Source organism: Aotus nancymaae, unplaced genomic scaffold (genome assembly GCF_030222135.1).
Source record: "Aotus nancymaae isolate 86718 unplaced genomic scaffold, 86718_ANA_hifiasm-v0.15.2.pri h1tg000003l, whole genome shotgun sequence".
Classification (NCBI taxonomy): Eukaryota; Metazoa; Chordata; class Mammalia; order Primates; family Aotidae; genus Aotus; species Aotus nancymaae.
In genome coordinates this window covers 19,843,829-19,915,917 of record NW_026988414.1, presented here as the reverse complement: position 1 = coordinate 19,915,917, position 72,089 = coordinate 19,843,829, and the positions used below count along the sequence as shown (strand labels likewise).

At 40.4% G+C, this 72,089-nt stretch overlaps 1 protein-coding gene across 1 annotated transcript; it reads left to right on the top strand.

Annotated features, from left to right (window-relative positions):
* The first annotated feature begins 31,275 nt into the window (after positions 1-31,275).
* UGCG (UDP-glucose ceramide glucosyltransferase) lies at positions 31,276-71,470 on the top strand. The gene is made up of 9 exons (XM_012461827.3): positions 31,276-31,797; positions 51,888-52,029; positions 58,139-58,241; positions 59,904-60,005; positions 62,128-62,240; positions 65,575-65,753; positions 67,032-67,118; positions 68,119-68,308; positions 68,939-71,470. Exons 1-9 carry the CDS (start codon positions 31,700-31,702, stop codon positions 69,107-69,109), a joined length of 1,185 nt encoding a protein of 394 aa, XP_012317250.1. The 5' UTR covers positions 31,276-31,699; the 3' UTR covers positions 69,110-71,470.
* The last annotated feature ends 619 nt before the right edge of the window (positions 71,471-72,089 follow it).

Sequence of the window (72,089 nt, the reverse complement as noted above, 5' to 3'; positions counted from 1 at the left end):
TGTCCAGCTAATTTTTTTGTATTTTTAGTAGAGACAGAGTTTCACCATATTGGCCAGGATGGTCTCAATCTCTTGATCTTGTGATCCGCCTGCCTCGGCCTTTCAAAGTGCTGGGATTACAGGCATGAGCCTAAGCTATTCTATGTCTATTCACCACCTAAGCACATGGTTTCCAACCTCGTGGTTCAAGATGGCAGCTGCAGCTTTACCCGTCTCATCTTCATTGCAGCCAGAAGGAGGAGAAAAGACAGAAGAGCAATAAGGGTACTTCTAGATAAGGCAGTTTTCTTTGCATGGTCTTTATGAAAGTTCTACAAAACATTTCATTGACCACGTTACATTTCATTGACCGAAACTGGCTGCAAGGAAAGCTGAAAAACATAATTCTAGATAGTAGATGCCTAGACAAAAATCCAGATTCTGTTACTAAGCAGGGAGTGAAGAATCCATGTTGAGGTAGGCAACTAGTACTCGTTTCTCCAGGGTTTTATTCATCCAACAAGTATGTATTATGTAACTTTTATTTAGCACCAGGCCCTATTCCAGATACTGAGATTTCATCAAGAAAAAAAAAAGACAAATTCTTATCTTTAAAGAGCTTACATTCTACTGGAATAGTAATAGGTAACATTTATTAAGTGATTATCCTATGCTAGATGCTAGGCAAGGTTTTAAGCATTTTACTTCTGGCATGACACAGTGGCTCATGTTTGTATTCGCAGCACTTTGGGAGGCTGAGGCAGGAGGATCACTTGAGGCCAGGAGTTTGAGACCACCCTGGGTAACATACTAAGACTTCATCTCTACAAAAATTTAAAAAATTAGCTGGGGATGGTAGCATGCACCTGAGGTCCTAGCTGTTTGGGAGGCTGAAGTGGGAGGATTGCTTGAGCCTGGGAGTTCAAGGCTGCAGTAAGCAATGATTGTGTCACTGCACTTTAGTCTGGGTGACAGAGGTAGACCCTGTCTCAAAAAAAAAGAAAAGGGCTGAGCATAGTTGCTCACGCCTGTAATCCCAGCACTTTGGGAGGCCAAGGTGGGTGGATCACTTGAGGTCAGGAGTTTGAGAGCAGCCTGGCCAACATGGTGAAACCCCGTTTCTACTGAAATATAAAAATTAGCTGGGTGTGGTGGCAGGTGCCTTTACTCCCAGCTGTTCAAGAGGCTGAGGCAGGAGAATCATATGAACCCAGGAGATGGAGGTTACAATGATCCAAGATTGCACCACTATACTCCAGTCTGGGTGACAAAGTGAGATCCCATCTAAAAAAAAAAAAAAAGAAAGAAAGAAGAATTTTACTTGTATTAATTTATCTGATATTTGCAATAATCCTTTGGGATAGGTACCATCAGTACCCATATTTTGCAGATAAGGAAAACTGAGGCACAGAGAAATTAATTTGCCCAAATTGATATATGTCATAACTAGTAGAACTAGAATTGAATTCAGATAGTCGAACTTCAGAGTGCATGCTTTTAACCTCTACACCATATTGCTTCTCCACGAGTTCCGCATATGTTTCATTTGCTTTCTGGGCATAAATAATTGTATGTATGCTTTGGAGGCTTAAATAGTTGGGCCCAGTTCTCCCACTTTTCTCTGGTGGTAGAACTGGGGCAGTAGACAGCTGATGCTTGGCTACACATCTTATCGGGAGTGAGTGGGAGAAAGTTGTCATATACAGAACCCAGGAAACTATTAGGATCCTTACCAACTTACCGTACTGCTTAGATGCTATAGCAAATAGGAAGGGTCCTCCTTTATTTTTTGAAGAGCTGTGACTTGAACTGAAACCAATTATGGCATCACTAGTTGCTCAATCCAGAAACCTGGACATCATCTCTGGTCCTACCTACTCCTTCACTCCCACATCTAATCAATTAGTTCTTTTGATTGAACCTCCTAAATATTTCTAGAATGTTTCAGCTATCTCCATCTCCATTGTCACATCTCCAAATTCATGACATTACTGCCTTCTATTGTGTAAGTCAGTTGTTACACATGTGGCGTTCCTGCCTCCAGTCTAGTCTTTTTGGATCCATTCTTTACACTGTAACCGGGGGATCTAATACCCAAAGCTAATCTCATCCCATCCTACTTAAAACCCTCCAATGACTCCATATTGTCCTCAGAATAAAGTCCAAATTCTTACATATACAAAGTCTGATTTACAAAGTCTTGTATTCCCAAAGCAGGCTGAAAGACTGTTGCAGGTTGGGTTACCCAGGAAGCAGAGTCAGATGGTGATTAGCATGGAGGAGGTTTCTTAGGGAGTCTTCTTGGTGTCACACTGTCAATGGAGACCTCAGCCACCATCATATCCCCATCTGAAACTGGGATGACCCATTAGAGTCATCTCAAGTTGGGGTGAGAGGACTGGGTCTTTATAGCCCCATATTGATCAGCCATTGGATATGGGTTGCCCTTGGAAGGGAGCAAGACCCTGGATGAAACCATTCACTTATTCTGCAGTCTCTTATGCTAACTCCAAGCCCTTTTTAGAACACTGACCCAAATTTAACACTTCCAGGTGCCAAACCCTTGAATACTCAGGATTTCTCACTTAATTTTCCCAGCACACTGGGGAGGGTAGGATTCTGAGGCTGACGCCCTCAGGTCCATCCTCCCATTCAACTGCCTCTTACATCCCACACTGGATGCTTGGCTTTTTTATGAGGCTTGCATCTTCCAGGTTCCTGGGTCTGGTTGTCAGAGGTTTCTTTCCCTGGGCTTCCTCTTACCCCATCACAAGCAGGTATCATTTTAGGAAACTTCCCAGGGACTCAGGTAGTAGCTGAGTCCCCTTCTTCCTTCTATGCTAGTCAATCAAATTCCTATTCTCTTTAGGTAGCAAAATAGCTCTTACATTCACCTTCACTGATCTCAGATTGATCCAAAAGTTTGTGGAATTTTTAAATTTTATTTTGTTTTGGGACAGGGATCTTGCTCTGTCACCCAGACTGTAGTGCGGTGGTGCAGTCATGGCTCACTGCAACCTCAACCTCCTGGACCCAAGAGATCTCCCAACCTCAACCTCCCAAATAGTTGATATTATAGGCACACGCCACCACTCCCAGCTAATTTTTGTATTTTTTGTAGAGACAAGGTTTTGGTTTTGCCATGTTGCCCAAACTGGTCTTGAACTCCTGGGCTCAAGCAATCTTCCTGCCTTGGCCTCCCAAAGTGCCAGGATTACAGGCGTGAGCTACTGTAGCGCCTGGCTGATCCAAAAGTTTTATGATAAAAATCTATGCTCCAAGTCCCTGAACTTTGCCCTTTTTTTTTTTAAAGCCCAGTATTTATTCTTTTCTCTCTCTCTCTCTTTTTTTAATTAAAATTTTAACCTTTTAAAATAAAGATGGGGTTTCACCATGATGGCCAGGCTGGTCTTGAACTCCTGACCTCAGGTGATCCACCCACCTCGGCCTCCCAAAATGCTAGGATTACAGGCATGAGCCACCGCGCCAGGCCTCTTTTTTCTCTTAAGCATCATGCTTGAGAAGACGAAATCCATGACTTTCAAGATTATTGTCTCTTACAAAAGTCTACTTGAAAGCTCAAAATGCAAAAATTCAATTCGTGTGTGTGTGTGTGTGTGTGTGTGTGTGTGCATAAAAATCTTTTCCTGCTCTTGGATACTGGGGAGAATGATCTGAGCAAAAGAAAGAAAAAAATCAGCCAGGCACAGTGGCTGATCGATTGAGGTCAGTAGTTCAAGATCAGCCTAGCCAACATGGTGAAACCCCATCTCTACTAAAAATACAAAAATTATCCAAGCATGGTGACATGTGCCTGTAGTCTTAGCTACTCAGGAGGCTGAGGCAGGAAAATTGCTTGAACCCAGGGGGTGGAGGTTGCAGTGAGCCGAGATCGTGCCATTACAATCCAGCCTAGGTGACATAATGAGACTCTGTCTCAAAAAGAAAAGAAAAGAAAAGACATTGTTTCAAATCAAATTTTACTCTGCTATACATAGGAATCTACTCTGTGTCACTCTGCCTTCCCCCTACCTCTTGCTCCCTGGGATCATCTCCCAAATAAATTACCTGTATCCATTTCTCTGTCTTAAATTCTGCTTTCAGGGACACTCAGTGAAGGGAAGTGCACTCCTCATTAATTCCTGAGCATTATCCAGGGTATTGCTTCATGTGTGTTCAGGAACAGGATCTTCATGATCTTCTATGCAGTCACCCCGTGAACTTCCCACCCTGCAGACTCAGCCAGCTACAACTCCCATTAGATTCTGGCTGAGCCACTGACTGCAGGGTTCTCGGAGATTACACACCTGCTACCATCAGTAGACCTTCAAGGTAAGGGACAGTCTTCTAAAGTGGAAACACATTTTAGAAATTGTGTAATTTACCATGGCTCAGAGGCGATCCATCTATAAATTTTAATGGGATATGACTAATGGTTTGAGAATCATGGCAGTGTCACACAATAATGATTATAACCATCACACAAGTCCAAATCTGTCCTGGGGTTTCTTCCTGACAAGGCCAATTCTTGGCTCCTCATGTACTGCCTCCACGGTAGGAGAGTCAGTTCAAACCCTCTCTCTGGAATCACTGCTGGTACCTCCACAACCCAGAGCTCAGGCCAAACTGGCCCTCTGCTTTCAAAAAGGGGGGTTGTTTTTTTCCTCCTACTTTATTCTGAAATCGTCATAAATCCTCCATGTTCTCTATTTTTTTTTCTTTGGTTCAAAAATGTATCTTTTCCCTAAGATAATTGTTGGTGGGGTGTATATTACCAGAAGAGAAATTAACCCATAGGCATGTGATCTGGTTCTACGGAACCAGCAAGACGCAAGCACACAATATCTATAATCAGTACATTCTGTAAATCTTTTTTCAAATGTCATATTTAGGCAATCAATATCCAGTTTAGGTTAAGTCTGATAGTCCAATAGCTTCAACATCTGGGTCATCTCTGGGTCTATGTAAAACTTAGCTTGGTTCCTTTTCAGTTTCTTTTTATTGAATACTCAAAATGTTAGAATCCAGTCTCAGTCTTAGTAACAACTATATATGAAAGAAGGTGGAAAGTTAAACAATCTTTGGTTAAAAGTGACAGATATCTGATTTATGCTAGCCTAAGAAGAAAAGGAGAACTTGTAAGCTCATGTCATAAAATCATGGTAAAGAGAGGGATGATGTTTGTCTTAAGGGTTCCTGGAACAAAGCAGTTGAGTGCTGTTAGTTCTAGCCCATCTCTCATCTCACTCCTTTACTCTTTATTGACTATTTTTCAAGCTTCTCTAGCAAAGCTGAACAGCAGTTGTGGTTTTATGACTTTTTAGCTTCTTTCATTAAAAATAGTTTTAGGCTGGGCACAGTGGCTCATGCCTGTAATCCCAGTACTTTGGGAGGCTGAGGTGGGAGGATTGCTGGAGCTCAGGAGCTCAAGATCAGCCTGGGCAATATAGTGAGACCCCATCTCAAAAAAAAGAAAACAGTAAGTTAAAAAAATTATATATATGTGTATGTCTTTTTTATTTACAATCATTTTTCTTATTTTGGTTATTCATTTCTTTATATAGCTCCAGATTTCCATCTGATACCATACTCTTTCTGCCTGAAGAAGTTCCTTTAGCAATTTTTAATGTGTAGGACTTCTGGCAATAAATTATTTTAACTTTTGCTTATCTGAAAAAAACTTTAGTTTGCTTTGTTTTTGAAAAATATTTTGGATGGGTATAAAATTCTGGGTGTACAAATTTTTTTTTTTTTTTTTTTTTTTTTTTTTGAGCTGGAGTCTTGCTCTGTCGCCCAGGCTGGAGTCCAATGGCATGATCACGGCTCACTGCAACGTCTGCCTCCTGGGTTCCAGCAATTCTCCTGCCTCAGCCTCCTGAATAGCTGGGATTACAGGCACCCTCCCCCCACCACCACGCCTGGCTAATTTTTTGTATTTTTATTAGAGACGGGGTTTCACTATGTTGGCTAGGCTGGTGTTGAACTCCTGATCTCGTGATCCTCCCACCTTGGCCTCCCAAAGTGGATTACAGGCGTGAGCCACCACGTCTGGCCCCAGCTTTTTAAATTATTCTTTCTTTCTTTTTTTTTTTGAGATGGAGTTTCACTCTTGTCACCCAGGCTGGAGTGCAATGGTGCGATCTCAGCTCACTGCAACCTCCACTTCTGGGGTTCAAGCAATTCTGCCTCAGCCTCTGGAGTAGCTGGGATTATAGGCATGCACCACCATGCCTGGCTAATTTTTGTATTATTAGTAGAGACGGGGTTTCACCATGTTGGCCAGGCTGGTCTCATATTCCTGACCTCAGGGGATCAATCCGCGTCGGCCTCCCAAAGTGCTGGGATTACAGGTGTGAGCCACTGAGCCCAGTCTTTTTATTTTTATTTCACTTCCTTAAAGATGCCACTCTATTGTCTTCTGGCTTGTTTCTAACGAAAAATATATTGTGATTATTTTTCATTTTTATTCTATTTTTAAAATTGATTTTGTTGTATATATTTAAGGTAGACAATATGATGTAATGTAATACAAACAGACAATAAAATGGTTACTATAATGAAACAAATTAACATATCCATCATCTCACATTGTTAGTTTCTTTTTGTTTTGTTTCTGTGGCAAGAACAGCTAAAATTTACTCATTTAACAGAAATCCCAAATACAGTACAATTTTATGTTGTACATTAATTAGGTCTCTAGACTTGTTCATCCTACATATTTGCAACTTTGAATCTTTTGAACTACATATTTTCATTTCCTCTCCTCACTCCCCCTTCCCTGACCCTAGTACCCACTGTTAATTCTCCATCTCTGTATATTTGACTTTCTTTTTTTAGATTGCACATATAAGTGAGACCATGCAATATATTTCTTTCCATATCTGGTTTATTTCACTTAGCATAATGTCCTGCGGATTCATCCATGATGTGGCAGATGGCAGGATCTCCTTCTTTTTTAAGGCTGAGTAGTATTTCTCTATGTGTATAACATCTTTAGCCATTCATCCATCAATGAACACTTAGGTTGTTTCCATATCTTGGCTTTTAATGGGATATACTTCCAAACATATCCCATTAAAAATTGCAAATAACACAATAACATTGCAATAAATATGAGAGTGCAGATATCTTTTTTTTTTTTTCTTTGAGACAGAGTCTTGCTCCATTGCCAGGCACCAGGCTGGAATGCAGTGGCACGATCTCGGCTCACTGCAACCTCCGCCTCCCAGGTTCAAACAATTCTCCTGCCTCAGCCTCCTGAGTAGCTGGGACTACAGGCGCATGCCACCATGCCCAGCTAATTTTTGTATTTTTAGTAGAGATGGGGTTTCACCATGTTGGCCAGGATGGTCTCGATCTCTTGACCTCGTGATCTGCCCGCCTCAGCCTCCCAAAGTGCTGGGATTACAGGCGTGAGCCACCGCGCCCGGCCGAGTGCAGATATCTTTATGAGGTGATGATTTCATTTCTTTTGAGTATGTGCCCAGAAAAGGGATTGTTGCAGTTCTATTTTTAATCTCCTTAGAAAACGCCACACTGGTTTTCATAATGGCTGCACCAATCAACATTCCTATCAACAGGGTCCAAGAGTTCCCTTTTCTCCACACCATTTTTTCCAGCATTAGTTGTCTTCTCACTTTTTGGTAATAGCCATCCTAATGGGTGTGGAGGTGGTATCTCACAGTGGTTTGATTTACATTTCCCCAATGATTATGAATGTTGATCATCTTTTCATATAACCGTTGGCCATTTTTATGTCATCTTTGGAGAAATGTCTACTCAAGTCCTTTGCCGATTTTTAAATCCAATTATTTGTTTCTCTGCTATTAAGTTGTATGAGTTCTTTGGACCATAAATCCTTATCAGATACATGATTCACATTTTTTTTCCTTAATCTATAGGCTACTATTTTATATTGTTGATTATTTTCTTTGTAATCCAGGAGCTTTTTAATTTGATGTAGTCCTGGTCATTGATTTTTGCTTTTGTAGCCTGAACTTTTGATGTGATATAGAAAAACATCATGCCAAGGCCAAGTCTAGGACATTTTTTCCTATGTTCTATTCTCAGAGTTTCAGAGTTTCAGAGTTTCAGAGTTTCAGGTTTTACAGGTAGGTATTGTATCTATTTTGAGTTGGTTTTTTTTTTTTTGGTATGGTGTAAAATAATATTATTTTTGATTTTCCAAGTAGAATGAAGACTTAAACAACTGTAAAGTAATCTCAGCATAAACTTCTTGATTTTTCCGTTTTTCCCCAAGTAATTTGTAGTTGTTTCTCCCACAGCTAATTCCATATATTTTTTGAAAGAACTTACTTTTAGGCTGGGCGCGGTGGCTCAAGCCTGTAATCCCAGCACTTTGGGAGGCTGAGGCGGGCGGATCACAAGGTCAAGAGATCGAGACCATCCTGGCCAACATGGTGAAACCCCGTCTCTACTAAAAATACAAAAATTAGCTGGGCATGGTGGCATGCGCCTGTAGTCCCAGCTACTCAGGAGGCTGAGGCAGGAGAATTGCTTGAACCTGGGAGGCAGAGCAGTGAGCCGAGATTGTGCCACTGCACTCCAGCTTGGCACCTGGCTACAGAGTGAGACTCTGTCTCAAAAAAAAAAAGAACTTACTTTTAGCAAGTCTTTCCAACACCTTTTGTACAACAATGGTTTATTTTGCATGGGTTTTCATCAGTTTGTGTAACATTTCCTTGAATTACTTAAATATTATAATAACCACAATTGGCATAAATAGGCTTAGAATAAACACACTGGTGGGAAGGAGAGGGTGGTCCTGTGGGACTGAGCCCTGAACCTGTGGTTTCTGAGGCTCTCTTCATCTAGATAAGATCAGAATTGAATTGACTTGGAGGACACCAAGCTGATGTTTGCTGCAGAAATGATTGCTTGTGTGGTGCTGGGGTCACGGAAGTCTGTGTTGATTGTTGTTGTAGAGTGAGAGAATAGAACTCTTTGATTCTTTTTTTCCCCTTTCACAGTGTCTTTATAAAACAGGTTCAAGGGAGTTTATTCATTCCTTCCACTATGTGAGGACACAGCAAGATGCCCTCTATGAAGCAGGGAATGGGGTCTCACCAGACACCAAATCTATAGTTGTCTTGATTTTAGACTTCCCAGCCCCTAGAACTGTGAGAAATACATTTCTGTTGTTTATAAGCCACCCAGTCCATGGTATTTTGTTACAGCAGCCTGGATGGACTGAGACAGGCTACAGCAGTGATAAGAAAGACAAGGTGCCGAAAGACAAGGTGCCTATATCCATGGATTACAGCTTTCTTTCTGTGAAGTCCTAACTAGGGAACAGGAATCAGGCTGGTGGGACCAGGTTGGAAAGCAAAAAGAAAAAGCAGATAAGCTATAAGACTGCCTTTCTTCATGGTCCAGGAGACACAGCCCTCCTGCACAAATGAGTCACAATCTTCCTGTGCCCAGCTATGACCAGACCCTTGGCTGATAGGGAGATGCAGGTTAACTCACTGCAACATTGGCGCTATCAGTACTGCATGTAGCCCTCTCCAGCACAAGCACCATTCTATGAAATCCCCAGCAAGCCTTTGTCTCCTTGCAGTTAGCTGACTTGTCCATTGCTCTCTTGAGACGTGCTTTCTCTAACAAATCTGCCTTTCTTTATTTACAGCTGTCTTGGTAAATTCTTTTTACTGCCTGCGCCACCAGCCCCAGATAGTGATTATCTGCAACAATTCTGAATTGGGAGAGTTAGTAAATAAGGAGATAAAGTAATATGTTTTAAAAAAAATCAGGTGCCTGGCATGGTGGCTCACACCTATAATCCCAGCACTTTGGGAGGCCGAGGCGGGCAGATTACAAGGTCAGGAGTTTGAGACCAGCCTGGCCAACATAGTGATACCTCATCTCTACTAAAAATACAAAAATTAGCTGAGCATGGTGTCATGCGCCTGTGGTCCCAGCTACTCAGGAGGCTGAGGCAAGAGAATCACTTGAACTCGGGAGGTGGAGGTTGTGGTGAGCCGTAATCATGCCACTGCACTCCAGCCTGGTCAACAGAGCGAGACTGTCTCTGTCTCAAAAAAAAAAAAAAAAAAAAAAAACGAGCGTAATAAATACTTGCCAGAAAATGAAAACTGTGTGATAACTGATGGTCTGAGGAGGTGATATTTAGGCTGAGACCAAAACAATAAAAAAGGAGGTAAAAAAGAGAAAGTTGTAATTGTATATGTTGTACCACTACTATAATCAGAAAAATAATTTCACTGAATTAAAGATCATGTATTCTGTATATGAACACATAATGGAATTCTTTTCTTACATAGAAAGTGACACCCCTGGCTGGGCTTGGTGGCTCACGCTTATAATCTCAGCACTTTGGGAGGCCGAGGCAGGTGGATCACGAGGTCAAGAGATCGAGACCATCCTGGTCAACATGGTGAAACCCCGTCTCTACTCAAAATACAAAAATTAGCTGGGCATGGTGGCGCACGCCTGTAGTCCTGGCTACTCGGGAGTCTGAGGCAGGAGAATTGCTTGAACCCAGGAGGCGGAGGTTGCGGTGAGCAGAGATTGCGCCATTGCACTCCAGCCTGGGTAACAAGAGCGAAACTCTGTCTCAAAAAGAAAAAAAAAATGACACCCTTATATACACACAGTCTCTCTTTGGATGGGAGTATGAATTCTGTTGTTCATAAACCTAGTCAGTGTCTAGCAAGCAATAGACCCTATATTTCTTTCTTTTAAAATTTTACTGAAAATCAAATGACAAAAGTAAAAAAAATCTATGGAGATAAAGTGTCTACATCATGAGAGTTTACCATGTGTGACCTAGAGGGTCACTGTGTCATTCTGCTCTGCTCTTAGAGTGACACAGTGACTCCTCTTACTTTTAGGAAGCTTCTCTTCTATTTTCCCTATGCAGAACATCCCCTGTCACTACAAGTATACTAGATAGACTTGCTCTAGTGAGAAGTAACTTAATTTCAAATCACTTACAGTTTTGGAACATCCACCTTTGTTGCTTAAACAACATCACAATGAAACAAAGTTTACTGAAAACTTTGAAAGTGAAGTTCAGGCAATGAGTGATATCCTAGAAATAAACACTGAATTACCTTTATTGCACTCCTTAGTCCCAGATTTGGGAAGCACCCAGGGTTTTATTAAGATATTTGGAAGCCCTAAACATTAGAAGCATGGTTCCTCTGTCCTTACAAAATGTTAACTCAAAACAAACAAACAAACAAAATACCAACCATGAATTATATCTAAAGGAGTCTAATAAATGTCAGATGTTCCCCCATGATGACTACATTGAGATTTTAAAGAAATATTAAAAATAAAATAGTTTATAATTTTCTTTTTTAGGGGGGTGTTCCCATTTTGCTTGAGCTCTAAGCATTGATTCAGGTTAATTCTGCCATTTGTCAACTGGCTCTCATTCATTCACTTCTACTTTAATACTTTCCTTCTATAATCACCTGCACGCCTCTCTACTGAATCATTTGCGTTAGTCAGAAAACTTGCTTAGTGTTTGATATGCTATGGCTCTGTGTCCCAACCCAAATTTCATCTCAACCTGTTATCCCCATGTGTCAAGGGAGAAAGGTAACTGGATCAGCTGTTCTCGTAATAGTGAGTTCTCACAAGATCTGATGGTTTTATAAGGGGCTCTTCTCCTTTCACACTCTGTCTTCTGCCGCCTTGTGAAGAAGGTGCCGGTTTCCCCTTCCATCATGATTGTAAGTTACCTGAGGCCTCCCCAGCCATGTGAAACTGTGAGTCAAATAAACTTGCTTTGTTTATAAATTACCCAGTCTTGGGTTGTATCTTTGCAACAGTGTGAAGACGGACTAATATAATATCTCATTTCTTAAAACAAAACAAAAATCTTCCTGGACTCTATGTCCTTTTTATATAGCTCCTTATTTATCTGTTCTCCATCAGAGCACTCAAAAATGTCATCTATATTGACTCCACAAAAGGTGAAACCACTTGATCAAAGTCGCTAATGGCCTCTTTGTTGCCAAATCTAATGGTCAATTCTCAGGACTTATTTTATTGCACCTCTCACCAAAATTTGATATAATTAGTCATGTCCTTCCCTTTTCCTCCTTTTTTCACTTGGCTTCCATGATTCTGAAGTCTGCTGGTTTTCCTCCCATGTCACTGGTTATTCTATCTCAATTTCCTATGTTAATGTATTTTGTTACCTTCTAAACAGCTGCATTTAAGTGCCTCAGAGGTCAGTCTCAGACCCCTTCTTTATCAACATTGATAGCTTTAACAATCTGTTTTTTATCCACACTTTATTGACGCTGATGGCTTTTTAATCTTTTGGGTCTATGGATAGAATGGTATTTCAATATAATTGACTTCCTTTTTGTACTAGTCTGTTCTTATGCTGCTATAAAGAAATACCTAATCTGGGTAATTTATTAAGAAAAGTTTAATTGGCTCAAGGTTCTGCAGGTTATACAGGAGGTGTGACTGGGAAGACTTCAGGAAATCCCCTCCCCTCCTCTCCCCTCCCCTCTACTCCCCTCCCCTCCCCTCCACTCCCCTCCCCTCCTCTTCCCTCCTCGTTCTGCAGGCTATACAGGAAGTGTGACTGGGAAGACTTCAGGAAATCTTTTCTCCCACCCTCCCCTCCCCTCCCCTATTTTTTCTCCTCCCCTGCCTTCTCCTATCTTTTTTCCTCTCCTCTCTCTTCCTCCCTTCCTTCCTTTTTTTTTTTTAAACAGGGTCTCATTCTGTCACTCAGGTTGGAGTGCAGTAGTGTAATCTCAGCTCACTGCAGCCTCAACCTCCCTGTCTCAAGCAATCCTCTCACCTCAGCCTCCAAAGTAGCTGGGATTACAGGTGCATGCCACCATGCCTGGTTAAATTTTGTATTTTTTGTAGAGATGGGGTTTTGCCATGTTGTCCAGGCTGGTCTCAAACTCCTGAGCTCAAGTGATCCACCTGCCTCAGCCTCCCAAAGTGCTAGGATTACAGGTATGAGCCACTGTGCCTGGCCAGGAAACTTTCAACCACGGAAGAGGGTAAAAGGGAAGCTGGCACACCTTACATGGCCAGAGCAGGAGGAAGACAGAGTAGGGGGAGGTGCTACACACTTTTAAACAACAGATCTCAGACAACTCACTCATTATCGTGAGAACAGCAAGGGGGAAGTTCACCCCCATGATCCAATCACCTCCTACCAGGCCCCTCCTCCAACATTGGAGATTACAATTTGACATGAGATTTGGGTGGGGACGCAAATCCAAACCATGTCACTTTGTAATCCTATATATTTTATATTTTGCACCTAAAAACTTTTTTTTTTTTGAGTCAGAGTCTCATTCTATCACCCAGACTAGAGTGCAGTGGCACAGTCATTGTTTATTACATTCTTGACCTCTCAGGCTCAAGCAATCCTCCCACCTCAGCTTCCCAATTAGCTGGAGCCACAGGTGTGCACCACCACATCTGGGTAATTTTTAAATTTTTGTAGAGATGGGGTCTCACTATGTTGCCCAGGCTGGTCTTAAACTCCTGGACTCAAGTGATTCTCCCACCTCAGCCTCCCAAAGTGCTGTGATTACAGGCATGAGCCACTGCATGTGACCTTAAAAATGTTCGTTTTTGTTTTTGTTTTTTTTGGAAACAGTCCATAAGAATCTCTAGATTACCAAAGGGTTCTGTGGCATAAGAGATGTTAAGAACACCTGCATAATTTCATTCATGGCTTGAAATACAATTTATGTGCAATGATCCACAGATTTCTATTTCCCACATTTAGATTTTTAACCCAGTTATTTACTGCTATGTTACAGTTGCCATAAAAATTAGTGACATAAAATTACAACTGTTTTATGATATCTCCCCAGTTTGTAGATGTGGAATTTGATATTGACAGAAGTCACTCATTGACATTCAACTGGCAGATGGTGGGGCCTGGAGAATCTAAGACAGTCTCCCTCACACATCTGGCACCTTGGCAGTGATGGCTGGAAAGCTGGGTTTATCTGGGACAATTGACTGAAATACCTATGGATTTTCTCCAGCATGGTGATCTCAAAGAGGCAGATTTCTTATGTGGGAGCTCAGGGCACCCAGAGGGTTCCAAGAAGCCTGGGTAGAAACTGCAAGGCTTCTCATGGCCTAACCTTAGGTGCCCCCAATTGTCATTTTTACCACTGTTTGTAGGTCAAGCAAGTCATTAAATCAACCCAGATTCAAGAGGAGGGGAATCGGACATCACCTCTCAAAGGGAAGGGAAACAAAGCTGTATGGCCATGTATAATCTACTACAGATGCCTAACAGGCATCTCGTTTGTAACATGTCCAAACAAAACTCTCCTTTTTTTAAAAAAAAAAAGATGGGGTTAGCCGGGCGCGGTGGCCCACGCCTGTAATCCCAGCACTTTGGGAGGCCAAGGCGGGTGGATCACGAGGTCAAGAGATCGAGACCATCCTGGTCAACATGGTTAAACCCCGTCTCTACTAAAAGTACAAAAAAATTAGCTGGGCATGGTGGCGCGTGCCTGTAATCTCAGCTACTCAGGAGGCTGAGACAGGAGAATTGCCTGAACCCAGGAGGCGGAGGTTGCAGTGAGCCGAGATTGCGCCATTGCACTCCAGCCTAGGTAACAAGAGCGAAACTCCATCTCAAAAAAAAAAAAAAAAAAAAAAAAAAAGATGGGGTTTCACCATGATGGCCAGGCTGGTCTTGAACTCCTGACCTCAGGGATCCACCCACCTCGGCCTCCCAAAGTGCTAGGATTACAGGCGTGAGCCACCGTGCCCGGCCCAAAACTCTTAATTTCCTCTCTACACCTGCTTTTTTCTGGTGATCACCCTCCCAGTAAATTGGACCAATTGCTCAGGCCCCAATTCTTGGAGTCATCCACGACTGTCCTCTTTGTTCCATACTCTACATTCTATTCATTATCAAATCCTGTTGACACCACCCTGAAAATACATTCTCAATCTGACTGCTCACTTTCTCCACCTCTATTGCTATCACCCTAGTACAATCCACTATCCTTTTCTTCCTGTACTACTTTCATAGTTTCCCTACTGGACTATCAGCTACCACTCTCGTCCTCATGACTCCTCCACACAATAGCCTCAGAGATCCATTTATTTATTTATTTATTTATTTTTGAGAAAGAGTCTTGCTCTGTCACCCAGGCTGGAGTGCAGTGGTGTGCTCACAGCTCATTGCAGCCTCAGTCTCCCCAGGCTCAGGCAATCCTCCCACATCAGCCTCCTGAGTAGCTGGGACCACAGGCACATGCCACCAAACTCGGTTTATTTTTGTATTTTTTGTAGAGACAAGGTTTGTAGGTCTCTGGCCTAGAGCAGTAGTATTGAGGATTTAAGAGCCAAAGTGAATTCCAAAGCTATCCCAGTGGTAGGGCAAATTATTGAAATAAGACCCTCCTTTCTACTCTCACTTTCCAAATTCCCAAATGCAAGAGTTTAGGTACATTTACTAGCTGCCCTGTCGTCACATTGCCCATGCTGGTCTCAAAAGTCTTGGGCTCAAGCGAGCCACTCACCTTGGTCTTCCAAGAGATCCTTTTAAATGTAAGTCAAGTCATGCCATCAATGTGCTTATAATGTTCCAATGGCTTCATATCTCAAAGTAGAATCCAAAATTCTTAGGATGTCTTTCATAACTTCATAATATCTAAATCCTGGCCACTACTCTGACTCCATTTCCTACCTTCCTTTCCTTCACTCACTGTAGTCCAGACCCACTGGCTTATCTGTTCTTCTTCAAAGAAGCCAAATGTGCTCTTCCACAAGGCATTGCATTTGTACTTCTCACTACATGGAATGCCCCTTCCTTACATATTTGCATGGCTTACTCCCTCATTTCCTTGAGGTCTTTGCTCTAATGTCGTTTATTTAAAGAAGCCCTGTTTATCACTGCAGCACCTATATTTACCCTTTTTTTTTTTTTTTTTTTTTTTTGAGACAAGATCTCCCTCTGTCTCCCAGGCTGCAGTGCAGTGGCACAATTATGGCTCACTGCAGCCTTGATCTGCTGGGCTTAAGCAAGCCTCCCACCTCAGCTTTCCAAGTAGCTGGGACTTCAGGCACATGCCACCACATCCAGCTAATTTAAAAAACTTATATACAGACAGAGTCTCACCATGTTGCCCAGGCTGGTCTTGAAATCCTGAGCTCAAGCGATCCTCCCAACTTGGCCTCCTGAAGTGTTAGGATTACAGGTGTGAGCCACCACACCCAGGCCACATTTACTCTATCTCTCTATCACACTATCCTATGTGTTTATTATTTTATTACCTGGCTGCTCCATTAGAATATAAGTTCTATGAAAGCAGACACTTAGTATTGTTCACTGCTATTTCCCTATCACTCAAAACAGTGGTTATCCCCTAATAGGTGTTCAATAAATGTTTGTTGAATAAATGAGTAAGTGTGCTTAGTCTACCTATTGGGTGCTCCAACACGAGAAGCCAAGAGAAGATGTTTACTAAAACCTTGGGGGTACTTTGGTTCAGCATAGAACAGCACCTTCACCAATATTAATCATGATGTGGTTCAACTGCAAACCAAAGAAATACATAAGGTTTTTGAATTTGCCTCTCATTCACTCTCTCTGAGGAATCTAATAATAGTCCCTCTTGGAATAGCTGTGACTTGCTGAACAATGCAAGTGCTTTATTTTTGTTCCTTCTTTAGAATATTAGGTTATTTCCTATCTCTTGCATATACATTTTATAGCCTTCTGACAGAAATCAATTCTACTGATAAATGTGTGTACCTAGCAAAGGCTAGTTAATGATATAAATCATAGAGTAAATCAAGACCCATGGACCAGATAAGTTGGTCAAGGTGATGGGATGGCATAAAAATGAGAAGAGATTAGGAAAGGCACTGTAAGATAGGAGCTTATAAATGCTAGTGAAAGTTTCCCTTTTTAAGTTAGTCTTAAGTTAGGACATAGCCTGCTTCCAATTGCACCATGTATGCTAAGTGGTCAATAAAACATATTGAGTTAACATAAAAATACTAAATACGAAATTCTACCTTTTTTTTTTTTTTTTGAGACAGTCTTACTCTGTCACCCAAGCTGGAGAGCAGTGGCAAGATCTAGGCTCACTGTAACTGCTACCTCCTTGGGTTCAAGTGATTCTCCTGCCTCAGCCTCCCGAGTAGCTGGGATTACAGGCATGCACCATCATGCCCGGCTGATGTTTATATTCTTGGTAGAGAAGGGGGTTTCACTATGTTGGCCATGCTGGTCTCAAACTCCTGACCTCAAGTGATCTGCCCGCCTCAGCCTCCCAAAGTGCTGGGATTATAGGGGTGAGCCACCACACCCAGCCTAAGTTCTATCTTTTAGAAATGCTAAGTTCCCATAGCTACAGGAGGAATGAAGGATAGAGGGATAAGGGATATGTACTAATGTAGTAAGTGGAGTGCTGGTAACAACTTTGAGAAAGTAAAAAAAAACAAACAGAAAACATTCTTGCAAAATTCTCCTACCCACCTGGAGGACAGCAGGAACATTTAGAAAGATATTGCTGATAATCCAGATATGAATGCTGTCATGGCCAGAGCCTTGGCACTCAAAGTGAGATCTGTACACCAGCATGGGCATTGCCTGGGTGCTTATTAAAAATGTGGAATGCCAGGCTCCACCCCAGACCCACTGAATTGGAATCTATATTTCGACAAGATTCCCAACTGATTCACATACACAATAAAGTTTGAAAGTCTCTGGCCTAGAGCAGTAGTAATGAGGATTGAGGAGCCAAAGTGAATTCCAGAGCTATCTCAGCGGTAGGGCAAACTGTTGAAATAAGACTCTCCTTTCTACTCTCACTTTCTAAATTCCAAAAACGAAGAGTTTAGGTCTGCTTACTAGTTGTTTGACCTTGGAGAAATTATCTAACTCCCCATGCCTCATTAATATTTCTCTGCTGTCACTAAGGTATCCAAAAAACTCTAACTGCTGACTCTATGATTTGTAATCCTCCTCCTCTTGCACTGCCCCATCAAGTGGTCATACAGTCCTTTTTAATTTTTATGTATTTGATCTACCCTATTGTAAAGTTAACAAATTATTGGGGAGTAAATACTAAGACTAATGATGGTTCCAACAGGGACCTACTTCTAGTTGTGAGGAATGAGAAGATCACCTCCCTTGGAACAAAACTCTATAAATGGGTAATCTAACTGGAAAGTGGCCCAACAACTTCATTAATTAATGGTTAATGCTTGCACATAGAATGAATTTGGTGGAAGTAACTAATCTATATATCAAAGGAGTAGCATCCTAGGTTACATAAGAACTAGTTCCTCTTCCCTTAGCATAGTGGCTTTGAACAAGTAGAAAATCATTATCACCATTATTTTTCTTTTTTTTTTTTTAGAGACAGGGTTTCTCCATGTTGGTCAGCCTGGTCTCGAACTCCTGACCTCAGGTGATCCACCCGCCTCTGCCTCCCAGAGTGCTGGGATTACAGGTGTGAGCCACCACGCCCAGCCTTATCACCATTATTTTTAACCCTTAGGATAACTTTCCAAAGGCCTATTCACTGCAGGGTAGAAATGGTGAGACTAAAGGGCTGAGAAAAGTAAAATAAACAGAGCAGATTTTAAACTTAATTGGTGATGGCTTCCAAGGACTTTAAAAACTCAGGTGTCTCAAGGAAAAAGTGTGTCCTCATTTCTTATCAATGGATGACTAATTATTTTTAACCATTTTTATTTTAACTATTTTCAACTCTATTTATCTACAATTAGTCCCCACCTTATGCCTAGTTTAACAGAACTGCCAGTGAATTCTAGGGAGGATAAAAATGCTTTATGGCAAACAAAAGATGGAAGGCAGCACTTGAGAATGGCAGACAAAGAAATTCTGAAAATACTTTCCTTCATATGAGCAATGTGAACACTTTGCAAAAATTGTCAAAATTAAGTTTTCTCAGAACTCTGGAAATTAACAAAAGACCTACAACTATCTGAGAAGATTTTTTTCAAGAAAAGTGGTTGAGGCTGGGCGCAGTGTCTCACACCTGTAATATCCCAGCACTTTGGGAGGCCAAGGCTGGTGGATCATCTCAGGTCAGGAGTTTGAGACCAGCTTGACCAATATGGTGAAACCCCATCTCTACTAAAAATACAAAAATTAGCTGGGCATGGTGGTGGGCACCTGTAATCCCAGTCACCTGGGAGGGTGAGGCAGGAGAATCTATTGAACCTGGGAGGCGGAAGTTGCTGTGAGCGAGGTCATGCCATTGCACTCCAGCCTGGGCAACAGAGTGAGACTCCATCTCAAAAAAAAAAAAAAAAAAGAAAAAAGAAAGAAAGAAAGAAAGAAAAAGAATAAGAAAAAAAAGGAGAAGAAAAATGGTTGAATGTAGTTAAAAAAGTGAGCTTTGTGGAATTTCAACTTGCCCTATTTCCATGCTTTGAAGTAGATGGAAACAAAATTACAATTTTTTTTTTTTTTTTTTGTATTTTTAGTAGAGACGGGGTTTCACCATGTTGACCAGGATGGTCTCGATCTCTTGACCTCGTGATCCACCCGCCTCAGCCTCCCAAAGTGCTGGGATTACAGGTGTGAGCCACCGCGCCCGGCACAAAACTACAATTTACCAAAACTTACGGTATATAGTTAAAACAGTGTAAAAAAAATTTATAGCTATAAATGCCTGTATTTTAAAAAGAAAAAGAAAACTAAATTAATAAATTAAACTTCTACCTTAAAAAACTGGAACAAAAGAGCAAGCTGAGCTCAACAGCAGTAGGAAATAATAAGCAGCAGTAGGAAAATAATACAAATTAAAGTAGAAACAAATGAAATAGCAAAGAGAAAAACAATACAGAAAATCAATGTAACCAAAAGTTTGTTCTTTGAAAACATCAAGATTGACAAATATTTAGACTGACCAAAAGAAAAAAAGAGAAGAATAAAATTACTAAAATCAGCCATGAAAGAGGAAACATTATGACCAAGTGGAAATAAAAGGGATTACAAGGGGATACTATAACTGTTTGTTCACAAATTAGATAACCTCCATGAAATGTATCACTTTCTAGAAAGACACAAACTACTGAAACTGATTCAAGCAGAAACAGAATATCTGAATAGACCTATAACAAGTCAAGACATTGAAATAGTATTTTTAAAAAAACTTATCCAAAAGAAAAGCCCAAGCCCAGATGCCTTCCCTATTGAATTCTACCAAGCATTTAAAGAATAGAAGAAAGAAAAATTCTTCTATTCTTTAAATTCTTCAAAAACTTTCCAAAAATTAGAAGAAAAGGGAACATTTCTCGACTATTCTGTGAAGCTAGTATTACCCTGATACCAAAAAAAAAAAAGATACTGCAAGAAAATAAAACTATAGACCCACATCTCTTATAAATATAGGTGAAAAAATCTTCAATGAATACTAGCAAACTGAATCCAGCAATATATAAAAAGAATTATAAAATATGACCAAGTGAGATTTATTCTAAAAGTTAAACATAAAGTTACCATACAGGTCAGCACTCTTAGGTATATACCCAAGAGAAATAAAAAATATGTGCCTATACAAAAACCTGTACATGAATGGTCATGACAGCTTTATTCATAATAGCCAAAGAATGGAAACAACCCAAATCCAACCCAAATGATGAATGGAAGATAAATGTGGAATATCCATAAAATGGAATATTATTTGGCTATACAAAAGAATGGAATACTGTATGTACTATGACATGGATAAAACTTGAAAATATCATGCTGTGAAAAGAGGTAGTCATAAAAGGCTGCATAATATGTTAATTCCATTTTTATTAAATAGTCAAGATAGGAAAATCTATATTGAAAAATTAAATTAGTGGTGTCCAGGAGCTGGTGGGGAGGGGAAATGGGGAATGACTGCTCATGGGTATGGGGTTTTTTTTTTTGCAGTGAGAAAATGTTCTAAAGTTGGGTAGTGATGGTTACACAACTCTGTGAAGATACTAAAAGTCACTGAATTGTATGCTTTAAAGGAGTGAATGTTTTGGTGTGTGCCTATATCTCAATAAAGGTATTATTCAGAAAAATAACAAGCTGGAAGAGCTAACCTGTAATCTTTCATATTTAAGACTTCCTAGAAATTTTCTATTGTTTTGGAAAAACTCAGTATGGTGGCTAATGTGGTTATCTTTCCAATTCTATTCCTCCCCCATTCATTACGTAGTTGCCATGTAGTTTGGATGGGATTATCCTTACTACCAGCTTCAATAGATTCTAATTTGACCATTCTAGTCTGCCTTGCCATATCCTAAGCCAATTAACAAATGGTATTGAAGGGTAACCATTAGAAAAATTAGAAGGCTTAAGATTTTTGTTAGGTCATAACTAACACATGCTCTCTCTTCCTGGATGTGAAGTACTGATAATTGTCGGCAGCCATCTTAGAACCATGAGAGAGGTCAGCTTAAAGACAAAACTGGCAGGTGCGGTGGCTTACGCCTGTAATTCCAGCACTTTGGGAGGCCGAAGCAGGCAGATCACTTGAGGTTAGGAGTTCGAGACTACCCTGGCCAACACAGTGAAACCCTATCTCTATTAAAAATACAAAAATTAGCCACATGTGGTGGTGCAAGCCTATAATCTCAGCTACTCAAGGGGGTTGGGGCATGAGAATCACTGAACCCAGGAGGCGGAGGTGGCAGTGAGCCAAGATCTCACCACTGCACTCCAGCCTGGATGACAGAGTGAGTCTTTATCTCAATAAATAAAATAAAGACAAAACTGACACATAGAAGAGGGGCAAGCCAACTATCACAGAAAAATGGAGGAAGAACTCCATTTTTGAACTGTGCCTGACTTTTGTTTCCTTTCCATAAGGTGTGACCCTGTGACAGCCTCAGCTTCTCCTAGCCTGATTGTTAATAGTGTCTCCTTTCTCAGAAGAGTCCTGCTTTTGATGGTCATTCATATGGTCATACTCCCTATAACTGGATTTTCAGTTGCAGATCAATGAATTTATTAGTTAACCCAGGTCAATTGTTTCTCAAGGCCATCCAGGTTTTGTTTGTTTGTTTGTTTGTTTGTTTGAGATGGAGTCTAGCTCTGTCACTCACGCTGGAGCTCAATGGCGCAATCTCGGCTTACTGCAACCTCCGCCTCCTGGGTTTAAGTGATTCTCCTGACTCAGCTTCCTGAATAGCTGGGATTATAGGCACCTCCACTATGCCCAGTTAATTTTTGAATTTTTAGTAGAGATGGGTTTTTGCCATGTTGGTCAGGCTAGTCTTGAACTCCAGGCCTCAAATTCCTGGCCTCAAGTGATCTGCCCACCTCAGCCTTCCAAAATGCTGGGGTTATAGGCACCTAGCTGCACTTTCCTCACTCCTGGCAATGTTTTAGTCTTTCTTCAGGACCCAGGTGACCTTCTCCATGAAGTCTTTCTAGACTTTCTGAAATAAAAGTAATCACTCCCAACTCCCCCCAGGTTTTTCTCATACCTCTATATCAACACTCATTGCATTACAATGATACATATTTGCATTTCTCTTCCACAGCTGACCATGAACTTCTCCAGGGGAAAAAAAAGATTATTTTTAACTTTGTATCCAAAGCATAGAACACTGTGTACTTGGAACATCACATATTTTACTATTTTTTTAAGATGGGGTTTCACCATGTTGGCCAGGATGGTCTCGATGTCCTGACCTCGTGATCCGCCCTCCTTGGCCTCCCAAAGTGCTGGGATTATAGGCATGAGCCACCGTGCCCAGCCCACTATTATTTTATTATTTTGAGACAGAGTCTCACTCTGTTGCCCAGGCTGAAGTGCAGTGGTGTGATCTTGGTTTACTGCAATCTCTACCTCAGCCTCCTGAGTATCTGGGACTACAGGTGCAGGCTAATTTTTGCATTTTTTGTAGAGGTGGAGTTTCACTATGTTGCCCAGTCTGTCTCTAATTCTTTGGCTCATGCAATCTGCCAGACTCAGCCTCCCAAAGTGCTGGGATTATGGGCATGAACCACTGTGCCCAGCCTTATATTTATACATATGTATACATGTATGTGGTGTATATATATATGTATAGATATATATGTGTATGTGTAGATATATATGTATGTGTGTGTATATATACTAAACAAAAAAAAAAAAAAAAGAGAGAGAGAGAGACAGGATCTCACTGTGTTATCCAGGGTGGTCTTAAACTCCTGCATTCAAGTGATCCTCTCACCTTGGCTCCCAAAGTGCTAAAATTACCACATGAGCCACCATGCCTGGCCACCTGGTATATTTCAATATTTGTTGAGAAATAAAGGAAAGTAAATAACTAAATAGAAAATCCATTAATTTGTTTACTTTATCATCTTAATAGTCTTAATAATTTTGCTCAGTGTTCTCCATTATAGAGAAAATGACTGTTAATGATGGCTCCCAAGTCCGAGGGACCCCAAAATAGTTAAGGTCGGTGGGCAACTGAATTTAGCCATGGGCTTATGTTATAGGGAAGGTCCTAATTATTGTTTCTGTTTCCTTGTATTGCAAAATGTGTTGTTTCGTGCTTTTTCATGTTTTCAACTTTATACCCACAATGATATAAAAGACTAAAAACAATCAGACATGATTTCCAAACTATAAAATTACTAGACTAGGGGAGGATGCATCTTTTTCACAAAATCATTCTTAGTTTGGTGCCAATTTGTGCAAATGTTATAACATTTTTTGCCAATTCTGAGCTTTAAAAAATAATATTTTTTCATGTCACAGGCTTTAGGGCCAGATTAAAAATAATAATAATAATATTTTTATGTAAACTGCACTCTGAAAACTTTGCCTCATGTTAATCCTGATGCATTTTATTCTATTTTATGAGGTATTTATTGCCAAAAATAGTTTAAAGACTATTGGATATCATTGTTTCTTACATCAGAAAGCCAGTTTGTGTACCTTTCTAATATTATGCTGGCTTGTAGGGAATATTTTCTTTCAAGGCCAGCAAATTTATTTTTCTCATGGAATAAAAGTATCTTTGTTTGCTCTTTACTATTTAATTATATTTCTCCTATTTCCTACAATTGTCATCTAATTCCATTTGTTTCTGATTGACTACAGCAGATGTATTAGCAAGAAGATGAGATCTATAATGTATTCTGGTTTGTGTAATAATTAAGAATTATAAAGTATTGTATGCTTCTGTCACAGGGACTAATTTGCCAAAGATAAATCCTTCTAATAGCTAATTTTATTTTTTTATGGGTTGAAACAGTAAACAGAGAAATAGAGAAAGCAAAAATTAGTAATCTAGATGAAATGAGACAGGAGGAATGTACTTTCTCTATTAAGGAATAATAAAAAAAAAAAACTTGATATCCATGTTCCTGGAATTGTTATAAATATTTGACATATGTTAACTTGTTTAGTCCTCACAATGACCATTTATAGACAAAGAAACTGAGGCAAGAAGCTGGGCACAGTGGCTTACACTTGTAATCCTAGCTCTTTGGGAAGCCAGGACAGGAGGATTGCTTCAGGTCGGGAGTTCAAGACCAGCCTGGGCAACAGAGCAAGACCCTTTCTCTACAAAAAATAAAAAAACTAAGGCAAGAGAGGCTAAGTGACTTGCTTAGGTTACACAACTATTAAATGGTGGAACTAGCATTCAAACTCAGTCAGTCTGACTTTCACAGTATTCAGGCTTAGCTGATGGTCTACACTGCATCCTAAAGCAAAGCATTCTTAAGATAGAAAAGGTATTTTTTGTAGAGATTCTAAAGTCAGGAGGTCTAGTTTATCTTAACAGCCTTTGTTTGTTAGTAAATGTTAAATTCACGTTTTAATTATATTGTTGGTAATTCTGTAAAATGATACAATAAGAAACAGATTTTGTTGGAATTTTCCTGAATTATTTTGTGAGAAGAAAGCACTTACGAAAAAGTTCGGTCTTTTAAATCCTTGTTGTTGTTTTAAATTCCACTTGTTGTTTGTGCTGTTAATGAATTGCTCTGCAATGACATTCTGTTTCATAAAATTCCTCTTAACTGAAGCAAATGATACAGTGGAAGGAAAGAGCAAGATGTTTAAATTCCCAGCACACCTTAACAGAAAAACATGATATACCTTCCTAAGTCTCAGATGGTGAAATTGACTTTCCTAAATTTCAGATGTCGAAGTATACATTACAGTGGTTATCAAACTAAATAATGCTAGACCAAAATCTACTTTGCAAACTGAATTTTGAGAGTTGAACACCTACTATATGTTGTTTAAATTAACTCAGTACTGTACTTGCTTACTTAAATAGCATTGACTTTGGAATCTGACAGAGCCAGGTCCAAACTCCATCACTCTCGTTTAATTGAATGTCATCTGGATATTTAACTTAATCTTTTTGGCATCTAACTGTACATTTTATGACTGTTATGAAAATCAAGTTAATAATTAAATAATTTCCCAAGCATTCCCAAATATATGTTTCCATGTTCAGTAAATACTAGTCAATCTCTCTCCACAGTAAACTTACCAAGTTTGTTTACAGACACACACAAGCTGCATACATAGTCTAGGTGAAGATTTTAGCATTATGAACTTAAATAAACTAGAACAAGTCATAAGTATCTAAAAAGAAAGAAATTTCAAAAAATAGTTTTAAAAAGATAATAGTTGAGGCCGGGTACAGTGGCTCAAGCTTGGAATCCCATCACTTTGGGAGGCCAAGATGGGTGAATCTCTTGAGTCCAGGAGTTTGAGACCAGCCTGGGCAACATGGAAAAATCCCAACTCTACAAATAATGAAAAAATTATGCAGTGAGCTTAGATCATGCCACTACACTCCAGCCTGGGTGACAGAGTGAAACTCCATCTCAAGAAAAAGAAAGAAAGAGAGAGAGAGAGAGAAAGAAAGAGAGAAGAAAGAGAGAGAAAGAAAGAAAGAAGGAAAGAAGGAAAGAAAGAAAAAGAAAGAAAGAAAGAAAGAAAGAAAAAAAGAAAGGAGAAAAAAAAATTAGCCTGGTGTGGTGGCAAGTGCCTGAAGTCCCAGCTACTTGGGAGGCTGAGGTGGGAGGGTCACCTGAGCCGGGAGGTCAAGGCTGCGGTGAGCCATTATTGTGCCACTGCACTCCAGCCTGGGTGACAGAAGGTGTGTAAGTGCTCACGAGCTGCTAAACCCTGGGATCTGATGGCAAACTAGTAATTTTTTTTTCTTTTTAAGACAGAGTCTTGCTCTGTCACCCAAGCTGGAGTGCAGTGGCATGATCTCGGCTCACTGCAACCTATCTCAAAAACAAAACAAAAGAAAAAAACAGTTGATATTTACACAGGGCATATTTGAACATCTTTTGAATTTAGCTTCCTTTAAGAATGAACATTAGGTCAGACACAGTGGCTCATGCCTGTAATCCCAGCACTTTGAGAGGCCAAGGTGGGTGGATCATGAGGTCAGGAGACGGAGACCATCCTGTCTAACACGGTAAAACCCCGTCTCTACTAAAACTGCAAAAAATTAGCTGGGCATGGTGGCGCATGCCTTTAGTCCTAGCTACTTGGGAAGCTGAGGCAGGAGAATCTCTTGAACCCAGGAGGCAGAGGTTGCAGTGAGCCAAGATCATGCCGTTGCATTCCAGTCTGGGCAACAAGAGCGAAACCTCAAAAAAAAAAACAAAAAACAAAAAGAATGAACATTAATCGGTCAGGCACAGTGGCTCATGCCTGTAATCCCAGCACTTTGTGGGGCCGAGACAGGTGGATCATCTGAGGTCAGGTGTTTGAGACCAGCCTGGCCAACGTGGCGAAACCTGGTCTCTACTAAAAATACAAAAAAATTAGCCAGACATGGTGGCGCACACCTGTAATCCCAGCTACTCGGGAGGCTGAGGCTGAAAAATTTCTTGAACCTTAGAGGAGGAGGTTGCAGTGAGCAGAGAACATGCCACTGCACACCATCCTGGGTGGCTTAGCAAGACTCAATCTCAAAAAAAAAAAAAAAATTAATGAACAGTAGTGGTTTATCCTAGGAAACTATGGACTAAAACAAGATTAAATGTGAAATTTTAAAAGAAATATGAGTATGTGATTTTATTTATTTGAGACAGAGTCTCACTCTGTTGCCCAGGTTGGCATGCAGTGGCACATGAGCTCGGCTCACTGCAACCTTCGCCTCCCAGGTTCAACCAATTGTTCTGTCCCAGCCTCCCCAGTAGCTAGGATTATAGGTGGGCACCACCATGCCTGGCTAATTTTTGTATTTTTAGCAGAAACGGGGTTTCACCATGTTGGCCAGGCTGGTCTTGAACTCCTGACATCGTGATCTGCCCACCTCGGCCTCCCAAAGTGCTGAGATTACAGGCATGCCCAGCTGAGTATGTGATTTAAAAAAATATATATATTTTAATTAGGCATTTGGATATGAGTTAGCATATCACGGGATAATAACATGAACTCTAGTAAACTCTAGTCACTCCCTTGGACCACACCCATATATATAAAGACAGGATACCAGTGGTTTATCCAGATCAGGTTCTGAACTGAGACTTTGCCTAGAACCTTTGTATCATTTAAAAGCAACTTACAGTAACAGGGTATCTTAGGATCTGAAGGCTTTTACAAAGTTACCATTTCATGCATAACAAACCAATGTAAGTTAATCACCTGAGCTGATAAACAGTTAAGGTATTTTTCTACTTAATTCCAAACATGCTTGGCATTAGCACCACAAATTTTATGTCAATTGATTCTAACTTTGTTTATGAAACTTCAAATTTACTCCATTTCTGGAGGATCACCTTCTTTTCACCTTACTTTTTACGTTTTTATAGGGCTGAAAATTTATGGTATACCTTTCTTTTAAAAATAACACATTAACTACAGAAAATTGAATTGTGATTTTTCTAATGTTTATATGAAAAATCCTTTAATAATGATAAAGATGGAAAATACGTCTGATATTGAGATGAAAATTATGCTGTTGACTGTCAAGTAGAGTATGGGCTTTGGAGTAGGTCTTTGGGGTGTGATTAGTTGAACTAATATGTAATTACTCAAAGTCTTTGGCTTAATTTTATAAGATAAAGGAGGAGGTATGGGAGTTAATGTGTATTCTTTCTTACAAAGAAGAAAACATTTAAAAAGATTTACAGACAAAGGAGAAAGCTGGGGAATTTTCTCCAGAAAATTTCAGAAGTCACTGAAATTTTTCCAGTGACTTTTGTCAATAGACAAACGTTTTATTTATTCATTCAGTCAACAAATATTTACGTGCCTACAAGGTGCTAAACCCTGGGATCTGATGGCAAACTGGTAATTTTTTTTTAAGACAGAGTCTCACTCTGTCACCCAAACTGGATGGAGTGCAGTGGCATGGTCTTGGCTCACTGCAACTTCTGCCTCCCAGGTTCGAGAGATTCTCCTGTCTCAGCTTCCTGAGTAGCTGGGATTACAGGTGCCCGCCACCATGCCCAGCTAATTTGTATTTTTTGTAGAAATGGAGTTTTGCCATATTGCCCAGGCTGCTCTCAAACTCCTGGGCTCAAGCAATCCTCCCAGCTTGGCTTCCCAAAGTGCTGGGATTACAGGCCTGAGCCACCTCGCCTAGCCACAAATTGGCATATCTTATTCAGGCATTTATAGCATTTCCAATTTTATATACATATTTGTATAAATATGTATGTAGAACACCTTTAGTAGTACACTCATTAATTTTTTTAAGACTTTACTTTTCAGAGTAGTTTTAGGTTTATAGCAAAACTGGGCAGAAAGTACAGAGGGTTCCCATATACCTCCTGCATTCCCTTCACCAGCCTCCTCCACTATCAACATCCTGCACCAGAGTGCCATATTTATTACAATTGATGGACATATATTAACACATCATTATCACCTAAAGTCCATAGCTGACATTAGGATTCACTCTTGGTGGTGTATTTTCTATGGGGTTTGACAAATATATGACATGTATACACTATTACAGGATCATACAGAGTAGTTTCACTCGTGGCCCTAAAAATCCTGTCATCTATTTGTCCCTCTTTCCTCTGCTCCATAGCAACCATGGATCTGTATACTGTCTTCATACTCTTCCCTTTTCTCAAACTGTTGTTTTAAAACGAGGTTTGGGTAAACATAGTTTAACCAGGGTCAAGTGTAATATAACTGATCTTTAATCTACTGATTATATTCAATTTAGCAAACTTGTTAACTCTTAAGAATATCTACTTTCACATTTTTTTGGCCTCATTTTCTGTGTTAGTATTGATCATACTGTATAAAATCCTTTGTTGTAAGGTTCCAGAAAACATTTTTGAAAAAAATGCAGAATATAACAAAATGCTTAAATTAAGCGATTGGTGTAGTTCCTCAAATCTAACAGGGCATTTAATTACAAGATGTAGGATTATTTTATATATCACTAAGATGCACTATTATTTTATATTTGAGTAAGAAAAAACACACGCCATTGGCTGGGCGCAGTGGCTCTCGCCTGTAATCCCAGTACTTCGGGAGGCAGAGGTAGACAGATCACCTGAGGTCGGGAGTTCGAGACCAGCCTGACAAACATGGAGAAAACTCGTCTCTACCAAAAATACAAAATTAGCCTGGCGTGGTGGCACATGTCTGTAATCCCAGCTACTAGGGAGGGTGAGGCAGGAGAATTGCTTGAACCTGGGAGGTGGAGTTGCGGTGAGCCAAGATTTTGACATTGCACTCCAGCCTGGGCAACGAGAGCGATTCTCCGCCTCAAGAAAAAAAAAAAAAAAAAAAAAAAAAAAGGAAAGAAGAAAGAAAGAAAGAGAGAGAAAGAAAGAAAGGAAAGAAAGAAAGAAAGAAAAAAGCATAAATAATGTAAACTCACCTAGGCTGAAGAAACAATCCTAGCATCTTCTTGAAATGACTTAAAATGAGGACAAGTAGTTACCTTACTACCCAAAGTGACATTTCTTTCCATTTTAGAGCTATGCTGTCCACACGTGCAATGAAAAATTTCTAGTAGCTAGCCACAGTAAAAGTATTTAAAAAGAAAGGCCTTGGCCGGGCGCGGTGGCTCAAGCCTGTAATCCCAGCACTTTGGGAGGCCGAGGCGGGTGGATCACGAGGTCAAGAGATCGAGACCATCCTGGTCAACATGGTGAAACCCCGTCTCTACTAATACAAAACATTAGCTGGGCATGGTGGCGTGTGCCTGTAATCCCAGCTACTCAGGAGGCTGAGGCAGGAGAATTGCCTGAACCCAGGAGGCGGAGGTTGCGGTGAGCCCAGATCGCACCATTGCATTCCAGCCTGGGCAACAAGAGCTAAACTCCGTCTCAAAAAAAAAAAAAAATTAGCCTGGTGCTGTGGCAGGCACCAGTAATACCAGCTACTCGGGAGGCTGAGGCAGGAGAATCACTTGAACCCGGGAGGCGGAGGTTGCCGTGTGCTGAGATCGCGCCCCCGCACTCCAGCCTGGGTGACAGAGTGAGATTCCGTAACAAAAAAAAAAAAAAAAAAGGAGAAATTGATTTAGTGATTTATCTAATTTAATGTAGTATGTCCAAAATATTATCTATTCAACATGCAATCAATATAAAATTTGCTAAGGAGATAGTCTTCCACATCTGGTGTACTGTTTACACTCAACTCCAAAGAGGGGCCAGCTGCCTTTCCAACCCTCACTTAGACACACGTGGCTACCGTATTAGACAGCAGTCTTAGGGGATTTCAATATCAACGGATTCTTTAATTCTGAGTTTGAGAATTTCTTTTTATAATACACACGGTTGCTAAGGCGCTCAGAGATCTGTGAGGCGCATGGAGATTATTTTACTCTCGGGTCCGTTTTGATCCAAGATACCACTGCATTAAAAGCAGTTAAGAGGGAAGGCAATGGGCAACCCTCGCGCCCAGGAACGTGGCCTGGAGGAGGGCCTGGCTGCTCCGATCAGTGCCCGGCGGGGAAGCTGCAGATACGGCGTTGGAAGTTGGATTTCGAGACGAGCTCCGGCAGTTGCCCGGAACCCGTGTCTTTTTCTGGGGTACTCGGGAGCAGCAGGGCCAGAGGCAGGGAGAGCAGCCTCCCGGCCAGACACGGGGTCCCGAGCCGCCACTGCCGCCGAGGCAGCTGGGCCCGGGCTGCAGCGCTTCCCGCCTAGGTGGGCAGCAGCGGGAGGCGAGAGCAGGGGGAAGCTGGGCCAGCAGGACACACTCTCCCCGGCGCGCTCGCGCTCGCGCTCGCGCCGGCGCCGCAGCGGGCGCGCGGGCGGCGGGGTGGGCGTGGAGCGGTGGGGGCACCGCCCCTGGGAGAGGCGGGCGCCGCGGTTCTGGGGGCGGGGCGCGCCGGGGAGTGGGGCGTGAGCCGCCGGTTTTGATTAGTGCGCGGAGCTGCGGCGGCGGAGACAGGCGGCGGAGCTGCTCTGCCGGGATCCCGGCGGCGAGACGGGGAGGCGGCGGAGGTGCGGGCGCGCAGGTTCCGGCCGGCGGCCGCCAGAGTCGAGGGAGGCGAGCCGGAGCGCGAGACCGCGGTCGCCCGGACCGGAGCCGGGAAACCGCAGCGCCCGCAACCGCCCGCGAGCGCGCCGAGGACAGCGCGCGGGCGAGAGCGCGCGGGCGGGGGCGCGCAGGCCCTGCCCGCCCCTTCCGTGCCCGCCCCTTCCCATCCCCCTCCGCCCCTTCCTCTCCCACCTTCCTCTCGCCTCCCGCGCCCCCGCACCGGGAGCCCACCGTGTCCTCCTCCTGCGGAAGCGCTGTCTGTGTTGGCGGCCGGAGCGGGCCGGGCCGGGCCGGCGGGCCGGGGGATGGCGCTGCTGGACCTGGCCCTGGAGGGAATGGCCGTCTTCGGGTTCGTCCTCTTCTTGGTGCTGTGGCTGATGCATTTCATGGCCATCATCTACACGTGAGTGAGGGACAGCAAGAGGGGCGCGGGGCAGGGGTCTGGACCTCGGGGACAGGCGAGAATGGGAAACGTTTGCGCTTTGGAGGGGACCGAGCTCGGGTGGGGGTGGAGAAAGCTGATCCTCAGGCTGTTGTCCCCGTTCCTTCACCCCTTGGACCGGCCGTAGCGGTGGGCTTCGCGAGGGAAAAGTGTCGGGTGAGGGAAGGGTTTGCTGGGTTGCAGGCGACTGCACAGCCCGGCGAAAGGAGACTGCTCTTACGTGTCAGGCGGAAGGTGGTGGCTCGGTTTGATTGTGCTGGGGATTCGTGTGATTTTCATCTGGGCCGAGATGTATGGTGTATTGTTTTTTCTCCCGACCTGGGCCACGTTTCTGTTAGGGTGTTGATTGTGTCCACACTTCTGGGAGCTGCTCACAGCTATCTGGACACCTCCCTGTGGATTTTCTTCTTCCTGGAAAGGCTCTAAACGCTTAGGTAGGTGTGAAGCACCTGTCCACCCTGAAAAATGTCCACAAAACCTCCGAGCTGGCATAATAGCTTTGAGTCCTGTCAGTTCGGACATCTCAGCGTGGTTTTCTTTCCTTTTTCCAATTCCTCGTTTTATTGTTTTATGTGGATTTGTGCTCTCCTCTCCGCCAGCCACATCTTTTCATTTTTGGTTAACAAATACTTCTGGAGGCCTACGAGATAATTCACTGTTCTTGGGCGGGGGACACGGTGGTGAGCAGGACAGAATTCCTGTCCTCATGGAGCTTACATTCTAGAATGGAGAAGCCAATAAAATCCAAATAAGATTATGAGATTTTGATGACACGTGTAAGTAAAATAGAACTGGGTGATGGGATGGATGGAGACATGGGGTATGTGGCTAGTTTGGTATATCCACTGTTGAAGGTGATATCTGCCTATGTAAGGAAATGAAAGAATTATATAGAGCACATTGCTGATGTCTATTCACTTGGATTTTTAGTCTGAAAAAAAGGAACAATTGTATATAGTAATCGTTACTGTGAACTAGAATAGAATATATGTTAGTGGAAGAGACTTAAAGAAATTAGTTACTTTTAGGGTTTTTTTTTTTCTCTTTATTTTTTAATTTTGTTTCTTTCTCATCTGGTAGACAAAGTTTTTTTTTTTCCTTTTTACTGTGGTAAATGTGTGCCTTTTCTTTTGGAAACACTGTATTTTATTAGTCTAGTGTGGCATTTCCTGGTACTGAGAAAGATGCTGCTACATACAAGATACACTGATATTTCTTTGAAAGTGAAAGAAAACGTGCCACTTGGATATTGTTGACTTTAGTTTTTGGAGTTTGTGACCTTAGTCACTGAGCACATTCCAGAGTTCATTTAAAATATATGAGTTCTTGAAAAAATTGTTAGTTTTTACAGTCATGAATTCCTACTATGTAACGAAATTATGCAATAGAGAGGGATAAAGAAGAAAATTAAAACGTACACACCAATACTACATTACCATGTTAACCTTTTGTGACTATCTTTCCAATTATATTTCTTTGTGTGTGTGTGTGAGAGAGAGACAGAAAGAGAAGGAGAAGAGGGGAGGGGGAAGAGAGAAAAGGACTATATTATGATTATCGTTCTGTAACCTGCTTTAAAGTTCATCTATTTAATAAATGTTTCTAGAGAAGCTGTTTTGTGCAAGGCACTGTTGTAGTTGCTGTAAGTAAGAGTGAAGAACAAACATCCAAAGCTCCTATTCACATGGAACTGTCCCGTAAAATGTCATGATCATTTTTTCATGTCAATAACTGTATGATCTCTGTATCATTTGTAATAGATGCATGATATTTTACTTTACCGGGTACTAAGATTTCCTTATTATTAATGATGGATGTTTAGGTTGTTCCCAATTTATCTAGATTGCAAACAACACTGTGATGACTTTATATGCATACATCTTTGAGAAATGATCTCTTTAATTTAATTTCCGAAAAGGGAATTATTGGGCCAGAAGTGGTGCACATTTTAAACTTTGATATATATTGGCCTGGTAGAAATATTATGTATATTCACAGTCCTGGTGACATTGTATGATGGCCCCATTTTGCCTTACAAACACTAAGTAGTAGGCATTTCACTGTTTTTTGTTTTCTATTCCTTTAATTACTAGTTACATTGAGCACTTTTAAAATATGTTTATATGCTAGTTACATTTAGATGTAAATTACATACTCATAAGCCTTTGCCTGTGCTGTAGTCTGTTGCTAAATTCATCTTTGTGATATAAAGGTTGTTTTTCTGTTATCTGTCACATACAGCATTCTTTTCCCCAGTCTGTTTTTTGTCTTTCAACTTTGTACATATATTTGACATGGAGAAAAGTGTGTGTGCATGTGTATTTTAGATAGACAGGTCTTTCTGTTTCTTTTACATTTTCTAACTCTGTTATAATTTTTGTATATTCTTTATTCCTCCAAATTATTATGTATGTTAGTCTGTTTCCTCTTAGTATTTTTATTTTTTTCTTAATTTTTTCATGTATTACTCTTTTTTTTGTTTTTTCTTACACGTATTACTCTTAATTCACCCAGTATTTTACTTTGTTATATGAGAGCCAGAGCCCTAATTATAGTTTCGTCTAAATATTTAGGTACTTGTCGAGAATTACTTATCAAAGGATTATTTGATTATTCCACTATTTTGAAATCTTTTTATTACAGACTAAATTTTTCTTTATACTTGGCTATGTTTCAAAGCTTCCATTGCCATTTCATAGATGTACTAGTTTTTGTTTTTTTTTTATTTTTTTGAGACAAGGTCTCACTCTCTCACCCAGGCTGGAGTGCAGTAGCACAATTTTGTTTTCCCAGGCTCAAGCCATCCTCCTACCTCAGCCTCCCAAGTAACTGGGACTGCCACCACACCCAGCTCATTTTTGTTTTTTTTTTTTTTTTTTTTTTTTGATTCTGAGTCTCGCTCTGTCGCCCAGGCTGGTGTGACCGTGTGCGGTGGTGAGTGCAGTGGTGCGATATCAGCTCACTGCAACCTCCGCCTCCCGAGTTTAAGCAATTCTGCCTCAGCCTCTTGAATAGCTGGGATTACAGGTGAATGCAACCACACCCGGCTAATTTTTGTATTTTTAGTAGAGACAGGGTTTCACTGTGTTGACTAGGCTGATCTCAAACTCCTGACCTCAAGTGATCCACCTGCCTTGGCCTCCCAAAGTGCTGGGATGACAGGCGTGAGCCACCGTACCTGGCCCATTTTTATGTTTTTTTTTGTAGAGATGGGGTTTTGCTATGTTGCCCAGGCTGGTCTCCAACTCCTGAGCTCAAGTGATCCACCCACCTCGACCTCCTAAAGTGCTGGGGTTACAGGCATGAGCCACTGTGCCTGGATTTGATATCTTTCTTATTGAAGTAAAAATAATTCACAGTTTAATAGTGTGTTGTTTTCAAGCAGGGACAAAGCATTTTTCCCTCTTCCTCTCTCTACCATACTTGATAAAATTGCAAAATTGACATTTAAGCATTTTGAAAAGGAAGGTTAAAGAACTTTGGTAATAATATTTTGGTTAAAGAGTATTTTATTAAAGAATATATTTTCTGAATACATGTCCTGTGTCTTGTCACATCTTTTCTTGAAATTAGGTGAAGTATAAATATATTAAAATTAGCTGATATTAATACTCTCCTAAAAACTTATGCTGGCAATTAGTGGAAATGGAGCCTATTTTCAAAAATTTATATAGCTCTATATCTGGTTGTCAGAGTACTGGCCAGGCACAGTGGTTCACACCTATAATGCCAGTGCTTTGGGATGCTGGGGTGGGTGGATCACCTGAGGTCAGGAGTTCTAGACTAGGCCGGCCAACGTAGTGAAACCCTGACCCTACTATTAACACAAAAAAATTAGCTGCGCGTGGTTGCACATGCCTGTAATCTCAGCTACTCGGGAGGCTAAAGCAGGAGAATCACTTGAACCTGGGAGGCAAAGGTAGCAGTGAACTGAGATCACGCCATCAAACTCCAGGCTGGGCAACAAGAGCGAAACTCCTTCTCAAAAAAAAAAAAGAAAAGGAAAAAGAGTGTAATCTGTGGGCTCCTAGTTTTTAAATATGTCTGTATAAATACTGTAATACAATTGCTAAGAAAGGGTATAGAATATTTTAAAAACCAATTTGCTATTAAAAAAATTAAATACAGCGTCTAATGGTATCTCGTTGATTCAGTTTTTTTAATTGTATCTTCTTAAAATGAGATAAAGAGGTAAGTGTTGACTAGTGTTTTTAAATGGAACTGAATTTTATTAATACAGTGAACAACTCTTGTTCAGTGAGATTATTTGTTCTGATTTCACAAATGTCTTACAATTCCTGTAAGCCTACAATTTAAAGTTTTGTGACAACTTACAAACTAGAAAACCATTATTTCCAGGGTTTTGAAACCATCTCTGCTCACTGGTGTCTCTACCTATAGCTTTGCTCCTTTCCAGTTTTAGTACTGAACCAATCCTTAGTCATTTCTTAACGTTTTTGAGATGGCAGATGTTTGTAGGATTTTTGCCTACAATGTTAAAGGTAACGTTCAGATTAGAATCATTCCAAATACAAGAGTCTTATTCTTGAGATTGAAAATTTCCTAAAAATAACTAAAGATTATAGCCTTGGAAAGTTAAATAGTCTTTATGGGCTAAATTTGTGTGTGTGTAAGCCCTAGTGTGGTTTGATAGCTTGGGGCCCGAGGTGAAATTGTATAAAGTCTAGAACTGGCGGTAGTCTTTCCCTTTTAGCCCCTGGGAGCCATGTAGCTGCGTGATGGATAAGTGATCTAAGCGGAAACCTTGCCTCATGCTCTCTCCCCATCCCACCCACCTCGGATCATTATTATTTCCCTGTGTACATAAGGTCTTAATGTTTAGCCCCAGGCTTTATCTTTTGACTGGAGGTGCCAGGCTAGTGTGGAAATAATTTGTGTGTCCTTAAATATTATTTACCCTCAAGTAAAAGAGAGGTCCTTTTACCTGGAGGGGTGTGTGTGTGTGTGTGTGTGTGTGTGCGTGCGCGTGCATTTTTTTCTTCTTTGAGACAGGCTATCACTCTGTTGCCCAGGTTGGAGTGCAATGCCATGATCTCAGCTCATTGCAACCACCCCATCCCAGGCTCAAGTGATTCTCCTGCCTCAGTCTCCTAAGCAGCTTCCAAGTAGCTAGGACTACAGGCATGCGTGGCTAATTTTTGTGCTTTTTGTAGAGATGGGGTTCCACCATGTTGCCCAAGCTGGTCTTGAACTCCTGGACTTAGGCAATCCACCTGTCTCAGCTCCCAAAGTGCTGGGATTACAGGCGTGAGCCATCGTACCTGGCCCCCTGGAGACTTTTGAAGACTTTTAAAAGTTTTTTAAAAAGATTTTTAAAGTTAATTCTGCTTTCTACAAACATATTTCCTTTATTTATTATTATTTTTTGAGACAGAGTCTTCTCTGTTGCCCAGGCTGGAGTGCAGTGACTCACTCATGGATCACTGCAGCTTCCACATCCCAGGCTCAAGCAGTCCTCCCACCTCAGCCTCCCAGGTAGCTGGGACTACAGGTGCATGCCATCATGTCCAGCTAATTTTTGTTACCCAGACTGGTCTCAAACTCTGGGCTCAAGTGATCCCCCCAACCTCGGCCTCCTGAAGTTCTGGGATTAGAGGTGTGAGCCACTGCTCCCACCTCAAATACGCTCTTTCTAATGTATAGCAACTTCAATACCTGATACATAGTTTTTGAGTGGAATTTGCATCCTCATTGTATCAGGATAACTGCGATAAACTACCTCTCAAAAACTGATTGTGTTTTTAATGTAAGTTTTAGCATTTGGAATATTATTTTTAGTTAGTATGATCTTTGCCTTAAATTCATGAATGCATTGGTGTTCTGAGCCTTAGTGGGATGTAAATGGAGAATGTCTTTTCTGGGTTTAGTCCTGAGGATGCCCTTGGATTGTGGACAAACGTTGATCAGTCAGGATCATTGCTGCAGGGCTACTCTTGGGAAAATGAAAGGCAATTCAGCAATTAAGCCCCTTTAACCTGAGCCTGGGAAGATACAGAATTAGACTATAGTGTGGTAGCTTTAAAGAGCAAAGTGAGGGGCAATGTGGGGGAGGGAGAGCATCAGGAAGAATAGCTGATAGATGCTGGGCTTAATACCTAGGTAATGGGATGATCTGGGCAGCAAACCACCATGGTACATGTTTGCCTGTGTAACAAACCCACACATCCTGCACATGTACCCCTGAACTTAAAAGTTGAAGAAAAGGAAAAGAGCAAAGTGGAAATTGCAAGATTTTAATATTCAGTGATGGTTCTATTGATTCATTATCCTCCCCTTTCTCTCTGACATCAGTGCAGTACACCTTCATATCTACCCTAGATATTGAAATTATGTCTACTCGTTGGTATCTCTAGCTGCAGCCTTGCACCCCTTCAATTTTATATTTCTTATTGTAGCCTTTATGCTTCTGGGTTACTAATCTTGGATCACAGTAGCTTAAAATCTTACCATGAGAGACACGCACAGCTCTGTAGGAGTTGGGCCATCCCTGTGTTCCTGTTTCTTCAGCAATGTTGTATTCCTGGCATTTCCCTGAATGTGCAGCATGCTTTCTCTGGAATTGTCTTTCCTTCCTTTTTTCTTGTTTAACTCCTACTCATTCAAGTCATTTTAGACTTTAGTTCCTTATTGGGTTAGGTGGCCCTTCTTATGTCTCTCCGTGGTGCCTTAGACTTGCCATCTAAATTGCAAATCTGTGTTCAGTTGTCTTTTTTCCCAGTTAGATTGTAAGCTTTTGTGGGTGAGGGTTAATGTCTTCTTTACTACTGTATGTCGGGTGTCTACTGGGCATTCAGTTATTACTTGTTGGAATGATCTTTGAGTTTCTTCGGTAGTACTAGTAGATTTTTGCTCATTCATTAATTCAGTCTCAGTTTGAGGCCATTGTGATTTGAGGCAGATGATCAGAATTTGATTTTCAGTAGCCATAGACATTAATGAAATTAATTGGACCAAATGGACTCTTTATCTCACTATGCCTAAACAATTAAAGCAGAAACAGACCTATATCCATAACTGAAGGTTATCCATAGATTTGTTGTTACATCTGACCCCCTCCTTCCCTTCTCCAAGATTTCTGAAGGCCTGCCTTGCCATATGTACCTTTACATTTAGATCTGTCTGTTTGGAAAATGCAGAGCCCACGGCTGTCCTGACTGGGTTGACAAAGACAAATCAGGAGTATCCCCTACTTTTCCTCCCTCCACAGAGTTTTTTTTTTTTTTTTTGGATGTAGTTTTGCTCTTGTTTCCCAGGCCAGAGTGCAGTGGTGCAATCTCGGCCCACTGCAACTTCCACCTCCCAGGTTCAAGCAATTCTCCTGCCTCAGCCTCCCAAGTAGCTGGGACTACAGGCGTCCACCACCACTCCTGGCTAATTTTTTGTATTTATTGTAGAGACAGAATTTCACCATGTTGGCCAGACTGGTCTTAAGCTCCTGACCTTATGTAATCTACCCGCCTGGGCCTCCCAAAGTGCTGGGATTACAGATGTGAGCCACTGCACCCCTGCCAGAATTTTCTTTTATACACAAAATAGTTTAAGCATTGAGTTCAGATTGAAAAGGGTAGCTTTAGGGAATTATGTAGAAGAGGATAGAGACGGTCTCATTAGTTTCCCTTTGGTGGGAAAAGAGTGGACTTTGAGTTGATGGTATGTTTGAGGATGTTCTATATTTTTGAGCACTTTCTGGTAGGTTCATATCTTCTGCTTGGTGCCTTTCTTAGTTGTTAGCAGCAAAATATCATGCTCTACCCATTTCCTGTACACTAGAACTAACCCTGTCATCACCAAAGGGTTAATGAGTTGGGTTTTTGTTGTTGTTTGGTTTAGGAAATTAATAAAGATCTCCTATTTGTCTTTTTTTTTTTGAGACAGAGTCTCACTTGTCCAGGCTTGAGTTCAGTGGCTGTCTGCAATCTTCACTTCCTGGGTTCAAGCGATTCTCCTGCCTCAGCCTCCCAAAGTGCTAGGATTACAGGCATGAGCCACTGCACCTGGCCATCTTTTGTTTTCTATGGTGGTGACATCTTTTATATTCTATAGTGTGTAAGTCCATTGTCTAGTGGGCAGAGTTTGTGTTTTCCTATAGAGCTAACTCACTATTGGTTATTTTGCCTTCTGTAGGAGATTTTATGTTAGCACAGTTAAGCTTGCACCAGAAGATGTGCTTTGCATAGCTGATGAAGCCCATTTTGAAGCAATATTTTTTTGAAATGAGAAGTTCTATATGTAGTAAATTGGTCATGACACATACTGATGATAAACTAAACAGTAATACAAAGGTCATTAGTCACTAGAAGTTGCTGGCATGGACTATGTGAAGTAAGGGACCTGCTGATATAGCAATCAACCTAATTTTACATAAAATATTAACAAGCTTTGTGACGTGGAGCAGGGAAGGTGAATTCCTAGAGTCAGATAAATTGGTTTAGCAGAACCACACAGCAGAATTATAAAAACAACACATTCTATGGCTTAAACAAGGTGAACTTTGCCCTTGTGGAATTCATATTCTTCCTTAGAAACGAGTGAAATTCTCTTTTTTGTTTTTTGAGACAGAATCTCACTTTGTCACCCAAGCTGGAGTGCAGTGGTGCGATCTCGGCTCATTGCAACCTCTGCCTCCTGGATTTGAGCAATTCTCATGCCTCAGCCTCCCAGGCAGCTGGGACTACAAGCACACACCATCATGCCCTGCTAATTTTTTGTATTTTCAGTAGAGGTGGGGTTTCATCATGTTGGCGAGTCTGGTCTTGAACTCCTGGCCTCAAGTGATCTGTCTGTCTTAGCCCCGCAAAGTGCTGTGATTACAGATGTGAGCCACTGTACCCAGCTGAGTGAAATTCTTATGTTTTTTATTTTTATTTTCTTTTATGGTAGCTGGTATGTAGCTACCGAGTGAAATTCCTGTGCCTCACTTGTGAAGAGCTGTATTAAGGTTGCTGCAGAGGCTGCTTCTTGCCGTCTGAAGGGGAAGGAGCCCACCCTCCTTGCTAAAGCCAAATTTGAACACAAAACTGTAAAAGAAGTTATTTAAAAATCACACACACCATTAAACCAAAAATTGTTGAGCGAGAAGGAGTAGGGGTTGAGACTAAAAGATAGGAAGGATAAAACAAACGAGCCAAAATGATGAAAAAGACAGTAACAATTGTAGACACTAGGATGTTCGGAAACCAAAATCAGCTAAGCTCAAATAAGTCTATCCCATCAGTTCAGAGCTTGAAAACCCTTGTGCAGGGAGGCAATTAAGATTCATCAGGCTGCTGGGTGCGGTGGCTTATGCCTGTAATCCCAGCACTTTGGGAGGCCAAGGCAAAAGGGTCACCTGAGGTGAGGAGTTTGAGACCAGCCTGGCCAACATGGTGAAACCCTATCTTTACTAAAAATATCAAAAATTAGCCAGGCATGGTGGCATGTGCCTGTAATCCCAGCACTTTGGGAGGCCAAGGCGGGAAGATCGCCTGAAGTCAGGAGTTTGAGACCAACCTGGCAAACATGGCGAAATCCCATCTATACAAAAAATGTCAAAAATTAGCCAGGTGTGGTGGCGCGTGCCTGTAATCCCAGCTACTCTGGAGACCTACTCATGAGAATCACTTGAACCCTGGAGGCAGAGACTGTAGTGAGGCAAGATTGCGCCACTGCACTCCAGCCTGGGCAACAGAGCAAGACTGTCTCCAAAAAAAACAAAAAAAAGATTCGTAAGGCTAAAGCAGCTGTAAAGGCCAGCAGAACCCCTAAATATTTCTTCCTGTCACTTGGAGTTCTTTGAAGTGTTCCCCAAATAGATGTCCTTCTAACTCACAGTGGAAAGCAGGACCCTGAAGGCCTCTCTTTTGCCCATGATTCATCTCTCAACAACCTTTTGGACTTTAGGCAGGTCTAAGTTACTCTGAGAAAACACCCCAGATAGTACCTGTGTTCTTTGTCCCAGCTGCTAGCACATATGGCTCTGCAGCAACCTGCTTTGACCACCTCCGCTCCCTGGCCTTGATGGTGGTGCTGCCTTAATTACATTAATTTTTTTTTTTTAAGTATATAGAGTGATTCTATCTCTTGATTTTAAATTGACTTTAGAAATAATTCCTCAGGAAAGTGATGCATATATTGAAAAATTATGGCTGGGTGCAGTGGCTCATGCCTGTAATCCCAGCGCTTTGGGAGGCCAAGGCGGGCAGGTCACTTGAGGTCAGGAGTTTGATACCAGTCTGGCCAACATGGTGAAACCCTGTCTCTATTGAAAATACAAAAATTAGTTGGGCATGGTGGCACACACCTGTAACCCCAGCTACTTGGGAGGCTGAGGCACGAGAATCACTTGAACCTGGGAGACAGAGGTTGCAGTAAGCTGAGATCGCACCACTGCAGACTCCATCTCCAAAAACAAGAGAAGCCAGGACTATGCAGCATCTTTGCCCAACCGAGAACTCAGCTAATAGTTTAAAAGGAGAACTCAGCTAAAAAAACAAAACAAAACAAAAGGCCAAACAAACAGTAATAGCCATTTTTGATGGGTAATAATTAATGATATTTAATGTTCCTTACAGTCATACTTAACATTGCTTTACACTTTTGGATGATGTCTATAGAACATTAAATTTGTTCTTAAATATATGTAATTTTCAATATACTGTTAACCTAAATATTGGACATAATTTAAACTGTGCATTATCTCTAAATCTCTTATCAGAATTATGGTAATTCAGAGAAGTTCCATTTGATGGAAATTATCCTTGAAATTAGCAGGGTTTTTTTCTTTTAACTGGATAATAATAGCTATCATTGCACGTTTACCTTGTGGCTTGATATCATATATTCCTCACAACTACCAATGAGATAGGTACTATTATCCACACTTAAAAGTTACGGTAAAGAAGTAACTTGTCCACCGACACACAGCCAGCAAGCTGGAATAGAAACCCAGGCAATCTGCCTGCAGCCCAGGTTCTATATATTATATACTGCCAGAGGTAACCTAAAATGACCCTGGAAGTAATCCATAGGGATAGGTTATCTGTACAGGAATTTCTCCAGTTGCTATGAATCTTAGTTTCTGATAATTGGCAACATTTAGGTCACTGTGGAGAGAGCGCCTATCCATTCTCGTCTACTCTTTCACATTCTTACACCACTTGTTCTGCTCCTTCACAGGCCCCACACTTTGAGTCATCTCTCATAACAGCTGATCTTTCTCAGAGTTCCCACCTTGGCTTTTTTTCTTTTTTCTTTTTTTGAGATAGGGTCTCGCTCTGTCACCCAGGCTGGAGTGCATTAGTGCCGTCATGGCTCACTACAGCCTTAACCTCCCAGGCTCAAGCAGTCCTCCTACCTCAGCCTCCTGGGTAGCTGGCCTACAGGCATGGACCATCACACCTGGCTAATTATTGTATTTTTTGAAGAGATGGGGTTTCGCCCTGTTGGCCAGGTTGGTTTCGAACTCCTGAGCTCAAGCAATCCGCCTGCCTTGGCCTTCACAAGTGCTGGGATTCTAGGCTTTTTCCATTCTTCAGTCATCTAGTCTTTCTAGACCTGTGGTTGTCAACTTTGCACTATGTAGTCACATCAAGGGCTTAAAAAAAAAAAACAACTGCTGCCTGGATCTCACCCCTATAGACACGGTTAAATGAGTTCAGGCATCAGTATTTTTAAAACTCCCCAGGTGACACGGATGTGCAGCCTAGGCTGAGAACGACTGCCCCAGGCCGTCTGTCCACAGTTGTGTCCAGCACCTGCCACCTCTTGGCTTCATTTACTTCTCCACATAGCCCAGAGCCCACAGTTCATCACTTCGTTATCTTGCCTCTTGCCTCACCTCATATCTGTCTGCCCTGTTGTCCTGAATCCATCCAATAATTATAGCTGCTCAACTTTGAAAATCCTGCAGAGGGTGATCACACAGCCATGTGGACTAATACTACTTACTACACATTGGGAGTCTCAGGGCTTAGCTAAGCCTGCCTGTGGTGCTGCCTGGCAGTGCTTTTTTTTTTTTCTGTATTGAGCTCTGGCACCCATCACTTACAAAACCTCTCTAAATCTTCTCCATTCTACCACATTCTTGGTAGATGACTTTAGTTCCTTGTTTTTGTTTTTTTGAGCCAGAGTCTCGCTCTGTAGCCGAGGCTGGAGTGCAGTGGCAGGATCTTGGCTCACTGCAACCTCTGCCTCCCAGGTTCAAGTGATTCTCCTGCCTCAACCAGCTGAGTAGCTGGGATTACAGGTGCACACCACCTCACCTGGCTAATTTTTGTATTTTTAGTAGAGACGGGGTTTCACCATGTTGGCCAGGCTTGTCTTGAACTCCCGACCTCAGATGATCCACCCACCTCGGCCTCCCAAAGTGGCTGGGAGCCACCACGTCTGGCCTTTCACTTGTTTCTGATGCCTTTCTGGTTTGTGTGCCTCTCTTTCTTTTGGACCTTTATAATACTTTTCCCTGGCCTTCCATATCCCCTGCCTGTACTTTATTCTCTTAACTTCTATAAATACGAAAATGATCCTGGTTGCTTCCTTTTAGCCTTTCATGGTTATTTCTTGTCTAAGGAATGAGCTCCAGGCCTTTTCAGCCTTGTCTGTGAAGTCACGAAGAATTTATAGCAGAGATGAGTCTTAAAGCAGTGCTGCTCAAACTTGAGTGTGCCCGTGAATCACCTAAAGATCTTGTTAAACTAAAGATTCAGTTTCAGTACTTCTAGGGGACGAGGCCTGAAATTCTGAAGTTCTGAAAAGCTCCCAGGTGATGCCAGTGCTGCTGGTCCATGGACTACACTTGGAGTATGAAAGTCTAGAAAGACTGCCTCCTAGTAATAGTTAAATGCTTCCATCTGTCTTCTCCCAAAGTGTTCTAAACATACTTGGTTGATAGTCTGTATCACACTGCATTTGCAGAGTCTTGTACAGACTTTACTTCTGAATGAGAGGTGGCCTGTGCACGTGAGAACTACCTCTCCTATTAACACATGGAAATGCTGTCAGGATTAGACACTTATACACCCAGAGCCTGAAAATATGAAAGGGAAATCTCCACATTCCAGAAAACCAAGAGGGGAATGTAAAGCAGTGGGATGGTCTTGTCTGCCAATTTGAATCCCAGTGGGGATTTTATTTATTGATATTTCTTCTCATTATTGGCCATATTTTCCTGATTCTTTACATGCCTGGCAATTTTTTAATAGATACCAGACATTTTGAATTTCACTGTGTTGGGTGCTGGATTTTTTTGTTTTTCTGGACTCTTGACTCCAGCTCTTCAATTCATTTTCTCTCCCTTCTTCCCTCCCTCCCTCCCTTTCCTTCCTCCCCTCCCTCCCTCCCTCCCTCCCCTCCCTCCCTCCCCCTCTCTCCCTCCCCTCCCTCTCTTCCTCCCTCTCCCCTCTCTTCCTCCCTCCCTCCCTTCTTTTCTGTCTCTCTCTATTGCCCAGGCTGGAGTGTAGTGGCACAGTCTCAGCTCACTGCTGCCTCCGCCTCCAGGGTTCAAGTGATTCTCCTGCCTCAGCCTCCCAAGTAGCTGGTGGTGGGAAGAGTAGGGTTTTTAGTACTAGTGTGAGGACAGAGACAGTGCGGCACACTAATTGCAATAATCCCAAACTGTAAGCAACCGAAACAGCCATCAACAGAAAGTAAAGTGTGGTATATTAGCAAAAGGAATACTATCCTGTAATGAGAGTGAATAAATGATAACTAAATGTAACAGCATGGATGAATCTCACAAACATAATGCAACCCAAAGAGGTCAGACATGAAAGATACATCCTATGGGATTCCGTTTATATAAAAATTTAAAGCCAGCAAAACTGATCTTAATTGTTAGAAGTCAGGATGGTGAGTACCCTTGAGAGGAGGGCAGTACGTGGAAGGAGACACGAGGGGACCTCTGAGGTTCCACTAATACTGTTTTTTGATCTGGGTACTGGTTACATGAGAGTTTCACTTTGAGAAAATTCTTTAAGCTGTATGCGTGATTTTATAATATGTACATTATGCATCAATAAAAAGTACCTCCCCACCACCACTTCTCCAACAAACAGGTCAAGGCTGCAAGCCAAATGCATTATAGAAAGGTAAGAACTGGATTCCCAGTATAGAACCTGGAAAGCAAGTCATCTGCCCTAGGCTGAGGGTGGAAATGGACACCCATGAGAAAGCCTGTGCAACGTGTAGGAATCATAGGCTGAAGTTCATATTGTCTAGGAAATGCAGAAGCCCTGATCTGAGACACTAAAAGTAAAACTGGTTGGAAACCAGTAAAACCTGTAAGACTCTGTCCGAGCCACTTATAATACTGGCCCACTTTAAGGACTCCACTGTTGAGGCCACTTTTGAGACATTAGGTAATTGATCACAATGCCTGTTCATCTATCCTTCCTGCCTTCCTGCCTTCCTGCCTTCCTGCCTTCCTGCCTTCCTGCCTTCCTGCCTTCCTGCCTTCCCGCCTTCCCTCCCCTTCCTTCCCTTCCCTTTTTCCCTTCCTCTTCCTTCCCCTCCCTTCCTCCCTTCCTCTTCCTTCCTCTTCCTTCCCCTCCCTTCCCCTCCCTTCCTCTCCCTTCCTCTCCCTTCCTCCCTTCCTCCCTCCCTCCGTCCCTCTCTCCCTCCCTCCTTCCCCCCTTCTCTACCACCCAGACTGAAGTACAGTGGTGTCATCTTGGCTCACTGCAACCTCCCACCTCCTGAGTTCAAGTCATTCTCATGCCTCAGCCTCTGGAGTAGCTGGAATTACAGGTGTGTGCCATCACACCCAGCTGATTTTTCTATTTTTATTAGAGATGAGGTTTTGCCATGTTGGCCACGCTGGTCTTCAACTCCTGACCTCAAGTGATCGCCTGCCTCATCTTCCTAAAGTGCTGGGATTACAGGCATGAGCCACTGCACTGGCCCAGAAGGCTACTTCTGACCTTGGAAACTTTCCTCTATTTTGAAAAAAAATCACTGGGATTTAAAAAATTTTGAAAAAAATTACTGATATTAAAAAATTTTTTTTGAAAAAAATCACTGGGATTTTTAAAAATTTTTTGAGAAAAATCGCTGGGATTTTAGAGCTTTTTATTCTGTCATCCACATCTCAAACTCTTTCATGATTTCTGTGTAGAAATCTGTAGATTGGTTTCCAACACAATGGTCGTGGCCAAAGGCGTTGTTTCTGTCTGTGGAATGATGCTCCAGAGCAAAGCTTTGTTGACATCTGTAAGAGTTTTGTAAGGAGAAGAGCTTCTGGGCATGTGCAGCCGAACTTCCCCATTAAGCCACAGCTCCTTGACAGTAGGGAATTCACCTGCTGCTTGTTGCTTCTCCAGCGCATATGATAATGACTAGTGTACATTTGGGGCTCTAAATATGTTGTTCAGTAAGTGACTGCAAAGTAGTCATGGCGTACCACTGTGTGCTGAGCCAAGTGCTAGAGGTGTTCTATTTGGTGACCTAATGGATATTCTTTCATTGTTTTGGCAAACATTTCAAGTAATTTGTACCAAGTGGCTTTGCTGGTTGCATTACGTAAGTCAAAACGGTATTCTGCAAGGTAGGATCTTGATTCCTGGGGGTATACTACACGCTGCCTGTTGGGTTTTGAAAACAAAATCTTAGAGAGAGACAAGGATGGTGGGGGGCACAATTTTTTTTTTAAAGGTCCTGTGATATAGTCTGGCTTATTTTGAGTAGAAATTTCAGATACAGTACTTGACAGTTCTCTTCATCCATAAGCCTAGAGAGGGCTTTGTGGCTGTTGGGAGAGTCAGAATGAGTCTATGATAAAATACCCCATTCTCAATACAAAAAGTTCTTCAAAGGAAAAGAGGTGTATCTAAGAGTATTCAAAGTAAAATATCCTGGGAGAAGGGAAAAATAGGATCTACTCTAAACTTTACCCAGGTATAATCGCCTCTAGACTGTTCAGTACTTTAGATGATCTTTGTTGCTGCTGTGTTTAATCTAAAGCCTTGCCACAGGCACTGAGATTATTAGTGGGCCACATTTCTCTGTTATTTGGTCAGCATTTCACCTGCATGTTTTGTTACAGTTTAATGGCACTTATAAGATCACACGGGGACCAACACATAAAAATCACTGGCATTTTAGAGCTTCTTATTCTGTCATCCACGGCTCAAACGTTTTCGTGATTTCTGTGTCTTTGCCTGTCCCTCTCTCTCGGCTGCATTCTGGGTAGTTTCTTCTAATCTAGAGTCCAATTCTTTCATAAACTGTGAGTATGCAAGATTCTGTGTTACTTATCTTTTGAGTTTCTGATGTCAGTGATCATAACTGTCATTTCTAGAACTTGTGTGTTTCTTTTCATATTATTTGTGGTCAAATATGATGATTCTCCTCATATTCTTCTCTTCTCTTGGGTTTTGTTCAGGTACACAGGGAGGTCGCATTCTCGGCCCAAACCCATATGGTGAGGTATTCTCCAAGAAGACTTTTTTCTTTTTTTGTTTTTGTTTTCGTTTGAGACGGAGTCTCGCTCTGTCGCCCATACTGAAGTGCGGTGACGCGATCTCAACTCACTGCAGACTCTGCCTCCCAGGTTCAAGCGATTCTCGGGCCTCAGCCTCCCGAATATCTGGGACCGCAGGTGCATACCACCGTGCCTGCTCACATTTTGTAATTTTTAGTAGAGACAGAGTTTCACCACGTTGACCAGGCTGATCTCAAACTCCTGACCTCAAGTGATCCGCCTTTGAAAGCGCTGGGATTGCAGGCATGAGCCACTGTACCCAGCCTGACTTTTTTCTTTTATTCTGTTTCACTGAGGATTGAATCCAACATTAAATAGCATCCGCATCTTCCCTCTGTGGACCAGGATTTTTCTGCTTGCCTTTTGGGAGTCGAGATTTATACAAAGCTCAGAACAGTTGTCCTGTTGTTCTTATCTCAGGCTTCTCTCCATCTCCAGGTCACCAGGGACCAATAGATGGTCAGGAGGCAAGCATGGACTCCAGCACTCACTGAGAGATTTTTTTCTCATTTCTGACCTTAGAGACTCTTCTTTATTTTCCTCATGATTAAATTATATATTTAAAAACATGCTTTTACTACATTTGTATTAAAAAGGAAGAGAGAAAAGTATCTATTAATATGTACATATATAATACGATAAATATGTGTATATATATTTTGACTTGTACATGCATTTTTAAAACCTCTGGAAGGACAATAAACTAGTAATGCTGGGGACGCAGTAATGGAAACAGAAGATGTGGGGGCAGTGGTGACAGATTTCTTTTATGAGACCCTCTTAATTAGTGATTTGAACAATGTGAATATATTACCGGTTCAGGGGCTGGACCTGGTGGCTCATGCCTGTAATCCCAGCACTTTGGGAAGCCAAGGCAGGAGGATTCCTTGAGCCCAGGAGTTCAAGACCAGCCTGGGCAATATAGTGAAACACCATCTCCATAACAAAATAAAAAATTAGCCTTGTGTGGTGGCGTGTACCTGTCGTCCCAGCTACTGGGGAGACTGAGGTGGCAGGATTGCTTGAGCTCGGGAGATGCAGATAATCATGCCACTGCACTCCAGCCTAAGCAACAGAGCAAGACCCTGTCTCATATATATATATATATCTGGTTCAGTCAACTGATGATGTAATATAAACTTTTTTCCCCAACAGTCTAGATGTTCTTTACTGGGTGGGTTTCAGGCATCTAGTCTGGTATTTTGTTGGAAATAGAATAGTGATTACTTCCGTGGTTTATATGCATTTTAGATCATGGTTTTGCCTGTGTCTAGTCCTCTAGATGAACTCTGTAGATCAACATTTTCCAAACTGTCTGTGGCAAAGCAGTTGTTCTTTAAAATTTTCCAATCTGGCCAGGTGCATTGGCTCATGCCTGTAATCCTAGCACTTTGGGAGGACAAGGTGGGGCCGATCACTTAAGATCAGGAGTTTGAGACCAGCCTGGCCAACATGGTGAAACCCTGTCTCTACTAAAAATACAAAAAGTTAGCTGGGCATGGTGGTGCACGCCTGTAATCCCAGCTACTCGGGAGGCTGAGGCAGGAGAATCACTTGAACCTGGGAGACAAAGGTTGCAGTGGCTGAGATCAACTGGACTCCAGCTTGAGTGGCGGAGCAAAACTCTGTCTTAAAAAGAAAACATCCAATCTGCCATGAGCTGATATTTTGGTAAACTATGCTAAAAATAAATTGCCAATTACATGCTGATGTCATGGCAATGTTAAATTGCTATACAAGTTTCTAAAAGGTTTCACTTAATTGTTTCTCATTTGCAAACCAGTAAAAAGCAACTGCTGGACCAGACCTCACTTTAAGTAACGCTGCAATAGTGCTCCATTTTCTGGTACTTGGTGTATCAGAAGTTGATGTCACCCTGTTCTTTAAATTTCTTGTTGATTTTAAAGTTTTTCCATTGTAAACCTGGTGTGTATGTGTGTGTGTGTGTTGCTTGTATGTGTGTAAAACTGTTTGTATAGCTTTATCTAAAACATTAGATGTTTGCTGCAGCACACACCCGCCTTAGTTAGAAACCAAGCCTGTGGCTAACTGATCTGTGTTGTGGCACTGGTGTCCCTCCAAGAGTCATTCCTAGTTTAATAGTGGATTTTATGAAATCAAGATGCACTGATGCAAGTATTTTTTGATCATCTGAAAGTTCTCATTAGTTGATTTTCACAGTAAGTCAGAGCTGCCATCTGGCTGGCAGCAATTGTAAGGTACCGTTGATGTCAGAGATGTTAAAATGTGGAAGAACATGTGTCTTAGAATATCTTGCAGATGGACCCATGATCGTTCTAGTGTCTAATTACTGTAAAAATGCTTGGAGACTTGCTTATGAGAAGTACTTGCCATGTACTTACAAGAAGTAGGAGGAAGCCTTCAGTGGCTTCCTTTAGAAATTTCACCACTGTTGCCCAGGTTCTCACTCTGTTGCCCAGGTTCGAGTGCAGCAGCACAATCTTGGCTCACTGCAACTTCCACTGTCTGGGTTCAAGTGGTTCTTCTGCCTCAGGGTCCCGAGTAGCTGGAATTACAGGCACCTGCCACCACGCCTGGCTAATTTTTTTTTGGTAGAGACAGGGTTTCATCATGTTGACCAGGCTGATCTCGAACTCCTGACCTCAAGTGATCTACCTGCCTTGGCCCCCCAGAGTGCTGGTATTACAGGTGTGAGCCACCGTGCCTGGCTGGCATTGCTTCTTTCATTAGGAGCTCTGCTGTGCTACAGCATCCTTGCAATGGACCAGCAGTGAGAACGTTGGCCATTTGGCCACTTATCTGTTAACTGGTGGCACTGATATATCTTCCGGTGTCGTTAATAGACATTTTTCTCATCATTGAGTTTTTTCCTTACTTTCAGCTTCCTTCTGTTCTACCCCTGCCATTCTGACCTTCTTAATATTGGGAGTTCCAGTTATCACATTACTTGCTTGCCATGCAGTCTGCTTGACACTTTTTTGCATTGTGTATTATCTCACTGCAAAGAAATTTCTCAGAAAGTTCTGGTTATTTTTCCATAATTTTCTGCTACAGACGGGGTTATAGTTCACCTGCTTTTGTAGTTCTGTGGCCACTTCAGTGGCAATTTAAGATGAAGAGCAATTAATCTTCGGGCTAACACTGCCATTCATTTCTTCACCATGTGTTTTATTGAATGCCTGCACTACGCCTGGCTGGCATAGTTCTGTGAACACAGCAATAGTCAGAGAGTAAGTACATCAGGGATATTCAATCTTTTGGCTTCCCTGGGCCACATTGGAAAAAGAATAATTGTCTTGGGTCACACAAAATACACTGACACTAACAATATTTGATGAGCTAAAACAAAAAAAATTGCAAAAACATCTCATAATGTTTTAAGAAAGTTTACAAATTTGTGTTGGCCCGCATTCAAAGCCATGCTTACCTGGTTCTACTTCCCTTAATGTTCAGATCTTCTTGTAGAAAGATGTTAACTTTCAAAAATCTTAACTTAGAATTTAGTGATTTATTGATAGCTTATAAGTGCTTTGATTGGATATATTTGATACTAACGTATTCTATAGAAATAATTTATTTATCATTTGCCTTTTAGCCGATTACACCTCAACAAGAAGGCAGCTGACAAACAGCCTTATAGCAAGCTCCCAGGCGTCTCTCTTCTGAAACCACTGAAAGGCGTGGATCCTAACTTAATCAACAACCTGGAAACGTTCTTTGAATTGGATTATCCCAAAGTAAGTACAGTGTTGAATTCATTAGGAATGGGCTAGACCGTGGTTTTTTGTTTTCTTTTGTTCCCTTCATGATAAACATTTAGGGATTTCAACACTATGTAAGGTGAAGGTACTAAAAATTCATGATGATGTTGGCCTCATCAAATATAAGCTTTAGTGTAGTAGTCATCACAGAACAGAAATTGGGTTGAGGAAGGGGTCTAATCACCTATATGTCCATGTGAAGTAGAGATCCCTGAGTATACCTTCTGAAACTCAGACATTGTCAACTGCCTGGTAGTCTGAAAATAAAAATGTTCTTCCATAAGAGTTGGACGTGAGCAATAGGAAGAGGAGACAAGGAGACAAGGAGAGGGAGAAGGCAGTGTTAGTGGTCTGAATGGATTGCAGAACAGCTAGAACCGAACATGACTTCCCCGGAGACATTGGCTTTGAGCCCAAAATAGATTACAGTTAGTGGTAAGGTAGGGTTTCATCTTACCTCATTTTTAATTTCCTTACTGTTCTGATTTTAATAGCTAATTGTATTGCTTATACCATTTACCTATGTAATCTGTATATCTATAAACTCAGTATACTCCCTTAATTAGGGAACTTCCAGTTTTCTTGAGATGAAAGTATTCTTTTTATCACTTTCCTTTAGTCCACCTGTAGTTTCTTCAGAGAACTTAATATTCTTTGATTTTGCACTTAGCTTTACAGCAGTTTTTTATTAAATTGCATATTTGAGACACTGCCTTTGAAAGGGCATTTTGGTGGTAACAGATCACTTGCGAGACGAACGTGTCTTTAAGCTTCTACTCACTTGACTTTCAGTACAGTTTAATTTCCCTATGCGATCTCTGTTCACTTGCCTCAGTTTTTACCCTATTGCCTCAGTTTTTCCGTAGCTATTTTTGCTACTGGGAGAGTCAGCCCTCTTAATTTTTTTAGACAGGGTAGCTCAAACAGAAGGAAGATGATATGCACACTGTACTTCTCATGGTGACTGGTTTTCTTGTTCTTATTTCTTTTCTTTTAGCCTTTATTTTTCTCGGTAGCACCAATGAAAAGAATAGAGAAGACACAGATGTGATAGCCTTAATGCAGCCCTTATTAAGTAGGTAGACATGAGTATCATTCAGTTATTTTTTTTTAGTGTTTTTATATTATTGCTTTGGAGTTTTGAAGTTTAGAAGCCAATTTTGGAATGTCAGAAGCTATTTTGAAGCAAAAAATTATATATTCTAGTTCGTGTGTGTTTATATGTTTAATAATTTTAGAGATTTGAATTAAATACATGTGTTAACCATTCAATCAAATATGTAATTTAAAAAAAATATAAAAAAAGAAGTTAAAAAAACAAAAAATAAGCTATAATTGTATATACTTGTCTTTTCAAACTAAAAAATGTAAAAACATGGTTTTTTGTAATTCAGAAAGAATGATATAAATAAAATTAATTGTAAAATAAGCTTTGCAGTAAGAAAAATGGAAGATTTTCAAGCTCCATAAAAGTAAATGCAAAGAAGAATTAATGTTTATGAATGAAAGAAGTTTTTCATTGATTATAAATAAATGTTAGAGCATAGCTTAGAATCATATGCATTATCATTGTGAAACTGAATCTCACATTTCAGTTTTTTAACCATCATCTTTCTTTTTCCCCATTCAGCCACTCTTAAAATTAGTTATGGAATTTTTATGTTGTAGTGCTTTTGAGATGATAGTTATGGGATTTAAATGTTTGAGGAAGTTAGTGAGGAGTTTAGTTGTAGAAAGAATTTTTTTTTTAAGACAGTGTCTTGCTGTGTCACCTAAGCTGGAGCATGGTGGCACAATCATGGCTCACTGCAGCCTTGGCTTCTTGTGCTCAATCAGTCCTCCCACCTCACCCTCCCTAACAGCTGGGACTATGGGCATGTGCTGCCACACCTGACTAATTTTTGTATTTTTTGTAGAAAGAGGGTGTTGCTATGTTGCCTGGGCTGGTCTTTAACTCCTGTGTTCAAGCAGTCCTCCCACCTCAGCTTCCCAAAGTGCTAGGATTACAGGCCTGAGCCACCAGGCCCCACCGAAAGAATTTTTAAAAGTAACCCCGGGAATATGTATATCCATTGACTATGAACATTTCTAATGACCCCATAACTGATTTCTTCTGAGTGAAGATTTTGGCTGGGCATGGTGGCTTGTGCCTGTAATCCCAGCACTTTAGGAGGCTGAGGTGGGAGGATTGCTTGAGGCCAGGTGTTCAAGACTGGCCTGGGCAACACAGTGAGACCCCACCTTCAAAAAAAATAAAAATTAAAAAATTTTGGAAATTACAGTTTAGAATGATCTCAAGAGCTCTCGGTTTCACTTAGAGTAGTAGTTCTTTTTCCATTTAGTTTTCTCATTTAAGTTGGTTGAGGAGAAAGTTATTTTGACATTCATTGTAAAATGAGTAACAGCGTCTACAGGAGCTTATTTTATTCTTTGTTAGTACAGAATTTTATTTTCTAATTATACAAGTATATTTAGCTGTATAAATAGAAAGTTTGGAAAGCAGGGGAAAAGTGCAAAGTACCTGCAATCTAAGGGAAATGTTTGATCTCACAACATTTTATTTACTTTGTAAAAACCAAATGCAATGGCAAATGTTCTACAGGAGACTAAAGTTAAGTCACTGAAATCACACATATCTGAGTGTGAACAGAGAAGGCATTTGTGTCACCAAGAAGTCAAGGAGACACAAAATAAACATTGTATGACTGCCAGGCGCAGTGCCCTTTCTTATTTGCGTTTTGCCTGGTGTGAATGTTGTTTTTTACCAGAATATAGAAATGTCATTTTGGACATGACTTTCTTCTCTAGTATTCGATGGGGACCATCAGAGGCCATTTGGGGGAAAATAATAGAACATATGTTGAAGTTTTAAAATTTTATTTAATTTTGGACATGTGTAAGAAAATTTGCTACTACTGGTACTTGCTCTGAATTTCTAGGCTTCAATTTTGGTGATACTGTATTAGTTGCCCTGAAAGATCTCTGTGCTGTATATATCTTACAAATCTACTTTTATACTGGTACTCATTCCTGGGGAAGACATAGAATGAGAAGGTGATGCAGTTCATTTTCTACAACATTGAACATTCATTTGGCACCAGCGTAGAAGGGATTTGGGGAGAAATTAAGCAGTAGCAGGAAGATTTAGTAATCTGCATCTAAAGTGGCTTGCTGGTTTTACTTCTGTAAATTCTGGCCATGTGAAGAATACCTAAATTAACTATCAGTTATTAACAGAGTGAAGATATCATAACTATGATTTTTTTTTCCTTTTTCACAATTACAGAATTGATTGTTGTTTGTTTGTTTGTTTTGAGACAGGGTCTTGCTCTGTCACCCAGCCTGGAGTGCAGTGCCACAATCTCGGCTCACTGCAACCTCCACCTCCTAGGTTCAAGTGATTGTCCTGCCTCAGCCTTCCAAGTAGCTGGGGTTACAGGCATGTGCCACCATGCCTGGCTAATTTTTGCATTTTCAGTAGAGATGGGGTTTCACCATGTTGGTCAGGCTGGTCTCGAACTCCTGACCTTAGGTGATCATCAACCCACCCCAGCCTCCCAAAGTCTGGGATTACAGGCATGAGCCACTGCTCCTGGCTCACAGATTTCTTTATTGGCAATTTTTGCTGAGATTATTATGTAGTGGGCAAACAACTGTTTTTATGCTCATAGGCACTGTAAACATTTTATTTCTACTTCTTACTTGTGTATGCTTATCAGTGGAAATAAATAAAACAGACTTTGTCATTATCTTGAGTTAGTTAGCTTTATTATGTTTTCATGGTCATAATTAACCTCCTTCTGTGCTTAAAAATGTTCAACCAGTTTTATGTTGTCACTTTTTTTGTTTTTGTTTTTGTTTTTGTTTTGAGACAGAGTCTTGTTCTGTCACCCAGGCTGGAGTGCGGTGGCATGATCTCGACTCACTGCAGCCTCTGCCTCCTGAGTTCAGATGATTTTCCTGCCTCAGCCTACCGAGTAGCTGGGACTACAGGCACGCATCACCACACTTGGCTAACCTTTGTATTTTCAGTAAAGACAGGGATTCACTGTGTTGCCCAGGCTGGTCTCAAACTCCTGAGCTCAAGTGATCCTCCAGCCTTGGCTTCCTGAGATGCTGGGGTTGTAGGCATGAGCCACCGTGCCCTGCCATTCAACCAGTTTTAGAAAAGATTTGGTAGGAAATTTGTCATTGAGTCAGCATGAATTTATTACCACTTCTGAAAAAAAAAATGACTACTTAGGATACATATCCTACAAATAATAGAGTAGTACTTTTGTATGTTAAGGGCAAATACTTTAAAAATTTTGTTATTACTGAATGGAAATTTAGGGTTTCAACTCAGGATTTTATAAACCTGGCTACATGTCAGATCACCCCAGAGATTCTGACTTAAAAGTCTAGAATATGGGCCAGTTCTCTTTTTTAAAATAAATACCCCAGGGTAGTTCTTTTTTCTTTTTTTTTTTTTGAGATGGAGTTTTGCTCTTGTTGCCCAGGCTGGAGTGCGGTGGTACGATCTTGGCTCACTACAACCTCCTCCTCCCAGGTTCAAGCAGTTCTCCTGCCTCAGCCTCCCAAGTAGCTGGGATTACAGGCATACACCACCATGCCCGGGTAATTTTGTATTTTTAGTAAAGACGGGGTTTCGCCATGTTGGACAGGCCAGTTTCGAACTCATGACCTCAAGTGATCCACCCGCCTTGGCCTCCCAAAGTGCTGGGATTACAGGCATCAGCCACCATGCCCAGCCTTTTTTTTTCTTTTGAGACAGGGTCTCACCCTGTTGCCCAGGCTAAAAGGTAGTGGTGCAATCTTTGGCTCACTGTAGCCTCAACCTCCTGGGCCCAAGCAATCCTCCCACCTCAGCCTCCCAAGTAACTGTGATCACTGGCATGCCCCACCATGCCCATCTAATTTTTAAATTTTTTGTAGAGGCAGGGTCCCACCTTTTTGCTCAGGCTGCTCTCAAACTCCTGGGCTCAAGCAGTCCTTCCACCTTGGCCTCCCAAAGTGCTGGGAATACAGACATGAGTCACCATGCCCAGCTCCCAGGATAATTTTGACACAGCTAGGCAAGTGTTAAGAAATGCCTTTCTGGGCTGGACATGGTGGTTCACACCTGTAATCCCAGCACTTTGAAAAGCTGAGGCAGGCGGGTCGCCTGAGGTCAGGATTTCGAGACTAGCCTGGCCAGCATGGTGAAACCCGGTCTCTACTAAAAATATGAAAATTAGCTGGGTGTGGTGGTGGGCGCCTGTAATCCCAGTGACTTGGGAGGCTGAGACAGGAGAATCATTTAAACCCAGGAGGCAGAGGTTACAGTGAGTTGAGAATGCCATTGCACTCCAGCCTGGGTGACAAGAAACTGTCTCAAAAGAGAGAGGAAAAAAAGCCTTTCTTAATTTACTGTTAAAGTCTAAACAGCACTGCCAAAAATAAAATTATATTTTGGGTATTTTCATAGGTATAAAGCTAAGCATGCATTTAAAGATAGTAAATGTGTCCATTCAAATCAAATTGTTTTGTTTCAAAAAGTTACAAAACAAAAAGTATAATCTTACTTTGTCCTTTTCATCTGAAGAATTTGGAAGGGCCCTTTAAATTTATTATAATGGGATTTTATATGAAATTTGTTGTACTTCCATGAAATAATATTAAGTGTAGAGACAAAGCTTCTAGAGAAAGAGTGTGTTTATTTGACTTCCTTTTGATGTCACTTTTTACTCTGCTAAGCACACTGTGAACAGAGTGAATCTTCAGTAATCATGGTAATGGACAAGCTTGACATCCAGTTAATTCCTAGGACAGTCCTATCTGGGAATGGCAAGACTGCAGTTATGGGCACTGTCAGTCTCTTCCTTATTTCTTCTGCTTGCAAATAGGCTCCTAATCAGGAGAAGCTTCACTCCATTAAAGCAACACTTGTTATCATAAGTGTTTACATCCATTGTGAATGCCCTCTTTTAAAACTTCGGATAATACAATTGCTTGTTTCTTTCTGTGCTTTTTGTTCAATCAATAAATGCTAGTAAGTGCTTATTTTTTTTAAGAATTTAATTTGCATGCAATGCTCTTTGACTAGTATGAAGTGCTCCTTTGTGTACAAGATCATGATGATCCAGCCATTGATGTATGTAAGAAGCTTCTTGGAAAATATCCAAATGTTGATGCTAGATTATTTATAGGTAAGTAACAAATAAATTCTTCAGTAACCATTTTGCATTGATACTATTAATTATCAGTAATCTCTCCATTGAACTAAAGATTAAAGTGTTAGCCTTGTTTGTTAGAATACTGAAAGGTGTTTACATCCTTTTGAGAAAAGTTATAAAAACAAAGATTTTTTTCATAGATGAACAAAATCACACACAAAAATAATACTTTTTCCGTTAATCAGACATAAGGGTCTGTTATTTTTGTTTCGTCACTATTTTAAATATGTGGTCTTTTCTGTATCTTACTGACTGTAATTAGAGTGAATGATAGAATTCACTTTTATTATACTACAAGAAGGATGTTTTTCCAAAAGCCTGTAGGCTTTTTAAAGACTTGTTAGAGGTGTGTTTGCCATTATTATTATTATTTTTTAACATGGAACTGATGTGATCTCTCTAAAACACCAGTAAGTCATATACAATGATATCAGATCTTTGCTATTTGAACATAGGGCAGTGATTTCAATTATTACCTTAAAATGCAAATTTGAAAATTTATATAAGTTTAGCATACCTACAAATTAATCAGGACCATTACAAATCTATCAATTCCTGGTCAGAGATGCTCATTCTTCATATGTGCTATCTTAAATTATTTACTATCAATATTTATGTTTTCCTGTGTGTATTTTTTTTTTTTTTTGAGACGGAGTTTTATGCTTTTGTCACCCAGGCTGGAGTGCAATGCCACCATTTTGGCTCACTGCAGTCCCCACATCCTGGGTTCAAGTGATTCTCCTGCCTCAGCTTCCTGAGCAGCTGGGATCACAGGCGTGTGCCACCACGACCAGCTAAATTTTTGTAGTAAAAACAGAGATGGGGTTTCACCATGTCAGTCAGGCTGGTCTCGAACTCCTGTCCTGAGGTGATTCACCCGCCTCAGCCTCCCAAAGTGCACTCATGCCTGTAATACTAGCACTTTGGGAGGCTGAGGCCGGTGGATCACGAGGTCAAGAGATCGAGACCATCCTGGCCAACATGGTGAAACCCTGTCTCTATTTAAAAAAATACAAAATGACGTCTATAGCTTTTTTTCCCTTAGGATTATTTTCTACATTGACAAATAAAATTTGTGTATCTTTTTGGTGTACAGCATGATGTTTTGAAATACACACACACACACACACACACACACACACACACACACAGACACATTGTGGAATAGCTAAATTAATTAATGTATGTATTACTATATATATTTATTCGTAGTGGGAAATCTCTCAGCAGTTTTCAAATATACAACATGTTGTTGTATACTTTCTCACGTACTTATAATTTATTTGCAGTGAGAAATCTGCTCTTGGTCATTTTGAAGTATATCATACATTGTTGTTAGCTATAGTTGCCATGTTGTACAATTGCCGTTAAATATTGACTTATACTTAACTACTAAAGGCAAGGACTTAAGAATTTAAAAAAGTGAAACAGTAAATTTTTAAAGATAAATGATACAGTTTTCCTTTTGAGCATGGACAGTTTTTTCTTAAATATATTATTCTGAAAAATAGAGAATGTTAAATAATATGAAAATATTTTCATTTTAATTATTAAATATGCAAGTACTTTTCATTATACCAGAAAGTGTTTTTAATGTTCTATAAATCTTTTACTACTGTACCTTTACATTTGTAGGTGGCAAAAAGGTTGGCATTAATCCTAAAATTAATAATTTAATGCCAGGATATGAAGTTGCAAAGTACGATCTTATATGGATTTGTGATAGTGGAATAAGAGGTGAGATTTTTTTCTTATTTATTTTATAAAACTATTAATTTGAAGATAAAATGCTAAAAGTAATCTGCAGATTCATTCATGAGTCCTTTTTATTTGCCTAAAAGAGTAATTTATTTCATCATTATTACATGGTAATATGTCCAAGTATGCTTACTAAGATTTTGATTTTTTAAAATTCTAAAGTAGAATGTTACATGTATTAAAATGTTTTTATTTTGAAGAGAAAATTTCAGCTATTAAATTAGTCGTGGTTCATTATACAATCTGCAAGCTTTCTCATGGGTGTAACTTTTCCCTTGTTTGCCTGACACTTATCTTTAATGTGTTTTGGCTTGCATAATACACTGTCTCACAAAGGGACAAAAATTAATAGGTGCATGTCTTACTTAACACATATACTTATTAGATTATACAGATGGCTTTTTACTTAAATGATTTTAGCAAGAAGCCTTTTATATACTAAAATTATAACTTGCATTTCTAAACACTTATAGTTTCAGTGTGCTATAACATTTTGTTATATTCTAATTACCTTAAGTTTCTCAACCCCAAAACTATTCACATTTTGGGTTTTGTTGTGGGAGCTATCTTGTAGGATGTTTAGCAGCATCCCTGGTATCTACCCATGCGATGCCAGTCGTACCCACTTCTCAGTAGTTAAAAGCAAAGATAATCTTCAGATGTTGCCAGATGTCCCCTGTGGGGCAGAATTGCCCCCAGTTGAGAAGCACTGACCTAGAATGAGTATTCAAGGTCCACATATGGCTGGGTGCAGTGGCTCACGCCTATAATCCCAGCACTTTGGGAGGCTGAGGCAGGCGGGTCACGAGGTCAGGAGTTCGATGCCAGCCTGGCCAAGGTGGTGAAACTCTGTCTCTACTAAAAAAAAAAAAATACAAAAATTAGCCAGATGTGGTGGCACGCGCCTGTAATCCCACCTACTTGGGAGGCTAAGGCAGGAGAATCGTTTGAACCCGGGAGGCAGAAGTTGCAGTGAGCTGAAATTGCACCACTGCACTCCAGCCTGGGCAACAACCGAGACTCCATCTCAAAAAAAAAAAAATTCCATGTACAACTTTTTGTTATACAGTAGATTAGTTCTTAAAGACTTGGAGGAAATGAAAAATAAAGTCATGTAAAATGATATGTTTGCTATTTAAAGATTGGCCAATAATTAAAATTTTTCATTAGCTTAAAATGCAAATTAGAAAATGAACATAAATGTCGCATTCCTATGAATTAATCAGGACCGTTACCAATCTGTCAACTCCTGGTCAGAGATGATGTTCCTTCTTCATATTTGCTATCTTAAATTATTTACTCTCATGTTTTTCATTGTACAGATCTCTGTTCAATATAATCACATTTCATTCCCATTAGTGCTATGAAATCTGTTACTCACAGCAAAAGTAGTCTCATTTCCTATGGTTGGAGAGTAGAGAAACCAGCACAAGAATTGAGGTCCTTTTATTTATTGTATTTTATTTTTTGAGATGGAGTCTCGCACTGTCACCCAGGCTGTAGTGCAGTGGCGTGATCTCAGCTCACTGCATTCTTTGCCTCCTGGGTTCAGGCAGTTCTCCTGCCTCAGCCTCCAGAGTAGCTGGGACTACAGGGGTGCACCACTACGCCCAGCTAATTTTTTTTTTGTATTTTTAGTAGAGATGGAATTTCACCATGTTAGCCAGGATGGTCTCGATCTCCTGACCTCGTGATCCACCTGCCTCAGCTTCCCAAAGTGCTGAGATTACAGGCGGGAGTCACCGCGCCCGGCCAAGAACTGAGGTCTTTTATCCTCTGCTCCTGAAGCTTTTCCACTAGGACACATTGCCCTTATTCCAATTTAGAAGTTCCGACAGGGGGTTCTTTTCAAAGTATATCCTGTCTCTGGTACATAGTAGGTATATACTGGACTAAAAAAATGTATAAATTAGGCCTTTTTCAAATTTTGTATTCTCAGAAAGGTGGTTGAGATTCATTTTATTTGATCCATATGTTTCAAAGAATGTATTTTTATTAAGACTTTAATAACAGTTCACAAAATGTATTTTATGTTAATGGGCATTCTACTAAAAAGACTTTTTTTTTCTTTCCCCCTCTCTGCCGTTTTTTTTAATTGTAGTAATTCCAGATACACTTACTGACATGGTGAATCAAATGACAGAAAAAGTAGGCTTGGTTCATGGGCTCCCTTACGTAGCAGACAGACAGGGCTTTGCTGCCACCTTAGAGCAGGTGAGTATGCTGGTTATAAATCATGTTCATGGTATCAGACCCCTAATCTCCTAGAAGCTTGAGACTATGAGAGTTGGAATTAGGTATCTCAAGTTAACTGTAGTAAGTCCATTTGGGAACCTACTGCGTTCTAGAAACCCTGAGTTGAGAGCAGCTGTTTTCCATAGTGAGGAAATTCTTGGGCCCCTGACCATACCCTGGCAGTGAACAGCTGTGCACAGGAAATGCCTGTGGTCTTACTGCCAGCTGGACACAGCCTTACCTCCTGGCTTGTAGTAGTCACTTCCAGTTTTGGAGTTCAAGTCTTTATATTGTTCTTTCAAACATCCGATCTGAAAGGAACCCCCCTCTTTTTTTGTAAACAGAGTCTTGCTCTGTCGCCCAGACTAGAGTGGAGTGGCGCAATCTCCGCTCCCTGTAACCTCCACTTCCCAGGTTCAAATGATTCTCCTGCCTCAGCCTCCCAAGTAGCTGGGATTGTAGGTGTGCTACCACACCTGGCTAACTTTTGTATATTTAGTAGAAATGGGGTTTGACCATGTTGGCAATGCCAGTCTCAAACTCCTGACCTCAAGTCATCCACCCACCTCACTCTCCCATAGTGTTGGGATTACAGGCATGAGCCGCTGTGCCCAGCCCTGAAAAGAACCTTTTAAAAATATCACAAAGTGTTTCAAATGTACGGAAAAGAAAATTTATTCATATAAGTCCTTAGAAAATCCATTTGATGTTCTTTTAAAACATATTTCTAATAATTATCTGAGAAACTTATATTTTCATTTTATTTTTTCTCCAACTTAGAAATAGTAACATGCGTAGGAAACTATAAATAATGCAAAAGTATAAGATGCAAAACCAACAACTACCAGGCTCAAGTGGCTCACGCCTGAAATCCCAGCACTTTGGGAGGCCAAGACGGGTGAATCACCTGAGGTCAGGAGCTGGAGACCAGCCTGACCAATATGGAGAAACCCCGTTTCTGCTAAAAATACAAAATTAGCTGGGCATGGTGGCACATGCCTGTAATCCCAGCTACTTGGGAGGTTGATCTGGGAGAATTGCTTAAACCAGAGAGGTGGGGATTGCAGTGAGCTGAGATCGCACCATTGCACTCTAACCTGGGTAAGAAGAGCGAAACTCCATCTCAGAAAAAAAAAACAAAAAACCTAGAACCTTAACAATATGAGGAAGTTTCTGTTTTTAAAAATAAAGATTTCTTATAACATTATAATATTTGGGCACTTTAGAGTCTATTTTTTTTTTTCTCTTTTTTTCCCCTCTGGGCCCTTTAGAAAACATTGTTGAGATACTACTCTAAAAGTAATTTGTATCTTATTTTTGTGACTTTATAAGCTTTTCCCATATCATTAATAGTTTTTCATAAAGGTAATTTTTTATAAAAGTAATTTTAATCATTAATAGCTTTTCATAAAAGTAATTTTTACTGCCAGGTGTGGTGGCTCACGCCTGTAATCCCAACACTTTGGGGGGCCGAGGTGGGTGGATCACCTGAGGTCAGGAGTTCGAGACGAGCCTGACGAACATGGAGAAACCCCATCTCTGCTAAAAATACAAAATTAGCCAGGCGTGGTGGCAAGTGCCTGTAATCCCAGCTACTTGGGAGGTTAAGACAGAAGAATCGCTTGAACCTGTGAGGCAGAGATTGCAGTGAGCCAAGATCTGGCCATTGTACTCCAGCCTGGGCAACAGGAGTGAAATTCCGTCTCAAAAAAAAAAAAAAAGAAGTAATTTTTATTGACTGTATCTCATATGTGTGTCCCATGCTTGAGTTAATCATTCCTGTACTCTTAAACATTTGGGAGGAATAATTTGTTATAATGTTACAAGGACGGATACCTGATATCAGTCTTTAAATATGTCAACTTGCTCTTAAGCATATCTGCATTTATATTCTTTTGAATTGCAGTCTCATGATTGCCACATATCTGAAGGGGTAAAGGTACATTGTGGGACTTGCATCTGACCTTTGGCAGTTTGAACCATGAGCTCTTTCTTAATATTGCCTATAAATATGTTTGTCCTACTGCAAAAAATTGTTAGTTTTAGATATCAGTATTTTTGTTTAGAGAAAGAAACGGAGTACCTGCTTTAAAATAAAATTCAATATCCAAATTGTATTTTTGTCTTAGAAATAGCCAACTTGATATAGATGTCAATAATGTCTCCATGATGCATATGTCAATGAACATCTCCCACAATACACTTATTCCCTTAGTGTAGGTTTAATCTCTGGAAGTCACTCTGCCATACTTAGTTGGCATTGAATGAATCAGTCTCAGCTATAAAGAAATCCTGGGAGCATTCAGCTCAGTGACAAACATCTCCTTCCTAAGATCTCACTTAATAACTGCTAAGGAATTAAGATGTATGCCTCTGTTCATAGAAGTCAGGTTTGATTCAGTCTCACAACACTAGGGCTTCACTGGAGTCTGGGTTCGGGATAGGTAGCAAGAATCATAATCTTAATTGCCTCTTAGAATTATCTTGCTCTGTACTGTGTGTGTAACTCCTGACACCGAGAAAGACCACTACTCTTTATTTCAAGCTAATTAGAAAAGGCAACATATCTGAGGTGTAAATAATAAATGGGGTTTTATATCTGCGAAGTAAGGTGATGGCAGTCCTTTTCTGCATTGATTTATAAGCTTATATATCTTACGACTTCAGAGTATATGTAGAGAAAAAGCAGTAGGGGATGAGAGAGAATTTTAGTATCCCTGTTATGAAAAATACATTGAAAAAAAATGAGGAAATTGGGAAGAATCTTGGTGACTAAGAGAGAGGCTGGTTACAAGAGGATGCAAGAAAAAGAATTAAGAAATAGGATTGTCCTGCCTGCCCCCCGACCCCGAAAAAAATAAAAGGAAATAAAGAAATAGGATTGTCCTGAAGGTTGATTTACTTATTGGTGGTGTGTGTATGCATGCATGTATATACACACATATACATAACATACAAATATATTTGTATATTAATCCAAGTAAACTAAGTAGATGTGTGTGTATATTTACATGGACACCCTAAAAACAAGATACATTAAATGTTTGTTAATATTTTATATGTCAATGAGTGATATTTTTATCTTATTTTATATCTAAATTAAATTTTATTTGGATGCATTTTTAGATTACTAACTGTGCTTGCTCTATGAAAGCAATATTGTGTACCATTTTTTTATTCAGGTAGTTTACCTAAGAATAATAGGATATTCACTCAGTCATACTTTTAAAAAATCATTGGGAAAAACAGTTTATACACACCATGCTTTTAACGTGAAATTCTAATCGTATACATTTGTGGTTTTTTTGGGCAGGTATATTTTGGAACTTCACATCCAAGATACTATATCTCTGCCAATGTAACTGGTTTCAAATGTGTGACAGGAATGTCTTGTTTAATGAGAAAAGATGTGTTAGATCAAGCAGGAGGACTTATAGCTTTTGCTCAGTACATTGCTGAAGACTACTTTATGGCCAAAGCGATAGCTGACCGGTAAGACAACTAAATGAAACCGTAGTGTTTTTATTACCTAACTTCTGTTGGTTTATTCTTTTTGTTCAACCTATAGATTAGGGTTAATTTAATTTTACTTTTTTGCTAGTAAGCACAGAATAGGTCAGTAATATTATTATTTTGTTTGTTTTTAAGACAGAATCTTGCTCTGCCACCCAGGCTGGAGTGCAGTGGCACGATCTTGGCTCACTGCAACCTTTGCCTCCCGGGTTCAAGCAATTCTTGTGCCTCAGCCACCAGAGCAGCTGGGACTACAGGCATGCACCACCACACCCAGCTAGTTTTTGCATTTTTAGTAGAGATGGGGTTTCATCATGTTGGCCAGGCTGGTCTTGAACTCCTGACCTCAAGTGATCTGCCCACCCCAGCCTCCCAAAGTGCTGGGATTACAGGTATGAGCCACTGCGACCAGTAGATCAATTTTAGAGAGTAATTCATATTCTAATTATAGAATTGTAGCTATTTACTAATGAATCAAGTAAGTGTTCTGATTCCTCTACATTTTTCAAATTAATGTGTTTTAAAGTGATTAAAAGGAAACTTCTCTGTGATTAGAATTTTTACTATATAGATATAAATTTCTATGTGTTTTAGAAGAATTAAAACTATTAATGCACTCATAGACCAGGAGGTGAAAATTTAAAGACTATCATTTCAAAATTTGAAATTTCTCAGTGATGCTTTGCTAAGAAGCCTCTGAAATATTCATATGACTGACTTAGCATTTCTCTATCACAAAATATTTTTTGTTTTTAAAGGGGATCACTGCCTTGTGTGATTTTTTTTTTTTTAATTTTTTAAAAACAAGTGTGTTTTAAGTAAAAATTCTGTCATGATTGTGTTCATGTGGTTCATGGTTTCCTAGTGTCTCCCATGAGATCCATAATGCCACTTTCTGTGTGCATTTCTTGTTGAATATTCACACAACTTTGTTGTTGTTGTTTGGTTAGTAGTCATCAGAGACTAATCTATTAAATATAGAACCCTCTCCATTTTTTTCTGAATGACTGCATTTTAAGTTTCTTAAATCGTAAAGTAAGGAGGGTACAGTTTCTTCTAGTTCTTAGATGGTGCCATCGTGGGTCAATGTAATTGCTGAAACATCCGTATGTATGGTAGACCTTAAATAGTGTGCTAATCCTGAAAACTGGGCTCACCTTGAATACTAGCAGTTGCCTGGTCTTGATAAACGCATAACCAGTTATGCTTGCATGTGTTCATCATCATAACTTATTTTCTAATTGTCTTAATTTTCAGAGGTTGGAGGTTTGCAATGTCCACTCAAGTTGCAATGCAAAACTCTGGCTCATATTCAATTTCTCAGTTTCAATCCAGAATGATCAGGTAAATCAACTGTTTTCTTTTTATACTTAGTTAAAAGGAAAGGTTGGGGTGGTAATTTTTACAGGTTTTAATAAAGTTAAATAAATGTACCTAAAGTTTAGATTTTTGTTTAGTTCCAGCAAATAGAGTTTAGCTTCTGTGTTTAAGGTAAGTTTAATGTCAAAATATGTGTTCTTTGCTGTATGACGCTGAAAGCACTCAATAGAGAGATGCTGAGGCTGAATTTTTTTTTTATAAGTGTCCAATTGCTAAGTGGGTTTTAAGCTGAATTTTTTAATATGCTGAGTCTCTGTTTTCTACTTTCTATACTGATTACATTTTATAATCTGCATTCATCAGTATGTAGGCCATACAAATGAATTTATAGACATTTTTCTTTGACATCCTATACAAAAATAAAAAAGAGAGTCATTAAAAAAAAAAAATTTAGGTTGGGTGTGGTGATTCATGCCTGTAATCCCAGCATTTTGGGAGGCCGAGGGGAGAGGATCTCGTTTGAGCCCAGGAGTTCGAGACCAACCTGGACAATATGGTGAAACCCTGTCTCTACAAAAAATGCAAAAATTAGCCAGTGTGTATGATGGCGTGTGCACCTGTGGTCCCAGCTACTTGGCGGGATGAGGTGGGAGGATCACTTCAGCCTGGGAGATTGAAGCTGCAGTGAGCACCACTACACTCCAGCCTGGGTGGCAGAGCAGAGCCCCATCTCAAGTTTAAAAAACAAAAAAAAGTTTAAAGAGAATGGCCTTTCTATCACAAGGTAAAAAAGTCGATTATTTTTTGGGGAAAAAACGAATTAGTTTTGTAACCAGACTTCATTTTTTTATTTATTTTTTATTTATTGAGATGGGGTTTCACCATGTTGGTCAGACTGGTCTCGAACTCCTGACCTCGGGTAATCCACCCGCCTCAGCTCCCAAAGTGCTGGGATTATAGGCATGAGCCACCATGCCGGGCCTACCAGACTTTGTTTTAAAGAAAATGCTTTTTGTTTTTCTAGGTGGACCAAACTGCGAATTAACATGCTTCCTGCTACAATAATTTGTGAGCCAATTTCAGAATGCTTTGTTGCCAGTTTAATTATTGGATGGGCAGCCCACCACGTATTCAGATGGGATATTATGGTATTTTTCATGTGTCATTGCCTGGCGTGGTTTATATTTGACTACATTCAACTCAGGGGTGTCCAGGTATGTGGATAGGCATGAAAAGGTTGGCAGTCACTTGGTGGAACTAGAACTGTTTTAATTTAGAAAAAATTGAAGAAGATCTCTCTGAGCCATTCTTCAGCTTCGCATTGTAGGTTAGTCTCAGGTTTGAACATTACTTTCTCTGGTGGAATGTTGACACAAAACTTAAGTTGATTTACAACTTTCTATTGGTTATATAATCACTTTTAAGGTTCTAAAAGCATGAAGTTAATCAAATCAATGAGTATTCAAACTAATAATACATTAAGATAGCAGTTATTTTAATCCTTCTTCTATTAACAATTAGCATTTTCTTAAATAGTATAATATGGCAGTTAAATTACATAAGAAAGCGGACTTGATTTTACATAGTATACTTAGAAAAGTGAAATCTAGGCCGGGCGTGGTGGCTCATACCTGTAATCCCAGCACTTTGGGAGGCCAAGTTGAGTGGATCGCCTGAGGTCAGGAGTTCAAGACCAGCCTGACCAACATGGTAAAACCTCATCTCTAAAGAAAATAAAAAATAAAAAGAAAGAAAAAGAAAGGGAAATCTAAGAATGTTATGTTTTACCTCTGTCTTTAGTTTGACAGTGAGTGAATTAAAAAAAAATTTTTTTCCATTCCTAGGGTGGCACACTGTGTTTTTCAAAACTTGATTATGCAGTTGCTTGGTTCATCCGCGAATCCATGACAATATACATTTTTTTGTCGGCATTATGGGACCCAACTATAAGCTGGAGAACTGGTCGCTACCGATTGCGCTGTGGAGGTACAGCCGAGGAAATCTTAGATGTATAACTACAGCTTTGTGACTGTATATAGAGGAAGAAAGAGAAGTATTATAAATTATGTTTATATAAATGCTTTTAAAGATCTGCCTTCTGTAGTTTTATCACATGTATGTTTTGGTATCTGTTCTTTAATTTATTTTTGCATGGCACTGCATCTGTGAAAAAAAAACACATCTGTAGTCTTGGCCAAATGATACAGTTTATTTTGTGGAAGTAGAAAATCAAGAGGATTGGTTCTAGGAACCTGGGTTTGTTCTTCATTGTTGTTTATTTTTTTAAAATAAATAAATATAGAGATGCTCTGCAACAAACACTATGACAGTATCCTTCAGTAGAGAAAGTTTCTTATTTGTGAGTACACTCTTTTAGAACATTTACGGGTGGGATGGCAGCAGCTTTGCTTTAGAGTTTAGAAGAGACTAGAAGGAATGACGATTCACGTCCAAAGCGAATGGTATTATGCAGTGAGCAACTCATGTCGCGGTACTAACTGAGAAACTTTTTCATGCTTTATGCCTACCTCTTGTAGTTGTTGCAGAGCAAATATAAATTGTAATAAGGTAGCTAGGCCTTGCAGAAACAAGCAGAAAAACTTAAAATAATAATAATAAAAGAGCTGAAGTCTAGTATTTATATGAATCTGTGAGAGAGATTTTTTTGGTCTCACTGCAAAGAACCAAAAGTGGCTGAGTTTGGTTTTTAATTGTAGCCATGTATTGAAGGCATCTTTTGACCAACTCTTGTTGGTTCTGTCTTGAACCATTGTTAATCACTGTGCTGTAATTAGTATAGCTAAATCTTTTCCTTCCCTGCTCCTCCCCCAGCCCACCCCATCTTTCCTTAACATTTTTTCAGGGGGGGTTGGGAGTGGTTTTGTTTTAGTGTGAGTGGACGTTTTGATAGTTGTAAGGAAAAAAATGCATTTCAGACACATTTCACACATGAGCTATTTTCTTACACAGTATGTCTTATTGTTAATAAGAATGTAATTTCATGATACAGGTATTTAATATCTTTTTTAAGTCAGTCAATATTCTAGCCATCAATAAATAAATTGCAGTAGAGTATTAAGAGGGGACAAGATGAGTTTACTCTTAAAATTAATCAGTATCAAACTAAGTCTACTGTGTGTGTTTTTTTTAAACTATTATAGTTAGTCTAGTCTTATTTAAATTGGGTTTTTGTATTCCAGTTTGTATGACAAAGTAGACTAGATCAGCGCTGGTTGTAAATGCATGCTGTACCTCACTCTTTTCTCCCCATCATGCCGCTAAACTTGCTCGTCAGGTTGTGCTTAACTTGTGGTGAACTGGACTTGTTTTTGTTTTGTTTTGTTTTGTTTTAAAAACAACAAAAACGTAAGGGACAGTGCATAAGCCTTTCCTTTGTTTTTGTAGTGGTTTTGCTTTTTCTTCAAGATTGGATGGCATGTTGTCCATAGGAATGCCTACTGCAGGGCTAACACTGGCAATATGGCAGCTTTAAATTCTAAGTTACAACAGTCTCCATGTCAAAGCATAATGTGTAGCATATTAGCAATAACTACATATTTATCGAAAACACTTTTTCACTTTACTGAGCCAATTCATTTAATTGTCTAATGTCTATATCCATGGTTTAAATGGCAACACATATGTAAGTATGTGTACACATTATGTTTAAGCTTTTCTCTGGACCAAACTGCTTCATCCTTTTTCTTTTCTTTCTTTCTTTCTTTTTTTTTTTTTTTTTTTTTTAGCCTTATGATGAATTTGTTTGAAGGGCATTTTCTTTATGAACAAAGGCTTGGATGCATATTCCTTTCTTTCTGTGAATGGGTATTGTTCCCTGAGGAAAGTTGCTCAGTGAAAACCAGTCTGGTTGTGACCCACTACATGTTTTATTGTTTTTAATCACTATTACCTGAGTTGAACTTTGCTCACCGTGTTCGTACTTGTTGATTTGTTTAGTGAAGTTTGGTTGATGCCATCCTTTGCACTGCCAAAGTGTACTCTTGTGTATTACTTAGCTTTCTGCTGATCTCAGTATGGACAGTGTAACAACAAAACCAAAATGGCTGGACAGACTTCTTGTGTTTTGTAAATATAAAATAGGACTGTTCTGTAGGTGTGTTCAGTGTGGTAGTGGAGTATTTCCTTAATGTAAACCTTCACTTAAACAGAGTGATTCTTTGTTGAGCAAGCTTGGAGTGATGATAAAATGGTAAGAAACAAATGTTGAAGACAGCATCACAACAGAACTATAGGAGTCTAAATTTAATAAATAATCTTTAAAAAAATCCAGTGTCTATGATATACCATGTTTTATTATTTAAAATCATTGTCTTAAATTTTTTGTTCAAAAAATAAAAATTTGAATACAATCAAAACATTAGCAGTAGTGTATTTTTTTGCTCTTTTCTTTTATATATTTATAAATAGCATGCTCCAGCATTCACATCAGAATTACTAGAAGAGTTCTCTCAAGTATTTCTTTTGAAATCTTCCTTTTACCTTAGCTACAAGCAGTCCTATGACTTAAAATATGGCTTTTCTACATTGGTTGCTTGTTAAAATCACCTGGAGAACTTGTTAAAATAACACACACACACACACACCCCCTGGGCGCTACCCATAGTTCTACTGTGAGAATACTGGCTCATAATGACATTCAGAAAAGAGCTAGTGGGCCGGACATGGTGGCTATGCCTGTAATCCCAGCACTTTGGGAGGCTGAGGCAGGTGGATCACCTGAGGTCAGGAGTTCAAGACCAGCCTGGCCAACATAGCGAAACCCCATCTTTACTAAAAATACAAAAGTTAGCTGGGCATGGTGGTGCGTGACTGTAGTCCCAGCTACTTGGGAGACTGAAGCAGAATTACTTGAACCCAGGAGACAGAGGTTGCAGTAAGCCAAGATCATGCCACTGTACTCCAGCCTGGATAACAGAGTGAGACTCGGTCTCAAAAAAAAAAGAAAAAAGTCAGTGGTCCTTTTGCCCTTCCCTC

Excerpts from the sequence above, each read along its gene's own strand:
- UGCG (XM_012461827.3), top strand. The coding sequence starts at position 31,700 with ATGGCGCTGCTGGACCTGGCCCTGGAGGGAATGGCCGTCTTCGGGTTC. Across the intron at positions 60,006-62,127 it reads TTGTGATAGTGGAATAAGAG|TAATTCCAGATACACTTACT; the intron begins GTGAGATTTTTT and ends TTTTAATTGTAG. Across the intron at positions 68,309-68,938 it reads TTCAACTCAGGGGTGTCCAG|GGTGGCACACTGTGTTTTTC; the intron begins GTATGTGGATAG and ends TTCCATTCCTAG.